At 40.8% G+C, this 60,649-nt stretch overlaps 2 protein-coding genes and 2 long non-coding RNA genes across 4 annotated transcripts in view; 1 reads left to right on the forward strand and 3 right to left on the reverse strand.

The window, feature by feature from the left end:
- The window catches only part of LOC108235045, a 57,257-nt gene extending 48,834 nt beyond the window's left edge, over nucleotides 1-8,423 (reverse strand). Inside the window, exon 1 of the long non-coding RNA XR_001808559.3 lies at nucleotides 8,235-8,423. This is a non-coding gene — a long non-coding RNA (uncharacterized LOC108235045). The remainder of the gene's footprint in view (nucleotides 1-8,234) is intronic.
- A 16,260-nt stretch (nucleotides 8,424-24,683) lies between these two features.
- Nucleotides 24,684-42,866, reverse strand: rassf8b (Ras association domain family member 8b). Its single transcript, XM_017414928.3, has 9 exons — nucleotides 42,741-42,866; nucleotides 33,191-33,362; nucleotides 30,945-31,295; nucleotides 30,638-30,843; nucleotides 30,348-30,551; nucleotides 29,631-29,705; nucleotides 29,216-29,338; nucleotides 28,605-28,734; nucleotides 24,684-27,786 (listed from the first exon to the last, which is right to left on the reverse strand). Exons 2-9 carry the CDS (start codon nucleotides 33,300-33,302, stop codon nucleotides 27,671-27,673), a joined length of 1,317 nt encoding a protein of 438 aa, XP_017270417.1. The 5' UTR covers nucleotides 33,303-33,362; nucleotides 42,741-42,866; the 3' UTR covers nucleotides 24,684-27,670.
- Nucleotides 42,867-42,914: 48 nt separating this feature from the next.
- On the forward strand, nucleotides 42,915-48,496 carry LOC119617935. The gene is made up of 2 exons (XR_005234412.1): nucleotides 42,915-43,045; nucleotides 47,778-48,496. It is a non-coding gene; the product is annotated as an uncharacterized LOC119617935 (long non-coding RNA).
- On the reverse strand, nucleotides 48,066-58,820 carry pkp2 (plakophilin 2). The gene is made up of 13 exons (XM_017414754.3): nucleotides 58,509-58,820; nucleotides 57,402-57,469; nucleotides 56,002-56,576; nucleotides 55,777-55,915; nucleotides 55,002-55,209; nucleotides 53,982-54,159; nucleotides 52,192-52,309; nucleotides 51,841-52,002; nucleotides 50,510-50,686; nucleotides 50,112-50,265; nucleotides 49,824-50,001; nucleotides 49,633-49,708; nucleotides 48,066-48,680 (listed from the first exon to the last, which is right to left on the reverse strand). Exons 1-13 carry the CDS (start codon nucleotides 58,687-58,689, stop codon nucleotides 48,615-48,617), a joined length of 2,280 nt encoding a protein of 759 aa, XP_017270243.1. The 5' UTR covers nucleotides 58,690-58,820; the 3' UTR covers nucleotides 48,066-48,614.
- Nucleotides 58,821-60,649: the final 1,829 nt, after the last annotated feature.

Below are 60,649 nucleotides of genomic sequence, written 5' to 3' on the forward strand. Positions count from 1 at the left end.
AGATAGTTCAGTACCGTTAGTTTTAGTTTTAGCTTAGTTTAGTTCTGTACATTTAGTCATGCTTAGATCTGTTTAGTTTAGCTTAGCTTATTTAGACAATTAGTTATCATTGTATCTTGTACCTGTCTGTAATTTTGTTTCTGTAACTTTGTAATTTTGTTCTGTGTTGTAAAGCACTTTGAGTCGCCTCGTGCTGAAAAGTGCTATATAAATAAATGTACCTACCTACCTACCTATGATAATATACCTATAGTACTAATATAATAGTAATTCTTTAAGTTTTGGAGCTATTTTACTGGACGTGGGTTGAAGTGAATACTGCAGTAGGGGAAAGCAAACTAGTAGTTTATGCAATTCGATTTTTTCCCCTAATTCTTTTACAGAATTTGGAGAAAAATTTGCTCAAATTGGGTTTTAATTGGGTTGAATATATTCTATTTGCTCACTTTACAGCAAATACAAAGTTTGCGCCAGTGTAATGTGTGCTTTGTTTTGTCTTTATGTGTAATCTTATTGAAGCAGTGAGGCATCATGATATTTCAAACAAGGTGCTCTTGTTCAGACACTCATCTGAATTAGCAATGCAGCAGGGTGACGACGCTCGTATCAGGCGCTTCAGATTCAAGGTCAGCGACTATTAAGTGGTTATAAAATATGTTCCTTATTAATATGATACAGCAGGAACTTGTTTGCCCAGAGGACACGAGGAGGAGATGACGGGGTGGATGAGTTCACGTTGAGCCTATAAAATCGGGTGTTTAAAGAGTGGCGTTTGTGGAGTATTTTTACTTTACAGTTTGGCACAAACGGGATTTTGTTTTTTTTTGTTCTATTTATTTGATTCAGCTGTGTTTATTCCAGTTATAGTCAAACTAAATGCCACATTTGGGCACATTTCAAGAATCAAAGTTCACCAGAAAGCTATTTCCTCAGGAAACTTCTCAGACAGTATCGTTTAATTGACCGTTTCAGGTCTGTTTTATTTCACATTGATCTAAAACCTATTCTACACCGGAGCTATAGCTCCACTTCCATCACTAACAGCAGTGAAATGAGCACAATCGCAACGTCTAATTGATTAGTAGGGCAAGCAACACTAAATAGGCAGCTGTTTCGACGATAGATGGACCATTTCAGTCATTTTTCACGCAATGGTGTCAAACATTTCACATGCTGCTTTTCTTTGTCATATGGTAGTTAATGAAATATGTTTAATGGATTGTCAATCAAATTAGGAAATTTGCTGCCATCTTCTCGGCCCATTAGAAGCATTCATGGTCTTTCCATTGACGAAAATCAGTTTATTTAACGATGAAAGGAATCAGTTTGAATTTGTGAGCATATGAAGAATGAGGCTTCCTCTGCAGAAGGAGCAATAAACAGAGCAAAATTTGCACTCTTTCAGTAAACACTATTTCATAGCTCTCATAAAGGAATCAATATAATACCGAGAGATGGAGCAGAAAAAAACAAAACAAATGGAAGTGTTGCTGAGGCTGGCATCAGAGGGCCCTTTATAGTAAACTTGATTAAAAGAAAATTGCTTTCAAGTGCTCTCAGCGGGCTGGGAGGTTGAGTGGGTGTGCTCTTGTGGGTTTCAGGGTGAGGAAACAAGATGAAGAAATGCTTTGAAACTGCCGGAGGAGGGAAAAATAAAAAATAAAGAAATGGAGGCACTGGTGACACAGTGGCGCAATATCTCCTATCATCAATTTAGGTACATTTTTATACACATTCCACCTCTGTGAGATAAGGTAATTCTATTTAAGAGCCTCTTTATTATTAAAAAAAAGGTTGTTTAGATTGCTTTTTAGAGGGGAATTTTAAACTTTAAAAATGTATTTTGATATTAAATGACAACTTCCTGTTTATATATCACAGCGGTCTTTAGTTAAAATTCGGAAAGGTCTTCCAAAAGAAATTTCTCTACCAAAAGGTCTATTAGATGTATATATAATGTATATATTTAAATTCTCTTTTAGTGACAGCCTTGTTAGTTTTCTTCTCTCACCATTAGGTTTTTATTTCCAGGTCTGTGGGCTGGCAGCTTCTTTCTGCAGAAAACAGCAGACAGATGTGGGAATTACTGTAAATCCTAGAAAAGCTGCGCCACTTAAAACGAATCAATGTAAATTTTTAACAAAAGCTGCGCCACCTTGGTTGAATTACCATAAATGCTAAATAAGCTGTGCTGCATAAAACAAATTAGCACAAAACACAGGAAAACATATGCAATTTAAAAGATGTCTACTAAAATTCAACAACGAATCTGTGTCCAGATAAGACTTCTTTTGGGTTTGTGTCCACATTTGGGGATCCCTTATACAGTATATAAGATAAGAACTTAAAACATATTCTTTTTAAACAGACTGTTGCATCAGGTGTGTCAAAGACGCATGGACGGATCAGAAAATTAAATAATTTATGAGTGGATTTTAGCTTGTTAGGTATTCACCTGACAGAAATGTCAGAGGGATGAGGTCTTTAATTTGGGAACTGTCAAATTTGTATAATTTATACCCTGATAAATTCAAAAAGACATCAGGAGATCAAATGCTGTTGCTGATTTCCATGAAACCTTCAGCTAATTGGTTTTTAAAGAGTAGAATAATTCAATCTGCGGGCTTTAAAGCTGCCTGATTTTTGGTGAGAATAATATTAAGAGTGCATTACTGCAAAAACTTTGTTAAATTTGCTTTTGATTTGATTTAAATGGATTTTTTCATCCCTGTGCTCATTAAAAGACATTGTGATTTTAGTCATGAATAAAATAAAAAAACAGGAGCAACAAAAGGCCCCGGTGATGCACAGCTGTTGCTTGTGTAAAAGTGTAGCAACACCGGAGTAACGGTGCAGTCTAAATATTGCATCACCTACAATCAGGTTGTGAAGATATAAAGAAAAAAAACACCAATTCAGCGCTCCGATGGAGCCGACTAATGACTGAAGATGCTAACAGCTTTGTCATTTAGTGAGGAGAATGTTAGTGAAGGGGTAATAATGTAATCACCTGTGTGTTCATCTGTCACTAAAATATCTCATGAAGCTCTGGACTGACGGGAATGAAACTCTCAGAAAGCAATCATTGGATGTACATCTACAACTGGTTCCCTTTTGGAGACAACATTCAAAATGGCTGCCACAGATAATGTAAGTTAGCCACATTTAGCTGAAACTCTGTGTGGCAGTAACTAAAAGTTTGAAAAGTAACTGATCATGTAAAATCTTGGTTTTAAACTTTGGTAATAACTGGATGAGTACCCTGCATGTGTGTTAGCAAAATATCATGAACCACTGGAAAGGTTTTACAAGACCATCAGAAAGCAGTAACTACTGATTATCATTTGAAGTAGACCCAAATAAAGATGGCCACCACAGCCAATTGACCTAAAAATTGAAACAACTTAGTCTATTTTACATATACTTGGTGAAAAGTTGGTGTGGTAGTAGCTGAGACTTATCCACAACATATAGTCTGAGAGCTAATAGAGTGAGCGAGATCTCAAGCTCTTTCAGCATCATGTGAATTAGCACAAAATGTAACATTCGGGGGAAAAAAATAAAAAGAAATGTGTTCATTTGGAACATCCAAAAGTAGGAAAATAAATAGATTTAATTTTATATTCTTATTCTGCTGGTATTTCTAGCAATTACATTTGCTTTCAAATGTTGTATACAAAACAAAAATGTTTTTGTCATCTTAGTAGTTTTGATCTGGGATGGGAACTTTTATACACAATAAAACAAAATAATGGCACATGACAATAAAGTCTTACACATTTTGTGAAACTGCCACAAAATGTTTACAGGTTTATTGAGAGATAAAATTTGATATCAGGAGGCTTGAGATTGTGTTCGTTTATGGTCACGCAGAAGGCCGTGTCTTTGGTCAAGAAATTAATTTGTCTGAATCTCCAATAATAATAAATTTTGTTGACTTTTTAATAATCAAGTTAAGGCAACATATTCCTAAAAGTCGAGTGTCTCAGAGTCTAGACTTGGCACATTTAGGAAGAAGCTTTTTTCCCCCCTTTTTGGGTGCAGTTTCATATTTTAAATATTTTATTTGCCTGTAAAATGTTACAAGTTTGTGTTCATTTGACACGTTTCTGTGAGACTAGACTGTCTCGGTTTGTGTGGCTATTGAAAGTAACTGAATTACATGCAGTAGTTTCCCCATTTTCTGTTCTCTAAAAAGGTTTGTTTTTCCATCTTTCTACCTGGAAGTTAATCGAAAATGTACTAAATAAAAAGAAATGCGCTGTGTTGTTCGTGTTATGCACATGTTGCTAATTTTTAAAAAAAGGATTTCAAATATGGCAACCGACCAGTGTTTCTTTTTAGCGAGAAAATCCTTTTCTTTTCACGCTAGAGCTCTGTGAGGCACAGCTGACAAAAGCTTGTAGCGACTTGGCATTCTACAGGAAGAGTAGCCCACAGACAGACACAGAGACAAGATGGGACACTTCAGTGACCACGCTCTGATGGGTAAAATCCCCCGGTCCGACAAACTCATCCCACACGATCGATGGCTGCTGTGACAACAGCTCTTCTCGTCACAGGCTGGAGAACAAGCTGTTGTGAAGGTCTGAGAATGGAAGATAGGCCCCGGAGGGGAGGCTTGATTTACAACCCCGAGTCGAGATGGAAGCAGCGTCGCCCACAAGCTTTAGACGGCCCTCCAGCAGAATCAGTCTCCCTCAGCCTATCTGCCTGCCTGCCTCGCTTCTCATCGCCCTTCCAGTGTCTCTTTGCCTGCCTGCAGACAGCAGGAAAGGGCTGAAATGACATACTACCTATAAAAAAAACATATATATTTTTTAACCTTCACTTCAGTGGACGAGATAACCCAAAATGTCACCTTTAGCTTATATTAGTTATTCTTTTTTTTTTTTACAAACTAAGATAGGAGAGGATGCTTGTCCATATTTAGACAGATACTGCAAGAGATGGAGCTAAATTTACCATCTCATGTCACTGCATTTCAGTGAGGGAAACAAAGTGAGGAGACTCAGAGGGTTAACCGCGCTGCTAGACAAAACAACCACCCTACAGGAGGAGATAAGGCAGTGTTTTGTGGGAAACATGTCACCTTAAGGCAATCATACACAACACAACACAGCTGTATGTGTTGCAAGAAAAGATAGGCTGTCGTCTTGTTTCTGCCGGCTGGAAAAAATAAAAAAAATCACAACACCTTGGACACCCACTGTTTTGGTGAGCAGCTTTTTATTGTGAGGCAAAGATAGAAAAAAAAAAAAGATGTTTCAATCTCACATTCTGTTCCTCCCTTCAAACATTTTCTCATGTGGAAAATTACTTATCTTGTTTATCTACAAATCAGTGAAAATTGCTTTTAGTTTCAGACTTGTCAGCTGTAGGAGTTCGGACATGATGCATCATTTTGCCGTAATTTGTATTCAAGTCAAATACATAGTACTGACAGCAGCTATAGAGCCAAACTGACATTTTAAACTCCTTTAACCAGTGTAAATGAGACCTGTCATGAGCCTTTTCAGTTCTTGACCACATATTCTGCCGCTTTTATACCCCAAAGTCCTTCTGACACACAGCGCCCCCTCCTCCCGCTCGTCTTTAATCTGCTGTTGAGCGAGTGAAGACACCCTCTCTCGCCTCCATCTCTCTCCTGAGCCGTATCAATATTCATGGGTCTGCCGGGTGCGTTTGTGCGATGGCTGTCTCATTAGCCTTTGATCCCCTCGCGCGAGGCCTGTCGGAGCGTTGCGGCGCCAACAACAGAGCAGCGTTTGAAGTGCAGAGGGAACATCTGCTTGCATTGATCTCCATATACTTTCTTTGCCATCTATACGCACGTCCACGCTTACACAGATGCAGCCCACAGGCACATGAATACATGCATCTACTGTAGGATTGGCTCGACTCGGCGTGTCACCCTCAAAACCAGTTTATGGCATGCCTCATACAGAGCGCAGGCTGGTAATTGATTAGTTAAGCTACAGAAAATTAATGCACAGTTTTTTTCCATAAGTGATAGACTGGTTATGCTGTAGACAGCTATAAGAGATTAGCACCTTAAAGATTTTTTTTTTTTTCCTTTCCTTACAATTAGACCATCAAATTAAATGGACAGTCCAGATCTCTTGAGGTGGGGTTCTTTGGAAAGGTGGCGAATAATAAATATCTTACCTGATGTAGCTAGTGTTTTGAACAACCTCAGTTTGGAGAAATCAAGTTAAATTCTGAGCAGATTAATAAAATAACAGCTAATCTGAGCAAGGCCAAGACCAAAATGGATTGCTGCCATCTTAAAACAACCGTCAATTTCACATTGCACAATTATTCCAGCATTTTTAATATGATATTCTGAGAAGAGCCCCCAACTGAAGACAAATAGCTACAGATAATTGCTTCTAGAGAAAGTACGGTATTAAAGTATTATATTGGTCACTTGTAAAATAATTGGCCACGCCTGTTCATACCCAATTACCAAGTAGGAAAATAAAGATGCAGCAGCAGCTCCTACAAGCATATTACTGTAGCCCACAATTTAGGCTTTCAAATTAAAATGCTTTTTATTATGCTTAAGTATACAGGTCTTCTAAATGCTGTTAAAATATGTTTATTTAATTTAAGCAATTCATGTTAAATTCTGGTAAATAATACGCCAAAGTTAAAAAGAACTGGTGTTGTATGTTGGCTATCGGCTGCCCTTATTTTTAAAAATTGGCATCAGTTGCAGAAAAACTGATATTTGTCAACTTTTTAATGCTTCTGCTGCCATTTGCATTCACAAATAACAGAGTCTATGAAATGAGAAATTGACAAGTTTATAAAAAAAAATAAAATGTTCACATGAACCACAATGAAGTGTTTTAAGATGTCCGAAATCCTTTTAATTCTGACCTAAAAGTTTATGGCTAAAAACAGTAAAACTATTAATCCAAGCTGAAGCTGTTCGAAGAGCTAATCAACAACAGGTAAGATATTTACTGTTTGTTAGCTCTTCACCGAGCCCCACTTCTAAAGAGCCGAAGTATTGCTTCAAGTAGAACTAAAACAGTGGTGGTCGGGGGTCACACAGAGAAAATTATTACTTAAATTTGAGGCATTTGCTTTTGTGAGCCTGAAATAATCCTGATAATTTACAAGTTGTTGTTTTTTTTCTGAAACAATTATCCTCCACCCGACTGTGAAATCTGCTTTAAAAATGTCAAAGCAGCAGACGTTAAATGACATCATTCTAGAAGCGAGAGCTCTGGCAGAACTCCTTCGACATCACGGTGTCAAAGGCTCGTGCTTGTATCACACTCCGGCCGCTCCACGGGCTTTTTAAGAGAAGCCAGGAGTGGCACTGAATTTCCCCTTCTAGCATCACTCTGTCATTATTGAACTCTTTGTCTCTACAGTGTTAAACTGTTTCTGCAGTGCAGCCAGAGTTTGCATGATATCATGACGTGTGCACAAAGACAGCCCCTGCTCCGGGATTTTCAATGAGTCTCCTCTCCTCTGAAATAAGATCTGCTGAACATAATGCAGACTTTAAAATAAAACAGGCTTGTCTGGGGTATTTGCCCCTTGGGAATGGTGTAGCTGATCAATAGAGCCAGTGTGTGTGATAACATTAAACCGCCCTTAATGGCACTAATGAAGAGAGCAGCTGACAGATACTCAGGGAAACCTGTGTCAAAGAAGCAGTCTGTTAGTGACAAAGAGAGTTCATTAGATAAAATGTGCTTTTGAAATGTTGCCACCTTGTAATACAGCAGTTTAACTTTGCGGTAAAGTAAGAAATCTGACTTCTAAAACCCAATAATGTCTTGCAATAAAAAATAGGGATTAATCAAAAGTAAGTGCAAGTAAAAAAATGAATTATTGGAGCTCAGTTTTTGAAGTTTTTGGTCATTTTTTTTGTCAGCAGGAGGATAAAACACAACCTCAGTGTCAAGTTTGTGAACAAACCAACTCTTGTCATCGTTCTTTGTAACATTAGGTCACTTTGTGCTGAGAAGGACTCTGATTGTAGGGAACGTTATCAGTCTTCAAATGTCAAAGGAACAGTGTCTCAACAGAATTGCCACTGACATTTTGATAAATCAGACCCCATTTTGCTCCATCTAGTCTCTCACATACACACTCACACACAGTTAGAGTAACCTGCTCCTAAAAAAGAACTTGTACTTTGCAGGATCTTTGCATTTAACACATTAGTGCCTGACAAGAGGAGATACAAGAGGCTTTGAAAGATAACATACCTCATCTTGGATGGTTTTAACTTCAGGACCGGTGAGGTTGGACCGTCTCTCTGTCTTCTGTCTTCTCCGGGATGAAGACTCAGGAGGAGAGCTGCTCCTCTGCTGCCTCCTCTCAGCCTCTGGCTCGTTCTGGCTATACAGTCTCAGCTCCTCTCACTATCATACCTCCCCTCCCTCCCCCCTTTTTTGCCCTCCTCTTCTACTCCTCCCCTTTTCTAACCTGCTCCCTCCTGTCTTCCCTCTCTCCTGCACCACTCAAACCCTCAAACTTCAAGAAGAATCAGGGATTTTTCCAGCTCTTTTTACAAAATACGTGGGATTGTCTGCTAAGATCAATGCCAAAAGTCATTTATTAAGTTTTTTGGGGGGTTGTTTTACTCCAATGTACTCTGGTAGATATCATGCTATAAAAGGGAAATCTCCACATGCTTTATCTTTCACTATCTGATTATGTTTCAGTCTAAATAAAATGCAAATATTGTTGCTTAGATGTTTCCCCTATCAAGCCTAAGGTGGTCAACTATTGTGTGAATCCAATTTCAAACCAAAAGCTGAAGACGTTTAAAAAAAGAAAGAAAGAAACATGTTTGAGAAGCAGCAGCATCTGGAAATGTTGGAAGTTGACTCTTCGTCTTTCTTTCAGTTTCGGTGTCTAAAAAGGGTGAAGTTAGACTGCATATTATCTTACTTAAAAATGCGCCAAGGAGAAATGGGATATAAATGGGGAGGGGTAGCCTATTGGGCATGATAAAGGATTTTTATGGCCTTTAAAAATTCAGAACACAGCGTGCACATGTGGAGAAAATTAAGTAACTGCTGGAGAGGGTGGACTGATACGTACTGAAACAAAGAAGCCACTTATAGCCCAGTGAGGTGCTTCAGATAAGAATAAAGCACCCAGTGGAGTATTTGCAGTCTCCACTTATTGGTGAAAAGATTTTTTTTAACCCCACCTGCCTTTAATACAAATTCCAAATAAGATCAGTATGAGATGACCAGGCGTGGATTCCTCAGCACTGTCCACCTCTCAGCCCTTCCCTCTCTTCGTCTCTTCTCCCTCCCCCCCCCTCGCTTTCGCAGACATCCCTCCGCTGCTTCTGCCCCTGTTTCCATAGTGACACTTTCCCCGACTCCGGCTCCACATAATCAAGTGAACGGGATGGGGGTGGGGGCTGAGGGTGAGCGAGAAAGAGAGAAAAATTGCGAGTGAGATGGGGGCTGAAGGAATAGCCAAGTTGAGAAAGAATACAAAAAAAAAAGATAAATGAGCAAATAACACAAAGAATGTCAATAAAGATGGTTTATCAGCAGCAAACAGTGACTTTGGTTGAAGTCCATCACTGACTGGTGCCGGGCTCTGATCAGGTGCTGTTCAAACCCTTGGCATATGGCTAAAATAATTATCATGCTCATCAAACTGCTAGATGGCCACTTTTGCTTTGCGACAATGCTCCCACCAGAGCAGAGATGAATTATTAGAGAGAGTTGATCAATCTGAATTTTAATGTGAGCGCTGCTCAGCATGGGTTTGCCGCATGATGCCAGGGGAGACGGTGCAAGCCTCCTCAAATGCTGGAACAGCATTATGCACAACAATTTAAGGGACATTACGGACCGTTCTGTTTTAATATTTTAACCATCCTATCAGCATGGGTCGGCTGTGGCGATCTGTTCATCGGTAAACTCATCAGTCTTTTTGATGGATTTTTTTTTTTTTCATTATAAATCTTTTCCAAATTTATGTCCCACTGATCATTAATCAACTTTGGTGATCCACCAACTTTTCCAATGTTTTTAGTTTTCAGTACAAAAAAATTTTTTTTAAATGTTGCTGAATGATGGACGGTTGTTGGAAAAAAACAAATATCTGGATTAAAAAATATATTTCCTCCCCGTATCCAAAAAGTGACATTTTTGAAAAGTGGAAATGCGGAGCGTCACAAGGATATAGTTATGTTTAGGTCGTTTATAAAAACAAGAGCCCTGGATCTGTAGTGAGAATAGGGAGCAAGTGGAAGACAGTCTGGAGAGGTGGAGGATGATGTTAGGAATAATGTGGGATGGAGGCAGATGTTGCTCTATGGTGACCCCTAAAGGGAGCAGGAAGAAGAAGACGACGACTCAGTCAGGGGGTTCAAAAGTAGCTGGCAGCCAGCGAAAATCAACATATAAAACCACATTCAGCCACATTTTCACTGTCTACATTTTGTTACAAAACATTTTATAAACGTTTGCAGAGAATAAAGTTCTCTGTGATCAACATGGATTTCCATCATTGTGGCCAGGACAGATTTTAGTCATGTGTAAAAATAATTTTGTTGTGGTCTCGTTAAAGCCATCCAATCTAATTATGATACAGGGATTAAACTGATGTTGCCTTCAACAAATAAAGTGACCCAGAGTCAAGGTTTTATCTAATCAGAGCAGGTGGACCTGGGTGCAAGCAGCGTTGATAACTTAGATACTCTGTCTCCATATTTAGTGAGTTTTCAGACCCATCTAAAGACTATTTTTTTAAAAAGCGACTAGCTCATAATTTCTGCAGACAGACACAAATGTTCATAAATAATTTTGCTTGATTTGGTTGAGTTATTTATTGGATGCTTCACTAAAAAACACTATACTGAGTACTTTGACTGAGGGGATGTGCACAGTACACTCCTCTTTACATGAAAACCTTCGACTGCCCTGGGTGATGGTTCCTTGTCTTGGCTAAAAAAATTCTCCATCTGATTTTCTGAAAACTCTGTCATTCCAAATTGCCAAAAATCCTCACAAATTGTCCTGAAAAACTGTTGATTTTGGACTCTTCAAACACCTCCAAGCCTTGTTCCAACTACCAGGAAAATGCATTTCTGAAGTTCTAAATTTCAAATTTAGACCCCCCCTTGGTCGAACACCTCGTGGCTTCAGCACTCGGCTTCAACCCAGATCTTTCTTGCTCCTCCAACTCAAAGTTTGACTGTTTTCTCTCAACTCAAACAAATTAAAAAGAGGTTTAAACCTTATTTTCCTTAACTGCAAAGTCAACAAATCTGCATGTGAACTCAGCATTACGTCTGTTCTGTTTTGAATAAATGTGCCAGTGAGACTCTTCCTCTAAAGGCTCCAGCATACTCCATAAGAAGTCACAGTCTGTTCGCTGTCACGTGGTTGCGAGACATTCGTTTTTGGACACACCTTTAATCATCCGTAAGACACTGGGAGCAGAACTCCCAGGAAGCTCCTCCCTCGTCCTACTGCGTTTAAACGGGTTTCTTCCCGCCAGCTTCTCGACTCTCCTGTCCTCGTACAGATCTTTGCTTCCTTTACCTCGATCAGGCATGTTTATTAAACTGACTAAGACTGTACACTCCGTTTGGCATTTGCAAATTTGACAGTGCAGAATAATGAGCGAACAAAGGGAATGTGTCCCTACGCTGCCTGGCCAAGGCACACTTCCTCCCGGCCACCACAGCGACAAGGCCTGTGCCTCCGTGGACTCCTCTGTGCTCATTAACTGTGATACCTCCTTCCACAAGTTCTTCATCAACTTTCTATTTTAAAGTTCATAGGTTTATACGTTTTGCTGGAATAGTTGTAAAGATGGCTGTACTTTCTCAGAGTCTCGGCCAACTGCTTCTCGGCAAAGCAGAAGCAAAATGATTCCATTAAAGCTTTTCCACAAACACGCCCACAACAGCTACTGACCAATAACAATACTTGGTGCAAAGCCCCGTGAGTCTTGTTTCATGAAGCGGCAGACGAAGCTGCTACAAGAACAAAATGACGCAATTTTCATCACGCAACCACGTGAATAAGAGCCGATTTTGTGACTTCTTATGGAGGATGACTCCCACTTAGGCATGTAGCTGCAGAAGAGGAGATGTGATCACGCCGGTCATAGTGCCTGCCATGTTAACTACTGTCGCACAAACAATTTAAAGTGGTGGGGACATCTTCAGCAACAATTGAACCAAAGTCTCATGAGGTTTTAGTCTCACAAGATCTCGTTACACACCCCTACCCATTAGACAAATCAACTCAACATGATGTGAAATGACTGACACTGAAGAAGTAGAGATGTTACACAATAAATTACCTGGGTGGTTATATTCTGGTATTACTTTTAAACGCTGTCTTTATATTCAGATTAGGAAAGTCACCTTTCATAGACCTTGGATTGCAGCTTCAAATGTTATCAGTCCAATAAATGCTCCCATCAGATGGTATCTCAAAAAAAAAAAGTAATGAACGCCCTTCACCTCCTCTGAGTCTCAGTGTTATCACTTATTAGTCCAACCAAACAGTTCACATCTTCAGTCAGGAGTTAATTAGGGGATTTTCACTCAGGAGTTTAGGGTTTGCACCTATTTAGGGCCTTTGGTTTTTAGACAATTTACTTTAAGACACTGTGTTTAGGTTCAAGCAATAAAAGTATTCTCTTTTAAAAAAGAAAAAAAACCTGACAATTTCTCTTTAAACTGAGGTGAGTTTTGCCATACAACTTCAGCAGTAGTTTAGTACTGCAAGTATTTATTTTTTGTGCCAATAAAACTTTAAAGTGACCTAAACCGCTGTGTGCAAGCTGTTGATATGGATAGAGCCAATGGTACTGTTAAAATAAAGGTTCATACGTTCATTTTCATTATTTTGTTGGCGTCTAACATCCCCCTGGTGTTCGCTTTTGTTCAGGACATAAATACACCACGGAGCCTCTGTGTGTAGATGCAATTGTTTTATGTAGAAGAAGCCGTGAACGTCCCTGAGAGGAATGAGAGGAACTGGGTTGCTGTAGATCATCATTTTGCTGCATTAATCACCATCGAATGGGATTACCGCCAGCTGCTGTCCTTCCTGTGTGATCAACGGGCTGCAGCGATATGACTTGTGAATCATCTAATTCTCCATTGATTCCCCCCCACACCCGCACCGCCCCGAGCTGCTGTGTTACAGACTGCCTCCCCCAGCAGGAAGGTCAGGAGGCAGGGTCAGCCGCTCGTGGACCTGGAGCAGATTTAGAGTCGTGATTAAAAATGAAACTTCTGCAGGGAGGACGCCGAGGGTTAGAGGGATCCAGTGGGAGCTTTTATGGCTTACAGGGTACCTTTAGTTGCCTCAAGGCTCTTCTGGTGGTGCTGCCCTCGAGGAAAACTCACTTTTAAACACCTACAGGAAAGTCAATTTCCTTTTTTTTGCATCTTATGTGTCAAGTAGCTTTAACACAGAGTCATGTTTATATTTGTTTGTGAATCAGTGCTTTTATTTGCACCATCTTGGTTTTCTTAGTCACTTTCTTATATTGAACAAGAAAATTCTGCATCCTTTTCTGGTGTGAAAGACAAATTAGATGTTGGGTTTTCCCCTAACTACCATGTCGGCAGCATCCCTGTCATCCAATTTGGTAATCTCCCTTCCTCTAAGAGTGCTTCCTTGTCAAGCTACAGACTTGTCGGGAAGATTTATGTCTCACTAACTTTAAATTCCAATCTCAGCCTGTTCGTTATCCACCGGCTTTAGTTTTGTTGGCAGAATGACTGACAGCTGGCTGATTGGGGAGCTGTGGATTTCTGTGCCCTCGAGTCAGATTCTGTTGGGATTCGACCAATTACCGCTCAAGGGCATCAAGACAAGGTGCAGGGAGGGATGGCACTACTACAGGTTGGATCTAACCCCCCCAGGAGATGTTTGTGCAAGTCAGAGGGTACAACAGGAAAATGTGAGATGTGGCAGGTTATGTTTCTTGTAATTTGACAGGAAAAGAAAGTGCCTCAAAAATCACGATCAGGTTGCAGGAACTCAAGAAAGTGCAACATGAATCTATTCATATTTGTAATCCTTCACAAGTCCAATAATTCCTAATTTCCTTTGAAGATCCTTGAAAAGACTTGAAAGATATTGGTGTGTTCTTAGACTCATTTAAATGCAAATAAACAAGTATTTATGAGCCCAGAGATTCATTTTTGTGCTAAGCGGGGTGCATATCTCTGAAACTTCTTAGTCGAGCACAATTTTTCCCTTTCTCTTAGAATCTTGGTGTACAGTGAAGAAAGGGCTGCCACACTCATGGAGCCAACAGACAAACTGGGCTTTCTTTCTAAAACGACAAGAATTGCATTTTCTGCATTTTATAACAACAATAATGGTAAGTGAGCAGTTTTTCTGAATGATACCTTTTATTTGAAAATAACAGAGTTGTTTTCTTTGAAATAAGAATAATTTGGATTGTTATGACTGTTATTATTCAGGATTGATTTCAGCAGACAGCAGTTTTTGCCTTCAGTTCTCGACCAAATTATGAATCTTTTAGAAATCCTTTTTCTTCTAAGGAATTTTTGATGTAAATGTTACTGTGTGCATTGAATTGACTTTTATTCTGTCTCATTAATTTTATTCCAAAACATTTGGAGGACAATTCTATACTGGAAAAAAATGTCCAAATATACCTCTACTGGGGGCTCTGAAGTTAATTTATACGATTTATAAACACTGGAGTCTTAAAAAAAAAACACCACAGGACACAAAACAGAGGATGTTTCTCATCAGTGATGACAGCCTAAAGCTGCCAAAGACGTGGTAATTAATCTGAAATCCACATGAAAATGGTAATGGGATACATTTTATTGCACCATTTTATTCTCCAATTACTGACCAGAACAAAGACGTAAAAAAATATGAAAGTTATGATTTTAAAATATCTGCAACATCATCTTTGAAACCATCAAATCTAAGAACCCATTAAACATTAACTTTTTATTTTTGGGGGTGTCAAATAATAATTTAATTGAATGTAATTTTTGAGAAGCATTCCTTCAAGCATGTTAAGCACCAACAGTATTTTTTAACTTGAAGTGGACAACACTGCATGCAGTTTTAAAGAAATAATCCATCAAAATACAACAAAACTCAATTTTTTTTTTTTCAAAATCTTGTGCTTATACCACCCTTTCAATCATTATTTTGCTTTGGGATTTAGGATGTTTAAAGAAGAACATCTCAAACTTTAGGCTCATTGAGTTTAGCGGAGCAACAGTAGGTTTTATTTTAAGCATTACCTCCTAAAAATACCTAAAATAGACTTTAAACAGACTCTAAAATCAGCCGAGTTCACCTTCAAAGAGAGACCAGACCTGGTTTGAGCTGGTTTAGAAACTACCTGTCCTTACCTGTTAAAAATAACACTGCACTTTCATTAAAAACTCTCATCCAGTCAGTATTAATCCTCCAAAGAAAACAAAAATAAACAATATATATAGAACCATATGACATTTAGTGTCACATTTTCTTACCAATAGAAATGGTAAAGGTTTACTTTATTTTTAGTATTTTAGATTATAAAGGCCAACCCTGGTGAGGTAGAAAGTAAAATGTCATCTCTAAACTAACCTGGGAGTTTGTCGTCAGATTCATCAGAGGGATACGAATGTAGAAACTCTCAGCTGCTGAGCGCCCGTGCTGTTCTGCTATTAAACGGTGCCACATGTTACATTTGCACTACATTATGATCTATACGTTTAGCTTGATCCATGCGCAGTTTGTGGAAAATACAAGAGTCAGGGTGAATTTAACATGCAGTGGAATAAAACTACATTTTAACTGGCAACGTTTTGACGTGTTAGAGATACAGTGGTCTGTTGTTGCATGTGCTTTTATTGTGTGTGTGTGTGTGTGTGTGTGTGAGTGTGTGTGTGGAGATGGCGCACAGAGGGAGAGCAGACACCAACTTGTAAATGATGTCTTTCATCTCTCGACTTCAGATGTGGCTGTCATCCACTTCCATTATAAAGTGGGATGAAGAGGGACACACAAGACAGACTGTAAGAGATGCGAGCAAGAACAAAGGAGGCCGTGAGACACACACACACACACACACACACACACACACACACACACACACAGAGGCCTTCCTGGTCGGGTTGGACGTGTCATAATTACAGAAATGATAAGGAATTACTTTTTTTTTGCTTGAACTTTTCTTGGTAAGATTGCAGGACAGATAATCCTGGAGGTGTCTGAGTGTGGAAAACGGATGAGCTGCACTCTCAGCTCCCTTAACAAACAACACTGGGGTGCCCTCGAGGAAGCCACTTAAACCCCAAATCGCTCCAGTGGAGCTGCTCAGTGGCCAACACCAGCAGACTGTGGCTGCGCCGACTACATGTCTGCAAGAATTTAAAGCAGGACGCTGGAAAAGCGGCAGCAAAAGAAGGAAAAAAAAAAAACACCCATTCTAGGAGAGTTTAGAAGAAATCTCGACGCGAGCACAGCCCAGAGGAAAGGCAATTCACTCAGAGATGACAAATCAAAGCCCCTTAGGGAAATTCAATTTTGATAAAACAGGACATTCCCGTATCACAGTTAAACAGACAGCCGTGTTTACGTTGGAAATCTCAGATCTCTGTGTGATACCTGTCACTTTGTGCTGCCAGAACCAGCTCTTAGATTTTCTATTAGCAGTCAGCAGGAAAACACTGAAAACTGAAGCTGATTTTTCTTCACACTCACTAAACAACAAATTTATTTTTACCTAAAGTTTGTTTGGTAAAGAGAAAGAAAAAAAATATGGTGCTTTAGGCATTTTTTGTTTCATTAAGTAACAAAAATATCTAAATTATAATTCTGTTATTTAAATAATATCGTCTCTAATGATAGCAATACTCTTAATGCTTAGTGTTTTTTGTCAAAATTTGTTTTTTTATTTGATGTTTGACCTCAGACAAGATCTTTTCCAAAAAAAAAAAAAAGGAAAATCAAAAGGAGAATTTAAGTTGAAATGAATACTTCATGTGTTTGTCTTTAAAAAAAATAATAATGTCGAGTAAAGAACAAGAAAATTTAAAGATTTTTAATTTAAAGATTCATTATTGCCTTCATGAAGAAGAAAGCACAAACTCAAATACATGAAGGAGCCTCAGTTCTGGGAAAACTTGGTGCCTTAAAATGTTTGATCTAATTTTTTTTTAAAGAAGAAATTGACTTATAGGTGTGCAGATGTGTTTGCTGTAGAGATAGAGCAATTATTCGGCTGATACTGGCCACTTAAAAACAGAAAAATTGACACTCAGCCCTGCCGGAGCATACCTAATCAATTACCAAATAGGAAAATGAAGGTGCAGCAGCTACAACCAGCTCACTGGAGACACCATTTAGTTTTAAAGCAAGAATGACCTCTTAAATATTTAAGTGTAAAAGCTCAGTCTGGGTAATCCTAAATGTATGTTTAAGATAAGCAGTTGTTATATTCTGTTAATACAAAATACATATTGATCAAAAATTAAAATCTGTTGCATACCTGCCCTTGTGTATGGGTGTTCATTTGTCTGGAATGTTAGCAAAATATCCCATGAAACTCACAGAAAGTAGTCAATGAAGGAACATCAACAGCTGAATAACTTTTGGAGCTAATTTCATTCAAGATGGTCACCAAGCAAAAGTAGAAAACACAAAAATGACTCCAACTCAGCCAACGTTACAGTAACTGAGCTAAAATTTGGTGTGATAGTAGCTGAGAGTCAACCCCAATACATACCTGGAGCACCAATTTATCGCGCAAGATCTGTTTTAACTACTGTTAGCAAAATATCTTATGAACCACTGAATGGATTTTATTGAAACTTTCAGAAGGTAATCACAGGAAGGTATATTTACAACTCAACTTTTTAGAAGTTTGTCACAGTTCATCAGCCTTAACAAACACAAAAAAAGACTGACAAACCCAGTCAATTTAACAGATATTAAACTAAAACTTGCCGCGGAAGTAGCTGGCAGTCATTCACAAGACATACTTCAAGTGCCAACAGATGATGTGAGATGCTAAATATCATGAGATCACTCATGAAGCAGCTATAACTCTGTCCCCGCTCATTATAAGATGATCTCATTTTAAAACTCTGGCACAAATGGCGGTGGGTGATACGCATCCCTTCAAGGAAAGCTAACCTTTTAATTTTACTTTGTGGTTAAAAATCAAAGAGCCCAGGTGAGGGGAGTCGAGCTGTCTGCAAACAAAGTTAGGTAAAGCTGTTGGCTATTCTCACAGCCGCAGGGTAAGAGTGTTAAATAAGTTTAACGGACAAACGCTTGAGGACAGACAGAGATGAAGGAGAGGTGGAGTGTTCCTCAGCAAAACTGATCTTAATGAGAGCTGCATGCAGAAGAGGATAAGCAGCACTCTTCACCTTACATACCGAGACCTTGGTTGCAGAGACAGCTTCATTAAGCCCACCAGACTATGGACTGTCACTCCTGAAAACGGGCCAGGCGGCCAAAGGAATGGGAAACAACAACACAGTAATAACATTGACATTTACAATAGGCGTCGGGTTTCATATCCAATTTCTCCCCTGCACACTCTTAATTCCTTTTTAATTGCTTTTCTGTGTTGGTTCCGGGATAAGGCCGTCTCTCTTCATTTGTGAAAATGGAGAGATGGATAATAGTGCAAGTGTGTGTGGACAGCTGACGGTGTGTGTGTGTGTGTGTGTGTGTGTGTGTGTATCAGATGCTAAAGCTGGGAGTGTTGCAGGGAAGGCCGAGATAACTTAGCAGTTTCAAACAAATCAAATACTTTTTAAAAGAGCTTTGATTAAAACTACAAATCTGACTTCATTTGATGAAATACCCAAAGAATTAGATGATTAGAATATACACTGCATGATTAATTATCTGACAGCTTGCTACCAAATGAATATGAATTACCGTACCCATCCTTAGAGGGTGAATCACGGTGCTAAAAAAGTCAAGACACCAAATTCTTCTTGTAATATATTTTCAGAACTGTGCCAAGGAGACTGTTAATAATATATTTTAATCCATGCACATAATTATAATATGCATACATCAACATATTGGAGCCAGTCAGAATCCACCACTTCATTTAAAGGGTCTAAAAGTTTCCTATGTGCTTTAAATGTTAATTTTATTTTACCGTTTCCAGCATAACCACGATAACGTGTTTCAATGAAGGTTATAGTAGATTTACTGAATATCAGAAAGGCTTTTAAGAATACAAAAATGTAAAATATGCTGTATATTTTGAACAATGTTAATCTAGAAGAATCATGAATAATTACTGCACAAAATACTGAAAAAACAGACAACAAGAATAACGGTTTGCAAGAATGCCAGATTTACACAACTCTTTAGAACATTAGCATAATGATGCATCATAATTTGTCCATTTTGGACTTAGAGAGAAGTGTTGTCCACTAGGGGGTGCTGCAGCACAATCGGCGTCCTTAATTCTCACAGCTTTGCGAAGAGTTAGCGGTCAGATTATAAATATATCAGCATAAATCACTGGGAACGGAGAGAAACAGCCATGATTGCATTTCCACAAATAAACAACGGAGTTAAAAGGCTGGTATCGGGGGCTTTTCCTTCACCTAACAGAGTAGTTTTGGTGCAGAAACCTAACAAAGTTTAGCTGATTGCTTAAAACTTAAAATGACGTCAAATTACTTGGGCAAAAGCCAGGAATGATGGGGTCACCGCTCATTTCAATGGCTGAATGTAGACCTTGGTTGCATCTTCAGGATGACACAGAAGTGTTGTTTTTGTCCGGTGTCACATCTGGACTTTCTCTGTCTTACTGAACCCCACATACAAATAAACAGGTTTCCATTGCAGAGCCAGTCTCTATAAGCTCTAAAGCATGTGTCAAACCCAAGGCCTGCAGGCCAGATCCAGCCCTTAGCAACATTTTATCTGGCCCCCAAGATAACGTTTAAATTTTATTAGATCTGACCCTCCGGTTTGGAACAGATCAAGTCTCTATCGTGTCTCATTTTGCTTTAAAAAAAAAAAAACATAGCCCATTTAGTGAGGTCTTTTCGTGACAGTTACTTTGAAGACAAGAAAATTGTTTTAATTTCTCAGTAATGTTTGATTTTGGTGTGGAAAAGGCAACAGAGGGCATCAAATGGGACCGCTGAAACCTGTTGACAAACTTGCAACCAAGGAATGTTAACAGTGAGCCTACTTTAATGCACATCATCATTTTGTTGTACTTTCCTCGTGTTTAGTAGTTGTATGAATGGATTTCTGTTGATAGCTGTTTTAATGGATTATGATCAGATGTTTTACTGAGAAAAAAAATCATTTAAAAGCTGATGATAGAGAGTAAGGTCCAAGAAATGCATGCTAATGATGCTTCTTTTCAACTTCAACCTGTTTTTTGTTGTTCATTAAAGTATGTTTGGTCTAAATTTTGTATAATATGTAACAGTGAAAAGGTATTTGATATTCCTATATGAATGATTGGACATGTTACAACTAAAATCAGGGTTAATGTCTGTAGTTTTTCAACAAATATTGATCGAGATTGGTCCTTGGGTAGGACCGAGTTCTTAATTTTGGCCCCTTTGTGTGACCGAGTTTGACACCCCTCCTCTAAAGCAACACTGACCAATGCATACGTGGTAAACTGACAGCTCAACACCGATATACCTGCTAAGGTATCACACTTTTATCCCTAAACAGAGCAAAGCAGCCCAAGTCAAATTGCAACATGCACAACAAACTGGACACAGTCCACCATGAAACGAAGTGTGTGTCTACAGGAACAAAGTGGTAACAAACCGGTTCAATGAGATAGGTTTCATCATTAGTGTAAACTAAAGGGCTCTAGGTCATTTGGTCCCTTACTGCCAAGGCCTGAACAAGAGAGGTGGACAACAGGTGGACCGGAAGCGGAACCTGAAGTAAAAACCACTGCAGCAAAACATGCCAAAAATAAACTGTCCAACTCACCAATTATGTCCGTTTGAAAACCATTTCCCTCTGTCCTTTTGGATGAATGTTTCAAAAAAAAATTATCCTTGTTTCTCCAAACGTTTTCGTGGCGGTCGCCATGTCTGATGGCCTCTGGCGTTTTAGTGGTTTTGTTCCGCAGCTAACATTAGCCTAGGCTCTCTCGCTCCTAGCTGCTAGCTAAACAGCTAACAGCTCAAAGGGATAAAACAATAAAGCTCCAAATGTTGGAGTCTTAAGCTGACTTTTGAAATAAAATAAAAACTAAAAAATATATATTTAATGGTTTTAATGAGCAGTCGCAAAATAAAAAAATCCACCAAGGTAATCACATCTACCTGCATCCATTTTGAAGGAGTCGAACTTTAGCTCCGCCTCTTATTTAAATTAACCAGGCCTGGCAGTCCCAAAGGAACCGCCCACAGACCACAAAGCCTAAGTCTGATTGGATAATAAAACTGTCAATCGGGATTAATTAAACTAACTGATTTTTAATTGGACTCTAAATGAAGTATACCCGGACTCCAGACGACTGAAATTAAATGGACTCAAACTTTAACGGGACTCCAACTGCACTTGAACTGAGCTCATCAAAATTAAAAGTCTGTTTGGAAATAAATAATTATATTTTGATGTTCATCCATGATAAACAATGCTGGATTAGGTCATATGAGTTGCTGTGGTAATGCTTTTAGCAATAGCTAATTGGATACTAAGTAGCAACTGCCAAAATTTTGATTTATTTGAATATATATTTCATGCCACATGTTGGCATGGAAAATACAACACTGATGTTACAATATACCACACTACGGCTTTATTGTAATAAATTAGCCATTAATTTAAAAAGCTATTTTTACCAGTGTAGTGTGCTAAAATAATCTGCACAATCAATATCAGGTTAGCTTAGCATGCTAACCAGACAAAAACAGCTTCTTATAGCTTTTTATTGTTTTCAAGTTCCAAAAGGTTAATCTAACCACCCCTGAAACTTTATATTACTAATGCAGAGGTAGATTAAATCAGTTTTTATCTAACTTGTTTCAAATATATATAATTCAGTCCATCTTCCAGCTAAAAGAGTGTTCAAATAAAACCTATCAGTGGCTTTTCCTCAAACCAAATAGGAAAAACGAAGTGGTAAATGCTGCAGCTTTGTAATATGTGTTTTAAAAGCGAACGGCAAACATCAATGGAGCATCAGGTCCATCACGCCGGTGACTGACTGATGGCACAGCCCTCTGCACCACATAACTTGGCAACCCCCCCAAGTTACTTTTATCCAGCAGAGTGTGTGGTGGTTAATCAAAGCCCATGATTTCCATAATTCATGGATGCCCATCTGTTTGCCACCTACTCCCAGGCCCAGTGCAGAATAAACAAATTCAGGAGAGGGGCCAAGGGGCTATTTAATGTCAGCATCAGCCAGGGCTTACACACGCCGCACAAGACACACACACACACAGACACACACACACATCTCAGTCTAATAAATCTTCTGGGGTGAACCATAATTCATTTTAAACGCAATTGTTTAATCCGTCTATGATGCAATATGTGCTCTATAATTTACACGCAGAGGTAAACCAGTTAGGTTCTGTTAGAGTTTATTGTGCCTTCAGAAGACTCACATTAAATCTCCAAACTTCATCCCGACGGTTCCTCACAAAGGCCCCCGTCACGCCGCCGTCGTGCAGATTTCCCAACAAATCAGAGGAACGTCTCTGAATTAGGAGCCGAAGCTGCTGTGAGCGAACACCGTCAATGTGGAGGAGCCGTTAAAGCAAAAATAAACACGGTGTCGTTTAATTTTAGGATCAATCCCATCGTTTCAATTTGTCTTTCGCAGGTTTGTGTGATTTATTGTCACCAATTACAACTGTTTAATGTGATCGCAGGACTTGAAGGACGTGAACCTGGAGCAAAGTAAGACAAGAGGAGTCAACGTTCAGCACTTCAAATCTTTAAGTATGATGTGATGTTCCAGGGTCACAGATGTAATCAGAGCCCCTCTGACCCAACTGTTGAGCTCCATTTAGAGTATTAAAGCTGGAATACACCGGGGACACCGAGGGACAAATGACTTTTTGTTTCCAGCTCAAAAACACCTGGCCTGATAGCCAAAGTTCTCAAACTCTGAAAAGTATTAAAAGTGCGCCTCGAAAACCTGATAAATTTCTGAAATTGGGTCTTTTCTGAGAAACCTTTGTCGCCGTTATCCCGCACATTTCTCTGTCTGCCTTCGGCGAAATGAAATAAAATAAAATAAAGCTGTCTGCGTGGCCAGAGAGTAGGAAAGGGATTCTGACAGCTGCTTGAGGTTTGAAGTGCGGCTAAAGAGGCTCCTGCTTCCTGCACTCGAGAAAAATATAAAGAATTAAGTTGTTTTCATCCGTTTGCAGATTCGGAGAGGGTCATTTGTGCCTCGGTGCGATCTTGTTTACTGCAGAAAAGTCATGCAGGCACCTCTTCACGAGGCAAATCTTACGCTTCCCTCAGAATTACGTGTTATAATTTGAATTTGGGGGCTACTTCCGGGTGAAAATCCACACAGATCGTGGGTCTGCCTTCCTTTTCTCCAGCGCCTCCATTGTTACTCAGGGATTGTGGCCAACAGCCCGAGGGCCCCCACTCTGGTGGGGGGCCGTAAGCCCCTGGTTGACTATCAGCTGGGTTTTGTTGACTGACCGTTAGTGAAACCCTCTGATATGAGTGGCAAACATCCAAACATGTTTAGGTCGTGTGAACTGCTTCACGCAGAAAGAAGTTTATCATTTCTTCGGTTTTTCAAGTCTGTCTGAAGCTTTGATTACGAGTTAACTTCTTCTGACTTTTCAGCCCGTCTCATAAAATAACAGCGGGATAACTGGTAGTTAAACTGAGGTTGTTTAAATCTACATGTAACCTTTCCACTAAAAGATCGGAGCTATCCCTTCAAACATGCCTAAGATCCAACAAAACAACAGAGTAAAGCCAGATAAACAGCAGCCAACATCCAACTATTTATCCGTTTACAGCTTCTGATCTTATCTTTTTTGAAAACCCGCCACTTTTTTAAATTTGATTTTCCCCTCTCGGCGTCCGATGACCTCCCAGCCGGGCCTCGACCCCGACCCGTGGAGAGCCGCTGCGGTACAAGTCGTAAACGCCGGCCTGGCTCGAGCGGCAGACGGAGAACAAGTGGGGGCTCGTTGTAAGCTCATTTCCACACCGCTGATGAAATCTGCCGGCAACAGTTGTCATCTCAGTCAGAACCAGTGGCAGGTGACGAGACGGGAAAGACCTTTAAGATGAAAAAGGAACAGAGCGGGTTGGTTTGGAGAGGCACAGGCGTCATTTCTGTTTTATCCGAGGGAAAATATGTTTCTGTCTAATTATTGTCATCCAATTATCCTGATTCTGACTTGGATTGCGGTTCATTTCAAGGAACAACTTTCACAAAATTGATTTTCATTCAGTAGTTATTATTTATTAACCAGTAATTTTGGCATGATTTTCTTTTGGTTCTACCTCTCGTTTCATTGGGTTTAGGAACCATAACCACTTAGTTACATTTAGGATTTCAAACTAAACCACTTAATTAGACAAATACATCAAAACTGACATCATGACATGAATGAAACTGTCCAACAATGTCAACCACAGGAAGCTTTCTTCTGGTTTTTCCAAAAAGATAAAACAATACCATTATTTTGTAGGAATCAGAAGATTAACACTCAGTTCAGTACCGAGAAGCAGTTTATTGACATTTATCATGTTGATTTTTTAATCATTTCTTCATACATTTACATTTTTCATGAATTTGATAAGCAACTCGAACCCAAAGAGGAAGGTTGGATAAATTCTGACAGGTTAAAAAAATACATTGGGTGGCTTTATAGGCAGACGATAGAAAATATATTAGAATAATACGGATTTTAATGCCGATTTTCAGACATTAAAGCACAGTAGATCTGATTAGGATGTTTACAGAGGCGTGTTGATGTAAACACTTTGAATAGAACAACTTCTGAAACACATCCCTTCTTTTTTTGATTGTTATGTATTTACATATCCCCCAGTGACTCCCCTTGCTCCAGTGCGACGGTGCATCAGGGTATAAGGTCCTCCATGAGAGCAAACATTTGATTTAACTTGTCAAATGGTTCGAGACATTGCGAAAGAGCGTTTATCCATAATTACTTCCTGTCCATTCTTGTCTGGGTAATTCCGCGTCTTGAAATGTCCCTGAGCCACAGCGTTCCTCAAATAGCTTTTTAAAACCTCTTGATGGCTGTTTTCATAATGGCTCCATCATCTCATTTGTGTACGCACTTCTGCTGAAAAGCGCCACTGATGGCTCGACAGACGCCAATTATTGGCGACGTCTTACGGCGTGAATCAGAGGGGGGAATAACAAAAATAAAAATAAAAGATACAACCAAGCACAACGTTGTTGTTGTCCAATGCAACAGGGTTCTGCTTTACATTCAGAAGTGTTCTTATTGTCAAATTTTTAAAAAAGGCATGGAAATAATGAGGAGGTTTTTGCTGTTTTTATTTCTGCTAAACCCACTCATCATTAAGCCAACAGGGCAAAACAGGATGAAATATTCTTGGTTGCCATTAATTGGGAGCTCAAACAAACCAAGCCAAAATTAGCATGCACGTACACGCTCTGCATATATCAGACTTCAGTCTACTGTAAAAAACTCTCCTTACATTGACGTGATATGTAGACGTTTGTTTTTCTTCTCAGTAAGGCATGCTATTATCGAAGACTTTCCATTAGTGAGGGCTCAGAATGTTTCCATGACAATAAAAAGGCAATTTTCTGCCACTGAACAGCCACAGAGAGGACTTAGGAGAGATGTGATGTGAAATTCTCCGACTACCTTTGCGCCCCAAAGAGGGGCGGAGTTCACTTTGTTGTTCCATGTCCGCGGCACAAACGGCTTCACGTGGGGCTCAAATGAGATTCTCAAGCTTGTCAGATGAAGTAATTGCAGAAAAGCCAGCGGCTGTTTATCACACCCGAAGAGAAACTGCGGGGAATTTTCGAGCCCGAAGATTTATGGGCGTGCAAATTAAAACTGCTCGGAAACAAACGAGCGGCCTCGTGTGAATACTGATCCACAGCCGAAACGCACCGGAGGTACGGCTTTAAAGCTCCCCGAGAACGAGCAGGATGATATCTGCTTACCTGCGAGTTTTCTTGTAACGTTAGTCGCTCAAGCCTAAAAACACCCAGCCGACAATTTCACATCATCTCTGCTGACACGAAATGTCTCAGGAAGTGTTTCACCGAATGCTAGATTTGTTCAAGTTCAGTTTAAGTCATCAGAATGTTATTTAAAACTCTTTTTTCCTTCTTTAGGCCAAATACTGGATTATAAATGACTTAATGTTCATTAGAGCCACTTAAATATCAACTCTGATGTCATGGGGGTTTTAAAGGGATCATTCAAATCTTCTGAAGTGGGGTTCTGTGAAGCAAGGTTATGAAAAATTAACATCTTACCTGCTGTAGATATCTTTTTTAATGGCCTCTGATAACACCCCCTATCCTCATCCAAAATGAAACACAGAAACACATTTACAGTTTGAAGATAGAGCACATAAATGTATATATATATATATATATATATATATATATATATTTAAAAAAATACATTCATCTAACTATTGTCTTATTTTCTTACACTAGCTTTGGTTCATATGAGACATCTTTAGTTTGTTAAAACGTTAAAAATTAAATGAAAAAGTGGCACTTTTATAAATAAAGTGCTGAGGCTTCGTTACAGATTAATACCAACATTCATACATGGCCAGTGTATGACGCCTGAATAACATGTGTTCTGTCGCCACCTGGTGGTCGCTTGTTAACACTGCATTTAGACACAGAGTTTATACTATTAAACATTTCAGCTACTCTACAGGCTTTTTAAATCTCTTTTTTCCTCTTCCTTGACTCACAGCAGATAGGGGATTTCATTCACAAAAGAAATACATGAAAAATTAGGTTATTTTCCTCCCATTTGAATCCACACATATCTAAACTCGTATAAATCAAAAAGAAACCCCTGACCCCGTTGTAAGCTACACTGACATCAGTTATCATGACCAGTTTCCTGAATTGCTGTGAAGCATTTTATCAAATTTATATGGCGCATAGTGTTCTCAGCTACCTTGAGATTTATGTGAACTTCTCCTTTTATTGGTGTCTGGTGCTAAAACACCAGAGTAAGGCAATCAGATATGGCTATGGTTATAACACAAGTGAGGTCTGTGCATGCTCATGCAGCTAGTATTTTTGTACATTAATCGAAACTCCTGAAATTCTCTTACGATTTACAGAAACATAAATACAATCTGTTGCCTCAAGCGTCCATATGCTCAAAGAACAGATCTGCTGGTTTGTTTTTCTTGCTCATTATGCAGCTGCTCCACTTTATAAGTGATTCTGGAGGAGCTGTCAGAGTTCAAACAGAGTTAAAATGTTAAATATGCAAATTGGTATTGACATCAGTTTCCAGCGAGATGGAGAACAAAATGCAAAACAGATGGAGGGTTTCCAGTCAAGCCTCATTTTGCAAAACTGGAGGTCCGACGCCAACCGTTTCAACAGGTTCTGGAGACGTTTGTTTGGGGGTAGGGGGGTTTAGGTTTAAAACGATCCGGTGTGTCGTCAGGTCACTCAGCCGTGCGACTCTTTGGGCTCCACAGAGTTAGACGTAGATGCCTTCTGGGTTCAGGCTGGACGAGGCGCGGCTCTGTAGGGCGCGGAGGTCGCTGGGTAAAAGTCGGGAGGAGCCCAGTCGTTTCAGAGAGCCACACTCCACATCTGCAGTTAAAAAAAAGTTTTAATATCGTCAACTTTTTGTGAATAAATTAGATCCATATCAAGAAAATAAAACTACTTGAAATTACAAAAAAAAAAACGACTTTCAAGAACAGATTACTTTAGGAATTTTATCCCAGACTGTATTTAATGTTTGTAGCTGAGCCTGACCCCAACATATATTCTAAACATGAACAGGTTGACTCAAATCTGTGTTTAAAATGTTGCTATTAACTATTTGAAGTCAACTATGTCTGCCTGACTGTTAGCAAAATATCTTATAAACCACTGGACGAGTTTAATCAACCTTTCAGGAAATCATCTACAACTGATTAACTTTTCAAGCCAACTCAATTCAAGATGGCCGTCACAACCAACACACAACTGGCTGTCAGTCAGTTTTACAGATATTGAGCTAAATTTTGATGTGGTAGTAGCTGAGAGTCATTCAGACTGTGACATCTTGTGGTATCAGATGAGACTGCACCAAACGCTATCATGAAGGTTTGACTAAAACTTCTACATTATTCACCAAAAATTCAGCTTTAAATGCAGTGTGCGACTCCTTCAAGGAGTGCCAAGCCTTTCATTTTTGAGGCCTAATGAGCTCACAGACAGTTTTGTTTCACCACTTCTGCTTGACGGATCATTCTGAGGATGACCACAAGGTGGCACTGTGTCCACACAGATGTAACAACGCAGCCCAGGCAATAAAATCAGCCAAAAACAGGTCATCAGTTTTAAAAAATGGCTCTTCTTTTGTAAATCTGACGTTAGGTTAGAGATATTCGGGGGGACTTTCAGCCTGGTTCTGTAGCTACCGTTGGTGGTGTTGTCCCCCGCGGGCTGAGCAGGCAGCACAGTCACTTTGGTACCAGTTTGCTGAATGAACTGCTGCAGGTTGACCTGTCGGAGCTCTTTTGTCAGCCGCTCCAGCTCCTGCTCTTTCTCCTGCGGTGGAAAATACAGCATGACAAGACAATGAGGCCCATGCCTCGGACGATATAAGGAGCCTGACTCACGGCCAGAGCAGTAACTTCGACTCAAAGGTGCTGCTTGAACACAAACTTAACCTGTTTGCCTTCGATCCCTTAAGTCACAAACCATAGTTAGCATATTCATTAAGCTTCTTTTTAATCAGGCAAAGAATGCTGTTAATACCTTCCCTTCTTACTACCTCATATCACAGCAGACAGAGTTTCATTTTACACCAGAAAGCATGATTCACTGCACATTTCTGTAAGCCGGGTTTATGTTTCTGTGGTTCTACCTGTGGGGAAAAACTAAACACTGCAGCACTAAGTCATCCAGCCTTTAGTAGAAACTTTTAGCAGCTTTCTTATTAAACCTACTTCCATCATCACTTTCAAAGCTAAATGCAAAAGAGAATACTTTAAATTCTTGGCATTTTCGAAGCCGAAATGGGTCCGACCTGAAGTCTCTTGCCCGACTGGCAAAGTGAACGCTCCATCGCCTTGCAGCTGCTTTCCAGCCGAGTTGTTTGTTGGCTCTGAACCTCCAGCTCTGTTTTCACTTTCTGCAGCTGGGACTGCACCTGAAATCCAAATCGGAGGGAAAAACACTCGTATAAACTTTGAAGGAAAGCAGGAAAAGGAGATTAATCTTCCTAACATGGGAGAAGGGTTTTAAAGTGCAAAACAACAGAATTCATGTTTTAAATATGTGATGCTACTAAGTGAAGTGGTTACTGTGTTGTGTTGTAAAAGTGTTTATTAGATGCAGGACCTTGAGATAAACATCTGAGAAGTGAAAAGATTAACAGGAAACATCCCGTTCTGTTTGCAGGCCTGTATGAGTTTATAAAACCAAGATAAAGTGATTTGTACCTCCTCCTCCTTCGCCTTCAGGGTGAGCTCAGCCTCCTGCTGCAGTCGCTCCCGCTCCAGGCCCGTCTCCATGCTCTAAACAAAGCAGCAACAAATCACCTTAAAGCTAAAACAACATTATAATAAAGAGCTTTACAACTCCAAGCCCCAAAAAACAGTTGGGACATTGTGTGACTCATAGAACCCAATGATTTGCAAATCTCATAAACCCATATTTTATTCACATTGGAACATGGTAAACATTTTAGAAGTTTAAATGGAGAAATTTTACCAGTTTTGAGAAGAAAAAAAAAGGTAATTTTGAATTTTAAGGCAGCAACACATGTCAAAAAAGTTGCGACAGGAGAAACAAAAGGTTGTAAAAGTAAGTTATTTGAATAAGAAACAGCCCTCAGTATAAGAAGCATTTAGAGAGGCTGGATCTGTCAGGAGTAAAGATGGGCAGAGGTTCACCAGTCTGAGAGAAACTTCATGTAAAAAGTAGCAGAACTATTTCAAAATACTGTTCCACTGTGGAAAAGTGGGAAGGCTTTAAACATCCCATCATCTACAGTTTGTAATATTATCTAAAGATTTCAGTAATCTGGAGAAATATCTGAGCTCAAAGGACAAAAGGCTGATCCTGGGGCCCTCAGGGGCCGCTGCAAAGTAATGATTATGTGGTTGTCAGACCAACTAAAACAGTTTAATTATGCAGCTTTTCTGTGTTTAGCTCACCTGAACACGAGCCAAGTACTCTGAAAGTCTGGCTTCGCAGTCATGCACACGGCCCTGCAGCTCTGCTAGCTGCTGCCGCAGCTGCCGCTCGCTCTCCTGCTCGATCTGCAGCTCATTCTGCCAGAACTCCTCCTCCTCCATCTCAGCATCGTTCCTCCTCACCTGCTGCTCTAAAAGCAGCATCTCGTCTTCCAGGTTCCCTTCCTGAGAAGCAAATAAAACACCATAATTGACGTTCTAAAGATGACACGGAGCTGTTCTGATGGGGGGGGCTGAGTAAGGGGACTCACGTCGCTGCTTTGGCCGGTGACCTCCTCCCAGTCCTGCAGCTCCGCCTCACAGCCCAGCAGACGGCTCTCCAGCGCCTGGAGTTTGTCTCTCTGCAGCTGCACCAGTCGGTTCAGCTCCCTGGCTGGACTCCCAGGCAGGGATGCAGTTCCACCACCTCCGAATCTGCTCAGGTTCAGGTTCACGCCACGCTGCTGCGTCTGTTTGGCTGAGAGTAGAAGGGTAGAAAAAACAATGGACATCCAATTGTTTTAATTGGAGAAAGAATCAACATCCTTCACAAGAAAAGCCTAAAATTACACTTCATACCTTCAGCATCTCTGCTTTTTCCAAATAGTTCTCGCAGACCCCTGGCACCCCCGGTGAAGGTCAGAGACTTGCGTTTGGGCTCCCTGCGTTTGAACGAGCGGTCCGTCCCCGATGGACGGAGTTTGGCCAGTGGTGGCAAACTCTGGCGGTAGAGTCCTCGCTCTGGAACGCGAGCCAGCCCCTCGGAGGTCGGCCGCTCGCTGATGGACGGGCCGTTTCTTTGGAGGATGAGCTGCACGTCGCTGGCATACTGACCCCACTTGTTGAGGGACACCACAGGGTTTTCGTGAGGAGCCAGGAGGCGCTCCGTGTCCCGCCATTTCTCAATCAAAGTGTACCGGCCAGTGCGTCCTAGGACAAGGAAAAAGAGAACTTTAGACTTCTGTTTAAAAGAAGGTCAGATTTTCCTGACTCATGCAAACCTACAGTCCTTTTTCTAATATCTGCATGTAGCCTCTTGGATTTTCCTACAGTACAAGGAAACCAGCAGCTGCAGTAGATCATGATCACTAACAGGTTGTAAAAAAAACAAGCTGGGACACCAAAATAATAGTTTTACATTGGTGTATGGATATCTTTGGAAATGCATATGACCCACAGCGGGGCGGCTGTGGATCAGTGGTTGAAGCAGTCACCTTCCAATGAGAGAGTCAAAGGTTCGATTCCTGGCAGGAGTTATATGTCAAAGTGTCCCTGGGTAAGACACTGAACCCCTCATTGTCTCTGATGTGTAGTAGAAGCTGTATGGATGTGTGTGTGGATGAGTCAGTGAGGCCACAGATTGTGTTGTAAAACGCTTTTAAGAGCCTGGCTGGCTAGAAAGGTGCTTTACAAGTACAGTCCATTTACCATTTATCACTATCACCAAAAAAACCCCAGAGTAAAGCAGAGAAAGTATGAATGCTGAATGCCTTTTGCAGGAGAAGCTGAAAGTGAGTTGTCAAAGTTTAAACATTAATAAAGAGCAGCAGAACACAAACTAAAACATAAAACCAGCAGCAAAAAAAAGCAAACTTACTAAAAAGTAAAAGAAGCAGAATGGTAGCTAAAAGTTAAAAGCAACATAAGAAGACAAAAACAGAGCAAGTGTGCTGGAGCGGATTTCAAAGAGAGCTATGTTTTTGAGTAAAATGATGAGATTTCTGTGTATTTCCATGAGGAATTTTATTCTAAATAAAGTATAAAAGTTAAAAAAAACAAAAACTTATAGCTCACTATTCTAGACTGAGCTGAACATTTTGATACAAGAATGCTGAAAGTAGAACAAGATTTGCGTAAGTTGATTGCAAATACCATGGAAGAAACTATAAACAGGAAAACATCAGCATTTATACAGCTAAGACCTTTCCGCTGAGATTCTGTGTATTGATGTAATATGAAGTAACTGTACCCGAGGGAAATGTGAGTCAAAGTAATCAGCATTTATATCAATAATAATAATAATGAGTGTTTGTACTTGTGTAGCACTGATTCAAAGAACTTCACCAGCGTGTTGGGTTAAAACAGGTTTTACGGTGGGAAAATTCAGCTCAACAAGCAGCGATTGTGTTGGCCAAAGGTTCAATGGTTCACAGCTTTTTGTGTGTGTGTACTCCTGCATTCCCGTCTGTATACATACAGATAAGAGCAGAACTGTTCCCCCTCCTGCACAGTAAGGGTCCTTGTAAAAAGAGGCGCATTCATCACGACAGCCATTTGCATCAAAGCACCCTGGCCTGGACAAAACAGGCACAGCGGACACAAAGGACTGCGAATGCCACACTTCTTGCGACGCCGTCGCCGTGACAGATGGGTTTCAACTCCGATGAATCTCCAGGTTGGTGTAACTCTGTCCTTACCAAAGGAAAACCGTGTGTAATTAACAAAGGCAAAGAAGGAGGAACAGATGCAGCGTGTGAACCTATTTTCACCGCAACTGCACAGCACTTGTCAATAAACCAAAAGACTGCAGTATGACTCATCTCATTCTGTAAGGGGCTATTTATGGTGAAAATCTTTGTGCCCTCCTGTCACTTGTTATTTTTTACGCAATTTATCACCTCGAATCAGTTTGACATCATGCCCACATAGTAATGGACATGACTCGCATCGTAAGATGTCCATGAAGGGATTTCATCCAGACAAAGTATCATCTCCACTACTTGGACTATGATTTGTGTTGTGGTTTCACCATCAAATTAACATTTGAAACTTGTCACAATCAGCAAAATACTTCCTATTAGTTTATGAAGTGGTTTTGAACTTACCGATGGCTTGTGCCAAAGCAATGACCACTTCCTGACAAGTGGTGAACTCTGTGACACCGCACACAATGCGCTGCACTCCGTCCACCCACACCTTCAGCTCCATGGCCTTCATCCACAGGCCCTCATTCCTCCACACCACCAGGGGGAGCGACTGGTTTGGTTTTTTTTCATCCTGAAATTTAAAAAAAGATGATGTTCAGTCTAGGTACGTACATATCTCAATGTTCATCGAGACGTTAGAACTGGAAACAAGAGCAGAAGCCAGAAGTTGGAGCCACAAGGATGGATTTTTTTAAGCAGCTAAACAGGCAATATTGAAAAGTGGTTTATGAGGCTCTTTCACAAGACTGCTTACAAGACTTACACACCTTCTGGCCACCTTGATGTGATTTCTAAACAGGCCGAGGCGGCGAGGGGTCGAAGCCAACCCACCACTGCTGCTGCTTTGGGCCGCGAATCGAGGTAGAAAAAGAGCCGAAACGGTTGATGTGTGAAAAGGCAAGCTGGCTTTGCGGTTAAAAGTGACAAAGTGATGACGTATGCTTTCCAGCTGCAGGATTTAAATGCCAAAACATCCACTTTGGAGGAGAACTCGAGTGTTTTTCTAAAAAATGACAAACTGGGGTGACAGCACCTTTCTTCATCAAAATACAGTGACTTTCAGCTGCGTTCTGCTAGATTTATATTTGACGTGTTGAACATTGAGCGAGGGTGCGCGTGCCAACAGTGACGCAGTCGTGCCGTCCCCGCCCCTGCGTGAAGGGCCCACGCGGTGTCAGGCGCCTGGTCGTGCACCTTACAGGTTTTGGAACATGGCACGGACCGCACACACCACATAATCAAATAACTCAAAACTCATGGAGGGAGACTGCTGCTGCCATCAACAAGTTATTTTTGTGTGTTAATGAGAAAAAGTTTAAGTTAACGTTAGCGTCTAATGTGCTCGTCTATAAAAAAAAACAAGTCGCTCACTCTTTAAGAGTAATGCCACAATTTCGATAGTGTTTCTCTATCTTTACACATTTTGATGTTAAATCTGAACTTCACAGAGAACTGTAAAACGATTCCACCCTGCCTTATCTCCTTTCAGCGGTTTCCTAAACGACTTCACAGCCACTGGAGTTAACGCTTCACTTCAGCAGGGATGCAAACGGCCAGAACTTGACATCAACGCTTGTTCTCTCTGAGCGGTTTCGTTTTAATGCCGCTGATAAACTGCTGCGAGAGCAACAACCCCTGCGGTTCAGCAATTGTGGCCGTGTAATAGAACCTTTCCAATATATTTTTCATTTGCTGGCGTTCGGTACGTGGATGCAGAATGAGAGCCATTTTCAAACTGCTGACACAAGCACCAGCAGTGGGGCAGTCATTATGGAGCTGGCATCGCCTCAGCAGCCGTCGGAGCAACAGAGCGGTGAAGGAATGGGGTCCCTGATGCTCCGGTCTGATCTGCAGAGACTTCCTTTCTCTCTGGTCCTTCATATATAAAATTAAGGCACCTTTCATCTTCATCACAGCTGGAATGACACTTGTTACGGTCCAATAAATAATTCTGTTCGCATGAAAGCAGCTTTTTGGGATCTGAAATAGAAAGAAAAAAAACCCGAGCAATAACAAAACACTTCACCGAGCTGTTGCAGGCTTTGACTTTGAGAGCAAGTTTGGGTTCAGTGGTTTTTCCAAGGACACTTCAGCATATGGAGGAGCGGAGAGAAACCCTCAATTAAGAGCCCAACCTGCTCCACCATCTGAGCCTCAGCTGTTTAGGGTCAAAGGTTAAAGGAACAGGGATAAACAAACCACAGCAGGTGGTCGGTGGGTAAAAATCACGCCAGGAAACAAGTTGTGATTGCTCAAGTATTTTCCCCTCAATCAGTCAGGCAGCAACTGTCAGGAGCCAAAGAGGGGAAACGGTTCACAAATCTGAAACATGGCTTTATGACAGCGTCCTGAAACACATGCAGGGCATTTTTAAACTTCCACAGAGTTAATCTGATCACATGTCCAAACCACACTATGTGGGATCTCCACAGAGCTCTGTCCCTCTTTCTCACACATTTATGAAACTATATTTGGGTGCACAAACAACCTTCAAAAGCATCAATCTCAGAACTCAAACTGAAGTCATTCACTCCTCTGTGCTACAATCAATTATGAAAACAGAGCGAAACAACCAACAGATAATTTACATCCTAATCACTGCCGTGTTATCAGTGACACAGTTCACTTTCTACTGAGACTTTAATAAGCAAACCCTCATAAATTTAGTTTAAGGTGGGGACATGAAGCTGAACAAACCTGTGTTTTGGTGAATTTTAGACAGAAGTAGCAACAAAAACCGTATAGTTCTTGTACTCACTACTGACTGGAGCACATTTCCAGTACTACAAGTTTATACATTACCTACAATTAAACGCAAGTTTGAAGATTATGTCTAGTGTCCAAAACAAGAAAACAGAGTCAAATTCACTACGATGGGACCTCTACTGCTTTGTGTTCGTGTTTGGAGCATACGAGCAATAAAGCAGTAAATATTTGTGCAGTGGTGTTAAAAACAGTGACAAATCAACTGAGAAGTCTGGAAATTTGAACTAATGTCACAAATAACCCCCCCTGGATAAAAAAGGGAGTAAGACCTGCAAAATAAGCATTTCTTATATAACAGTTTCTTCATGCATGTTTGTATTTTTACTTGAGTAAGAGACTTGAATGCTTCCCTCATTTCACAGTCTGACGTATGCAAATGGCTGTTTGCTTTCATCAGAGGAGAGGGCAGCTGTGCAGCAGCAGATGTTCAGACGTTTGATGGTGTAAATGAGCGGGACCGTAAACTCCACAGCTTTGTTTCTGAAGGAGAGAACTGAACAACTGCTCTCAGTGGGCGCCTCTGAAGGGAATCGGGCACGTCACTTTCAGACAGACGGGAGCCGTCGCGTTTACCGCAGAAATACAGCGAAAACCCTGAGCGATAAATGACTGCTGAAGAAGCTGAAACTCAGCTGGTAAAGCTAAAGGAAGCAGAAAAAAACTAGCGAAGTGTAAAATGTAGCAAATCTCTACCTCAAAACAAAAAAACCCCAAAAGGCCAGCTAAAGGCTATATGTTACAAAAGGCTGGGCAAAAGCAGCAAAATGTTAGCCATAAGCTAAAAGTTGCAAAACGCTATCAAAAAGCTAGAAGTATTAAAAGGCTAGCCAGAAGCTAAGAGCACCAAAGGCTAGCTAAAAGTAGCAAAAAAATAGTTAAAAGATAAAAATGGCAAAGGGCTAGCTAAACATGACAAAAGACTAGCTAAAAGCTAACAGTAGCAAAATGTGAGGCGTATCAAAAAGCTAGCCAGAAGCTAAGAGCACCAAAGGCTAGTTAAAAGTAGTAAACAAATAGTTAAAAGATAAAAGTGGTAAAAAGCTGTCTATAGGTAGCAAAAGGTTAGCTAAAACTAAAATCAGAACAGTAGCTAAAAGTAGTATGAGACAAAAACACAGTTATGCTGAAGTAGATTACAAAGAATGAAGGAACGGAAGATCTCCAGTCATTTCTATGAGGAAAATATCTGTTAATAAAGTTTAAAACTTTAAAAAGTATAAAAGTTAGATAAACCAGAAGCCATAGCATTCGTCTCCAGAATAACGCTGAACATTTAGATAAACAAACGGCTAAAATAGCACAAAGTACGGAGAAGTGGTTAGATTGCAAAAAAAAACAAAAAAAAAACTATGAAATGATTTGTGAACGCTGACTCGGCTTTTACACATCAGGTACCAGACGCTCTGACCTGGAAACCTGTCGGTTAGCGTGTAAAGCCACTGACTGAACTCTTTACTACAACTACTCCAACATCACGGCTGAGGTCTGTTTCCTTGTGGAAATGAGCTTCGATTTTCTTTAGCCCGCTGGTGAGTCGCAGCGCTGCCATCACTATGGAGACTACAGATGTGCCTCGCTCTCTGCAGCTTCCTCTGCTCCAAGGTTTCATCAGGCCATGTCCATTTTCCTCCGAACTAAGTCTCAGTAACGGCCACTCGGATGCTCCCGCTGCCGGGGAATAAATAAATCATCCAGGGGAGTGTGCATTAATTAGCGTGCTGCGACACAGGCTGCTATTTTTGGGGGGGCTGCTTCATTGTAAATGCATGCTTTCATATTTAGACCAGTTCAGTGAGTCGCGTCCACGCTGTCAGAAGCTGCGGAGAAAACACCAGACTCAGCGGCCCTCATTCCAAACGCCACTTGGCAATTCATTAACATCCACCCCTGTTGTTTACACACACACACACACACATATAAAAACAAAACCCTGTCCATATAAAAGTTAGGAAGTTGTAACACTGCTGTCACTTCATGTAGTGTAGATTCAGGTTGAATTAACTTTACTTTGGTTTTTAGCTGAAAACTGTAATTAAAACTAGCATTCACTGAAAACATACTGCATGCAGCCAACTACATTAATAATTATTGACGTTATTAGAAACTTTATACAAATCACAGCCAGCCTGATGTTATTAGAGGGAGTTCTTAAGGAGACAGGAACAAAAACAGGACATTTCAGACAAACGCGACCTACAAAAGTGTACAATTCAATAAAAATTACCTAAAAGTATTCTTTCTTCACAAATTCAATAAGGAAACTATGAATGAGCATAATGAGCACTTTAGGTCTTGTTTAAAGAACATAAACACCAGAAAATTACTGCAAAGCTACATGCAAAACATCATTTTTTTACAAAATATCAATAAAGCTCCTATATTCACAGTAACAAAGCTAAAAACGTTAGTGTTGCTTCGTACATTCATGAACGGAGCAATCAACAACATAAAAATAAAAGAGACATAATGATATATTTTAGTGCTGTGGAGAGGAAAGTTTGCCACTAATAGAGCAAATTCCTGCTGTCAGACAGTTTTTGCCGCAGCCGTTTGCTTTCAGACATGAGGAATATTGAGCCGTCTGGGCCGTAAACCACTGGGCTAATCTTAGTTGTGACTCCAGTCCGCCTCCCCTGAAGTTTCATTCTCGGGATGCCAGAGGAGGGCAGAGTGACGAGTCAGGCTTTCCTATTAGACTTCCCTCAGACAAAGCTGCAACTCGTGAGATGGAGCGGGAAGAAGACGCCACTCGAAGCACTTTTGATCTCACAGAAGGGAGAGAATCCTAAAGATGCAAAAGGAAATGGTTCAACTGAACAGCTCATTTCACGCCATGTTCAGTCTTCTGTTTAATTAAAGTTTAACAAGCTCATTGATTGGTTTTGAACTCCTGACCTTTGTTTTTTTTTACTTGCCAACTGCCCCGAACTACCAGGAATAGACCTAAAACAACATTTATCACTTCTAGGCTGGACAGTTCTAATTCTTCTTCTCTTTATTATCTGTTTATCCCAAAAATGTTTTAAAAAAAAGTCCTCAGTTGAACCAAAATGCTGCCGCCAGAGTTCTAGGAGAGATCACATTTCTCCAGTTTTAGCTTCTAAACTTCAGAGCAGAATTTAAAATCTTTCTTTAACATACAAAGCTCTCACCATATATTAAAGATCTCATTGTTCCGCATTTTCCTTACAGAGCAGTTTGTTCTCAGCCTGCAGGTTTACGTGTGGTTCCTAGAGTTTCTGAAAGTAGAACAGGAGGCAGAGCCTTTTCTCTTGTGGAATCAAACTTCCAGTTTCTGATAAATTGGATTTGATGCTTTCTAAATAAACTGAACTGAAACAAAATCTACAACATTGCATATGTCAGTGCAGTAAACACAACTACTTTGTAGAGACAAGTTGATAAGTGGTCGGAGTAGTGAGCATTTCAACACAATGATCCAGTCAGATGCCAGTTTTTAAAAGGAGGTTCTGGAAGCAAGAAAAGGGTCCGCTCGAACAAAAGAGCGCTCTGTAGTGTGTGTGTGTGTGTGTGTGAGTGTGTGAGGGCACATGGATGGTGGCATGACTGGATGCAAACAATCCCTCACCATAGCAACCCAGCTCTGGCTTTGTCCGAGCTTTATACACAGCCGACCGGACTGATTACAGGGCCAGGTCTGGGAAGGAAGACCTAACAGCTCGAAAACAAATAAGCAGAAAACCGTGCTTTCCTGTTACTTCCTCTTTGTCTCCTTTGAGCGCAAGCTAGGAGAAAACAGAGGTGCGTTCTGCAGCAGGGTTTCTTAAAGGCCTCAGATTTGGTCTTTGACGGGACAGTCAGCTGGAGCTGCTGTATACGAGCTACCTAAAGACGATATCAATCACTGAGCATAAATATATCTCTTCTACTCATGTTTGTTGACAGAACAAAACCTTCTGACACTAAATTAAGCAAATATTTCTCATTTGAAAGTTAAAGTACCCCTAAACCCCATGTGTGTGTATTCTCAGAATCTGAGTTTCCACTTCACACTTGCATAAAACGCCAACTAGTGCAGGACGTGGTGCCAACAAGCTGTGAAATTACTAATCCTGCTCAGTGTATTTCTACGGCTAGTTTTATTTTAAATAAAAGGTACATGGTTTTGAAAAGCATAAAAGTGACAAAAATAAAAAAAGTCACAGCTGATCATTTTTAATTTATGAAGGGTTTAAAAAAGAACAAAGTATGCAGAAGTGGTTTGAGTACAAAAATGTATGGAAGAAAAGAAAAACAGGTAATTAATAGTGCAAATGCTGACTCAGGGTAAACATTATTCCTGCAGATATCACTAAGTTTTGTGTGCCAGGCAGCCATGTTGGATTCTGAGGTCGAGGCTGGTGGGAAACCTCCAACGGGGTCGTTCAAGTTGATATTTCTGGGTCGGAAGTTGAAAATTCTGACTTCTGAGCCCAATCTTAATGCAACATTATTTACATTTTGCCTAGCGTATTAACAATTCCTGGAAAACAAACATGCAGAACTGGTGCTGAGCCGAAACCATGTAGTGATCTTTGGAGATGTCAGAGAAAAAAAAAAGTCATGTCACTATCGTGTGGCTAAAATAGCAACAAGGAATGTTGATGTCAGCAGGCGTTTCAAATACGAGCGAATGAAATTAGATTTCGTCCCTTGTCCTGAGACGTCACTGTCCTTAATGGAGTCCTGCAGACTCAGTGGCCCTCACCTTTACAGTAATACACTCCTGACTTTGTGCCTTTGGAGTTGGCCCGCTGCCTTCTTTTACAGTAATAAACCACTCGCCTCCCCCCTCCGACCCCTTCAATCGTGTCTACTGCAATCTTTAAATTGCCTCTTTCAGCGTGTGCTTTTTTTTTTTTTTCCTCCTTCTGGCTCAGATTTTGGTAAACACTGTCATCAGCTGAAGACAATGACGTGGCTGCAGGTTTAGAGACGGCTGAGCGAAGAGCTTCAGGAAGCAATCAGATGGGAAAACACTGAATTCAGATATACTGTCACTCATCTATTCTGGGAGACACGACGCACGTTTTCACCCCGCACCAGCAAGCAGCGCTTTTATTTTGAGTTCATAAAAACACGTCAGCGGCGAGTAATCACTGCGTCAAAGTGATAAAAGCAGAATCTTTAAAAGTTCAAACTAATCAGCTTGGTGAGGACAATAAGCCTGCAAGTCCAATGGCTTAGCTGACCATGTGGTGGAGGTGGGGGGGTGGGGGAGTCTGCAGAAAGATAAAAACTGGACTAGATTTACTCGGTTAAGTCTGTTAGGAGTTTTCCATTACAGCAGCACAAGCCTGATCTTAGAGGCAAATGTAGATCAATGAAGTTTGGAAAAATATAAATTTAAAAAATCCAAATTTGCATGAATAATCTGCCGTTCAGGAACATCCAGACAGTAAACGTTTGGTTCAAGAAACATAGATCTGTGTTTATCACTGCAAAATAATTTATATGGGATTTTAAATTATGCCTGGGCATTTTATTGTATTACTGGAATCATGTATGGTAGGTTCTGAAAGCCATCGTGTTGAATAAATAAAAACTATGAACTATAGGATGAATTTTAATTACACTTGCAGAAAGTAACAAACAGTTGGATTCGACCTGATTCAAGATGGCTGCCACAGCCAACTGATCTTAAAACCACAAAAACGGCTCTAAGTTATTAAATTTTACAGATACTGAGCTACAGTTTGGTGTGGTAGTAGCTGAGACTGATTCCCAATACATGAATTGAGAGCTAACAGATTCCATCAGAGCTCTGTTTACAATTTTACCTTTAACCTGAAGTTACCTGTCTGTCTTTCAGCAAAATATCTCATGAACAACTAGATAGATCTAATAAAACTTCCCGAAAGTAATCATTAGATGTGCCTCTACAACTTACAGTCCAATTCAAGATGGATGCCACAGCTAATCAATGTCAGCCAACACAAAAATGGCAGAGCTTAAACTTGACATGGTAGTAGCTGAGGTTCGTTCATAAAACACTTCAAGCCGGGACTCAATAATGTGATGAAGTGATTATATGGTGGTCCCTGCGACCACAGGATTAAACAACAACAAGCAGATTTATTACCAAGGGAAGATAGACGTTTTTTTTTTAAAAAAAAAAACATAGTTAACCACAAAGAGAATCACTAAACTGACTTAATTCACAATGTTTTGAAGACGGTACACATTTAATTGCGTTGTGCTCCATGTTCTGCTACACGCCTCTCCTGGTTCTGCGATTTCCTCTTCATTTCGGAAAGCTCACGTCTGTGCGGGACACGACCGCCTCCGCCTGTTATTTCTGACCAATCTGAGGCGGCGCAAGGACAGACTGGTCTGCGCGGCCATTTGGCAGAACTGTTTCGTGAAAGCGCCTATGCTCGTCTCGCAGTTTCTGAAGAGATTGTTAATAACAAGTTTGGACCAAAATGCTGACATTTTTGTCATTTCTCATGATAAGATGATCTCAGTCTTAAACTCCAGCATGAAAGGCGGAAGGTGATATATATTCTTTCAAGGAATACTAAGCCTTTAAAGATTTAAAGACAAAATAAAAACATAGTAAATCCGTGTGAGCACAAATGGTCATGTAACAGCAGCTCGTTAACAGTGGACAAAGACAAATATAGAAACGTACTCCCTCTGTTGTGTTTTCGCTCATTTTCTCCCACAAATCCCTGCTGCAAAGCAACAATAGCTGAGACTAAGTTGCCCTTGCTTTCATCAGACGTGTGCTTCGGGGACTTTTTCCCCTCTCCGCTGTAACCCTGTGACTCAACTGAAGGAAGTTTTGATTAAAACCACTGCTGGGTGAGTCCTATAAAAGAGATTCATCAGTGCAGAACTCACACACTGACCAACACACACACACTCACACACACATTGAGCACTGTGCACTCACTTCCTGCTGGCTCATTGATCTGGTATGTTCTCCACAACACAAACTGAACCCCCTCCAATGTGACATATTAACTCACAGATTAAGAAATTGGCATGAATTTGGGGCAATGCTGGTTAAAAAATTAAGATGAGGACAACATAAATAAAAAAAAATGTCCAAGTTATGCAACAGCTTATTCATAAAACTATCAGCTCTTTGTTTTACAATTAAATTAGTGATAAAAACCTAAAGTTAAACATCTTTGGACGCATTCACTGCCCTCAGCTGTGTGTGGAAATCACATACCTCTATTTCTTGCTTTATTCCACTGCATCTGTAGCAACTCTCCTGATGTTGTGGAGCCCCTCTCTTGGATAAAACCCCCGGACTCCCCGCGCTGAGAAGCCCGGTGGGGAACGAACGCCCGACCCGAGCCTCGCGGAGTCAGCCGCGTGCCCGCCTCCGTGGAGCGGCGTGGACGTCAGCACGAGTCCGTCCTCTGCTCGGACATCCGGCATCTGCTGCTCTGCCCATCAGCGACGGGAACCCTCACTTGTACATCACATCGGAGCAGAACTGGGACACCGCAAGGCATGATGGACCAGTTAAAGGTGCAATGCACTCACACTGCCTGTGGCACACCGCATGAAAACACAAACATTTTATGTATTTATTTTTATTAAAAGGGAAACATATGGAAACGGAACAATGCCCAGGATTTCCTAAAATGATCATTCATACTAAAAACCGTTTAACCGATAACACTACGGGTAATAAAAAAACACACATTTTTAAATAAACAATATTATTAAGCTCCATAAATCTAATGATAAAGTGAGAAAAAACAAGTTATTCACGTTAATACTGAATAATGACGAACATATGTACTAGTTTCTTGTCAAAAACTTTCCGTGGTAACGCTGAATGGATTGTCCGCTTGTTTTTAAAGTGAGTTTATATCAAATAGTTATTAATAAATGGTACCTGCTCGACAGTGACGTCACTCACGGAGAACGAAGTGTGAAAACAATGGCGGAAAACTTCGTCCAGGCTAGGCTAACGGCTAACCGAACAAGAGCCCCGTTTTTGTTTGTTTGGGATTTCTTGACGATTTTAAGGCTTAAATAACAACTCGTTTCTCAAAAACGACATACAGCCGTGAGTGAACACTAAATTTGCGAATAATAAACATCTGCGTGATGCTCTTTGTTCAATTTGTTGCCGGTTTTTTTTTCAATAAACAACGTCGCTGTTGCCACGCGAACTGCGTAGAGGCTGGGTCAATGGAGCAGGTGTACCTCCATTTTTTAAATGGGGGGGGGGGGATCGAGTTTCAGCTCCCCATTGTAATTTTTTTTTTTTACTTAAAACATGTTATCACCCCACAGCAATAAAACAAAAAGCACGTAGTGTTTATTGATTCTAATCTTACTTTCTTAGTTTAAAAAAAATAATAAAAAATCGCTCCGTTCACACCCTTCCCTCAGCTTTGAGTTGGTTCAGTCCAATTTTAGCTAGCTGTAGATTTGAGATTAAAAAACAAAACAAAATCAGATTTATAAAGCTTTTAAACTGTGCTGCATCTATTCTGGGAGAGAATAGAGTTAGAACAAGATAGCTTCAAGTGGCAATATAAACCACATCTTACTGACATCAACCCTGAACTTCTTTTAGAATATTTTTGATTGGGCTATGACCTCAAAGTAAAAGTTATGTAAATGTTTATATCATATGCAAGCAAACTGTAATATCTATGACACTAATTAGGCATGCACTGTTGTTTGTATTCCTTTATGTAGGAACAATAACATCCCATTTGATCAAATAATCAGCTGCCCAGCATCCCTTTAATAGGTGTGCTTTCCACTGCTAGGCTAAGTATTTTAAACAGCCGTCAATCATCTCCATGTATATATGGGAGGCCTAAACTGGGATCAAGAACAGTATTTTGTTGTGCTGTAAGTTTTAGCCCAAGTCTAAAACTTTAATCTCCCGTTTGAGCAGCTTTACGTTCCATTTTTTAAAATAAATCTATCACTTTCTGCCTGTCAGAGACCCTCAATGTAGGTTTAGCAATTAAGCCTGATTATGTCAGCAGCCAACGCTTTGTTTCGTCCCACTGAGCACGTGTTGTAAATCTAAAACACAGTTCTGGTCTTGGCTGGAGGACGGGAACGATCAGAGCATTTTTGGCTTGAGGAATCTGCATTTCTGCTCACTTAAAATGCCGGTCAGAGCTCGGGTCTTCCATGTCTCAGCGCATTAATCGTGACAGCTGCCTGTTGTGCTGATCAGGCAGAATTGAAGCTGACCTTTCTCAGAGTGTGGTTAATTTCCACTGCTAAATCAGCTGACAGAGAGGTTGTTGTTTTAGCAAATTTCCCCAGTTTACCAAGTCGAAAACTTTGTAACTCACGATGCGTTTGGTTTGCTGAACAGCTCTGATAGCTCGTTTGTTCCTGTGAATAAATTAAATTTTTTTAAACTGTGTAATTGACAAACAGTAAACCATCTTTACTTTGCTTTGTTCCTTATTCCTGCGTTACAGGCCTCACCGAAGCTTTTGAGGAGTCACTGCTGGGATTTTTGAGCAATAAACTAGGCGTTCAGGCTTGAGAACGTTTGACATCAAAAGTGAAACAGAAGAAAGGACCCAAGAAGATTGAGCTGAATTTTATGGTCAGAGACTCAAAGAGTTAAATCCAGAAAGCTTCTTTCAAATCAGCAACAACAGAAATGTGAAATGTTAAAGGTCCAGCTGTGTAGGAGTGAAGTCACTGAAAATATGGAAAGTCCACTCTTTTGCCAGGGTTTGGTTTGTTCCTTTAAAAAAATTATATAAAAAGAGAAAACAATGATTCCCAGAAAATGAGACAGGAGTTGATCTTAAAGAAGGACTACTAGCTGGTCACTAATTTGGATCCTCGCCCCTGATCAGGATTTTATATGATCCAACAGGGTCCAAAGCAGCTTTAGATCTTTTTAATGAACAGTTTCTTATTTTCACACAATTTTACTCTAACAAAACTAACAAAAAGCATGTTTTTTTATCTTCCTGTACTTTGGTCAAAACGTTGCCTTAAAATAGTTAACAAACCTTAAAGCCGTCATATTTCTAGATGTTTAAAAGACTGCGTTTTAGACTTGTCTTTTAATTAAGGGAGAATTAATTTATCATCTCTAATCCTATCAAGTTATTTTGCTTTTTAGGGGCACAAATTCTCAAATATTCATCATTTTATGTCTATCTAAAAATATTTTGTAAATCTGTGTGATAATTTTGCTACTCTTACTTGATACTTGAACATCCATTTTTGTAAATAAAAATTTAGCTTCTTTTCTTCAGATTTTCTTACTTGTAGGCCATCTGGATGGCCTACAAGTTGTTTTGAGTCTCTTGCTGGTCAAGATGTTAGTTCTTTTTTATCATCTTTAAAGGTGATGTTTTCACTCATTTTACTGGAATTTTACACAGTTTAACATTTTATTTCTTCTTATATTGGTCATCTTGTGGTTATTTTGCAATGTCCCTTTTTTGTGAAAATGTTATTTTTACATTTTAGGCATCTTGTGTCTTTTTTCCCTCTTTTTCTCATAAACTGGAATCTTTTTGAAACTCATTTTAATAGTTTTCGCCCCACCTTTACGTCTTTCTTTTAGTTGTTTTTCATCTCCACTTATCTTTTGTTTTATTAGTGTTGCTTGTATTTCCTTATTGTGTTTTAATATCTCATTTGAGACATTTTTACACATGATCAGACAGCTTTGAACCTATTTTTCAAGACATATTTGTGCTTTTTCCCACACATTATTAATGCTTTTCTGCCTTCTTATAGTCCCCTCATTGATATCTTAACAGCATCGTATTTTGGGGATTTTCTGTCAGTTTATAGGACATTTAAACTCCTCAGATCTCTGGACATGCGCCTCAAAGACTCCCTCTGTATTCTGTACATAATCAGTGTCTCAGTTTCGCCGTCCGTCCAACTTTAGGACACTGAAGGGTGGATCTTCATTCCAGACATTCTTATGTGTGAAGACACTTGTACTCCCAGGAAACGACTACATTCTGAGGCTTTTTCTCCTCTCTTTAACAACTACAGTTTAGATTTCACGTCTAACTGAAGGATCGTGTCAGCAGAGAGTAACGTGACCCGAGAGGTGACGTCTCCAACAAAGGCCTCACTGTAAACTAAAAGCCCCCCCTCATCTGCCCGTTTCTTTCTGGTGTCACAAACCCGTTGGGCTGTATTACGTGACAGCTCCGGCACACCTCAAACAAACCCATCCTCATGTTTCTCCACACCTGTTACCGCGGGGCTATTTTGGTGTTTTAGGGATATATCATTTCTGTGGTGGTCCTTGAATCTGATCAGGGCCTCCTCAAGTAAAGGAACTTATCTCCGAATGTTAAACTCGCCTAATCCCCTAATGCGTTTTCCCCTCGCTGTCTGGCATTTGTTACAAAAAATGAAGCTTTTTCTTGTAAAATAAGAAGCCGCGCCGTTTCTCCGAGCGACATAATCTGCAGAGAAACAAGAGAGCTATTGATAGAAGGATTTGGCTCCAGCTTCTCTTCATCAGCCAAAATCATGGCCTTTGTCACCAAAACACTTCATGAAACAGGCGAGTTGGAGCTTATTACAAAGAAGGGGGGGGGGGTGCTGGGATTATAGTTCCTCAAGCAAAAAATGGATTAAAGCTAAAGCATGTTAGAAGATGTGGAATTCAGATTTTGTAACAATGATTGGTGTCCTAAGAGGGAAGGAGCACTTTAATAATCCAAACCTTTATTCTCTTCATGAGCAGCTGCTGAAATTTGATGCAGCAACACTGTCCTCTGCAGGACGAACCAGAGAAAACTTTTATTATTTTTTCCTCCTCAATAACCTAAAAGCAGGTTGAACATCTTTAAAGGATATAGACTTGCATCAGAAATGTAAATTCAGTACATTATTTACAAGCCTAAGCAAATTATGCTCCTTTATATCATGTAAAACATCTCGAATCGTGTAAATATCTCAGCTTTTTAACATGTGCAGTGTTTACTGCACTTTAAAAAAAAACACTTCATCGTTGCACCGCCGCCACTGGTGCAGCGCTGTAATTGCTTTGTGGGCTACTGTTAACCAAACGGAGCAAAGTCTTTGTAGATTTCCCAGCTGAGATCAGCTTCATTAAACGGCGTGGATCTCCGGGGGGGGAACTCAGCTGCTTGAATAAAGACACCGAGCGAGGGCAGAGAGGATGACTCGCTCATATTTTATGTAACGTCCTCCCCCTCTCCTTTTCCAGTCTCTTTCTGCAGTTCTTCTAAAGATAAATTAATCATCTCTGTTGCAGTGAAATGGTACGAGACCGTCTTCTCCTCTGCGCTGACCTTAAACGCCTCGTCCTGGAGGGGTGATGCTGATTGGCACCTCGCCTCCCGACTCTTCCCCCTCCCCCCCAGCTTTACCGCAGTGCAGCTCGCCCTGCCAGGACCCACAAGGGCAACGCCGCTCCGGGGGCTCAACGTCACCTGAAGGCCTGACGAACGAGCAGCGAGGCCAGAAATCTGGGGCTGACTGGAGAGAACGAAACGTTTTAAAGGCGCATGTTATTTAAAACGATTAAAGAGTCACAGAGCAGTTTCGTTCTGAAAACAATACTTGGTTTTAATGTCGCACTTGTAAATACAGCTTACGTCGGTTCACGAGCCACTTCATTTCATCCACTGCAACTTCTTCCTTCTGCATAATGAAATGTTTCGCGCTGCAGTGCTTAAAACATTTTAGCTGCTGAGCTGCCATTTACGAATTAGAATAATAAAAATAAGAAAACTTCACAAACTAGAAATACTTACAAGTTTCATTCACTATCTTTGCTGCGTTTCCTATAATTTCTACATTAATTTGTCTTTTTTTTTCTGACCATAATGCACTGCGGCAGGGAATTTAACGTATTTCCCAAAAACTAAAGTGCTTTGAAAGAACAACTTTGTCATTTTAACAATCAGAACTTCTATTTCTTTAAAAGAAGAGGAAATTCTAACCAGAAACACAACAGCACTAAGTTCTGTGTCCAGTAATTAAAACAAATGTCTCTACAGCAATAAAGATGATTAATAACAGGAAATGGTGCTTGTTTCTTGTTGCAGATAGGGTTATAAAAACGTGGATGTTTGGATGTCCGCTTCAGTTACTTCAGTGAATTTGCACCCCTTGTTGTCTTTGCGTTGATGAAATCGGATTTCTTGAAGCCACACTGTTGAGGAAAAAAAGAAAAGGTGTTGATTATTGTCTTTTTAGCTGAATTCCTGCTTTTAAATTATAATCTAAAATACATCATAAAGTATTTTGATCACCATAAAAGAGCTACGACTGTTTAAATATGATTCACTCAGAAACAAGTCCTGTTCAAAGATGAGTATTTTTAGACCTAAAAATCTAAAGTCTATCAGTAAACATGATACACAGACCAACCATAACATTATGACCACCTGCCTAACATTGAGGGGGTCCTCCTTATCGGCTATGACCAGTCATAGCATCTAAAAAACACCTGAAAGTGACCCCAGGTTTCCTGACTCTTTGAGAAAATGTTGCACTTTAGATAAGCTAGGTGCTAAAAGACAAATCTTTTGGCTGCTCTTTTTACACTCAATCTTGGCACCCAAACCTTTGAAGTTCTACTTGTATAATCTTTAAACTTTATATTCTTTGTACAAGTCATTGGATAAGTTGCTCAGTGAAGACAATGAAAAGTCTACTTTAGATTTTTTTCTTGTTGTTAGAAGAGGGTTAAAAAGACAAATGCAGATATTTGTTGAATTTTAGACATTTACTCTAAGACTCTAAGAGGGTGTAATACATCGGTGTGCACTCCCGGTCCTGGAGGGCCACCATCCTGCATGGTTTAGATGTTTCTCAGCTACTCAGCAGGTCTTCATGTTCTGCAGAAACGTGTTATTCACTCAGTCATTCAAGTCAGGGGAGTCAAAGCAGAGAAACACCTAAAACATGCAGCATCGTGGCCCTCCAGGACCAGGACTGGACGCCACTGATGTAACAGAAAACAAATTGGGTCCGCTTTGATCAAGATCAATCTAATTCTAATGTGACATTTTTCAAACAAGTGCTCATTTGCTAGCTGAAGAAACACAAGGGCGCCATCTTTGAATGTAAGTTCAGGTGCGGTGATACATGGAAGGAGTCACCTTCTTCAGGGCTCCGTGGGTTTCCCCGTAGACCCACATCGTCTGCAGCAGAGCACATGCTGTCTTACTCGCTTGACTGGAGCCACGGGGAAAAGACAGGAAAGGTCAAACTGGGTCAGAAGTGGCACTATCGTCCAGCAGAAAACTTCTAAGCCTTATAGGAGAACAGTTAATTAGCAGAGCCGACCAACCCGTCTTTGTTGCTGATGCTGATGATCTTCGTCAGGGCTCCCTGGTCGATGATGGCCCTGGCGGTCTTTACGTCACTCTGGCTTAGATTATTAAGGATGTGACACAGATTAATCGTCACCTCGTTGGTCAGCTCGGGCCCGATCAACAGGTCCACTATTTCTGGCAACATTTGACTCGCTGCAGGTGAAACAAAACGTTTATTTGGCGCACAGTTTCAGCCGTTCGAGGTAAAAACTCAAAGAAGAAACCGCTTATAAAAAGTGTCTGAAAGTTGAGCGCAACGTTACCGATGACAGGACGCAGCTCGACATGGTGAGAGAGGTTAGCTGTGAGGGAAATGGCCGTTCTCTGTAAGCTGCTGTCTGCCTCTATTAACACCTTCTTAATGTGACTGAGTCCATCCTCCTTCTGAAATAAAGTGACGGCGATGGCTTTGGACACCTGTGAGGGCACAGGAAAACTACCTGAAGATCTGCTCAAACATCGCCTTCGTCAACACGTCTTCGTATTTCACAGAAGTTAAAGCAAACTACAGAGTTAAAAACAAGAACTTTGGAGTTTCCTTAGACGGTTGCCATATTTACATACATAAATCTTACGCAAAATTCCACATTTTGGAACCGAATCTGACCGTTCCATCCCTCCGACTTCTGAACACCCAGAGCTAAACTCGCTCCCTTCTTACCGCTCCGTGTTCAGCTGTGATGTTCTGCAACGCCCCGATGGCGGCTTCCTGCGTGATCCGCCGCGTGCTGCAGGCCACCAGCGACAGGTACATGCGCATGGTGATGAGGCTCCACAGCCACTCCGTGCCGTGCGGGTTGTGGTTCTCCTTCAGCAGGGGGGGCTGCTGCTCCACATCCTGCGAGGGGAAGGATCCAGAGCTGCTAATCTGAGCTACAGACCTCCTGCAAACACATCTGAACAGGGAGGCGATTTCACACGGTTCTGTAGCTGCTTCTAAACAAACCACAACAGTCATCCTTTGGGAAAAATCGGGGTTAATTGGCCCACGGGTTTTACTAAATCATCATCTCAGTTCAGTTTCCCAAAGGAGTGCTGGAGCTGAATATTACCTGAATCATCACTTCTTTATTTTTAATTATTTTGTGTCTACTTTTGTAAAAGCTTGGAGTATTTGTGTCTTGACCCTGTAGATGTTTGCACCTGCAAAATAAAACGTGTATGTGAATAAAATTGTTCATTTTCGTTTTGCTCTTTGTTTGTTTTGCTTCAACATGCAGTCGATGTTTTATACATTCCTTAAAGCTTTGAAAGTTCCTACAATTTCTTAGTTTGAACATTTGATATGTTTACTGTCTTCCACTGTTATTAAAATATGGGTTTATGAGATTCGCAAATCGCTGCATTCTGTTTTTATTTACATTTAACACAACGTTCCAACTTGTTCAAATTTGGGTTTGTAGAGGTTTTATTTATTTTTTCATTTAAATTTAATGTTTTGGTTGATGCCAGAGTCTATATTTCAAATTAAGAGCCATTAGGAAGCAGCTTTAATCAACATAAGAGTGACAATTGTTCTTTTTAGGGGTCCAAGCCAGCATGAAACCCACGTGAAACTGTTCTACTGTACACTGCGCGAACGCTGCAGGACAACATTTATTTTTTTTCCCCTCACAATTCTGTGTCTCCAACAGTCAGAAAGGTCTTTCCATCGTATTCCCTTTCACCATTAAGACTTAAACTGAGTGGAAAACGCAGCTCAGGCAGCCTGACTCGTGCAAAACTTGAAGAACTGTGGCTGATTTAGCAGCACACTAACATAAAGTCTCTGCTGAAGTTCGAGGTGATAACAGTCCAGCGGAAACAGGTGCTTCTCACAAACCAGTAACCTAACAGTTTACTTAGAGATTCCTCAACCACTAATGTCATAAAAGAGGAAGCTCGCCTTCAAAGAAGCTCTTTAAGCATGATTAATGAATACCCTTCGAAAACATGAAATCGCAAGGGGATCTTCGGAGCTATTAAAGGGGGATTATGGTGTGAAGGGATTACCTGTGTGATTTTGGCGCTGCGGTAAGAAAAACAGCCCACGGACGTCTGCTCAGAAGGCAAGTTTTGTTGAGATCCTCTGGGCGGCTGGGCGGGATGCTGCAGAAGCTCCGACTCGATCTGAAAAGTCAGGTTGTGCAGGATGCAGACGCAGTTTTCTGTGGACTTCAAAAAAAAAGAAAGAAAGAAAACAATATGAGTCAATTCTAACCAAAAAAATCACATGGAAACCTTTTTAAAAGTATGCGATTAAAAAAAAGGAACAAGGAAAAGCAGAAATTCTTGTCTCTGAAGCTCAATCAACAGTCATGGAGCACAAACGTCTCGTCTTTGGCTCCTCCCTTTGGTTTTTACCTTGTCATCAGTATTACGGTTGGCTACAGTCCCTCGGATGTAGTAGACGAGCGAGTCGATGAGGTTCTCACACACCCTCAAAGCTTTCCGCACATCTGGGCCAGCAGAGCTCAGATTCCTGCAGAAACACACACACACCAAAAAAAAACATAAGAAATTTGTGTTTTTCCACTAAATAACAACCCATTTCCAACATGGTTGTAACAGGTCCATGTTAATCACTATGAAACATCCTCTCTTCTTTAACAGTCTGTAAAGATCTAGGAGCTGAGGAGAGCAGTGATGGAGGTTTTAGAGCGAATGTTGTCCCATTCCTGTCTGTAGGATTCTAGCTGTTCAACAGGTCTGGGTCTTTGCAGAGAGCTCAGTTCAGCTCCTGGACTCTTCTATGAAGCCATGTTGTTGGAATGGATGCAGAGTGAGGTTTAACATCGTCTTGCTGAAATATGAAAGACCCTCCCTGAAAACAGATGCTTGGATGAGAGCATATGATGTTCTGAAACCTACATTTACTTTTCTGCATTAATGCTGCCTTTCCAGATGTGTAAGCTGCCCAGAGGCACTGATACACCCCCATATCATCAGCGAAGCAGACTTTTGAACTCTGCACTGATAACAGGCTGAATGTTCCCTCTCCTCTTTAGCACGTGGAAGGTGGTGTTCATTGTTTTTGTTTTTTAATAATTAATCTGACCACAGAACAGTTTTCCTCTTTGCCTCAGTTCAATTTAAAATGAGCTTTGGTCCAGAGAAGACAGCACTGTTGGCTTCTTCTTTGCCTGATAGAGCTTTAAGCAGCATGTGTGGATGTCACAGTGAACTGTGTTTACAGACAATGATCTGTGGAAGTGTCCCTGAGTCCATGCAGTGATGTCCAGAACAGAGCCAGACCTGGTTTTAATGCAGCGGACTCTGAGGGACTTTCATCCTCTTGTCCTTTGAGCTCAGAGATTTCTCCAGATTCTTCAGATCTTTTGATGATATAACGAACTGTAGATGATGGGATGTTCAAAGTCTTTCCCAATGTTTCACCTTGGAACATTATCCTTAAAATGTTCTGTTATTTTTGACATTTAGTTTCCCTCAGACCAGTGAACCTCTGCCCATCTTTACTCCTGAGAGATTCAGCCTCTCTAAAATGCTCTTTTTATACTCAGACCTCTTACTGAGGGCCGTTTCTTATTCAAATAACTTACTTTTAAAACCTTTTGTTGCTCCTGTCGCAACTTTGAGATGCGTTGCTGCCACAGGACTACTTCAAATTTTCTTCCGAAAATAAAAACAGAAGCGAGAAATGACTGTTTCCCCATCCAGCGGGAGGTCAAAGGGAACTCGATAACATCGGTGCAATGAGATTTCAGCTCGCTGAGTGGAGAGATGAGAGCTCGCTGAATAATTTAACCTTTCTCTCTCTCTTTTCTACGGGCTGCAGTCAGCAGGGGAGCGCCGCTTCTGCTGCCTCATGCTTTGTAAACACACGTACCGTTAAGTCTAAACAAGTTGAAAGCAAATCCATGATTCATGACGTGAGCTCGTATCGTCTGGAGAAGCTTTACAGGAAGCCTAACACGGCTTTCACAGAACCCTGGTCAGAATTTCCTGCTTCTCCGTTTCTTTTAAAACAGGATTCATAGAAAGGAAGTTAACTTGACTTATTCAGAGCCTCCGTCACTGGATCTAACTCTCTGACTCAAGCCCATCCTGAGTTATGATTTTTAAGAAGGCGAGAGGTAGAACCCTCCCTTTAAAGCAATATATAATTTGCAGGAACACTCAATCAGGATACGTACCGCAGGCAGCCTGTAGCGTTGTAGAACGAGTCAGCGTCAGCGAGAAGCTCGTCTTTTGGGTTCTCGCCTTCAAAAATGCCCGAGCTGGGCACCAGGATTGACTTGGTTAAGATCCGAGCGGTGTTTTGGGGGAAACACTCCTTCAGGATGTCGTGGGAGGACAGGTTCCACATAAGACCTAAGAGAGAAGTCCCCCCAAAAAAAGATTAATTTACATTATGAGCGAAGTTACTCATCTCTGAAGTTTACCTGAGCTGGTTCTGTGTTTTGGCATGTAAAGACACACACTTCTGGTTATATTTGTTCTTACTCTGAAGAGTTTATGGTGTAATGTTGCTTTTGATCCTGGCTGCAACACAAGCCCCCGATCACGATCAATTCCCCCTCTGTTTAGCATCTCCAATGATTAGAGGTTTCTGGCTTATCAAACCACAGAAGCTGCTTCATTGTAAGGTTCTGACACTAAAGCTTATGTATTAACTGACCTTCCTGAGCTTTAGAGGACTCTTTATTACAGATATATTTGTCCAAGGAAGACATCTGGGGCTGCAGACTTCAGCATTTTAGAAGCTATTAAAGTTGTATGTCTTTGTCTTTCCAAATAATTGGAATCAAGCTACAAATTCATAGTTTCTTCCCTTCAGTATTCTTTTAAAACTGAAAAACACAAAAATATATGAAACATTTAATGCGTTTTCTTTAATGTGAAGCTTTTGGAGGTCCAGGCGCAGTGACATCTAGTGGCACAAAATTCAAAGTCCGGACCTCATTTATCCGTTCTAAACATGAAGGGAAAAAAAGCAATTTGTCCCTTTTAGAGTAAAATGTTTGGTATGTTCCTTTAAGGCTGCTGTTGTAATTTGGTTTCAAGCCACGTCATCCTGGGTTTTACTGCTTTCATGTCAACAGATCAAGTTCTGTGGAAAAAGTCTCGAGCCGTCAGTCATTTCAAGTGCAACCTTGAACATCTGAACAAAACAATAAAACAAAAAATATACACATGTATTTATAAACACAGACCAGTGAGCTGGCGTCTGGTCTCCACATCGATGCTGTTTGTCAGAGTATTCAGAATGATGGCCAGCCCGTCCCGGTCCTTCACCTCCATCTTGCTGTCGCTGCTGTTGTAGACGGCGTTCCGCAGGGCCGCGGCGGCGACGCGCTGCAGCTCCTCGCTGTCGTTGTCCAGGAGCCGCAGGAGCTTCTCGATCCCGCGCAGGTTCAGCACCTGGGAGCGCGAGAGGAAGAGTCACCGACGGATTCCCGCGCTCGACCGTGAACACCGAGGGCTGGAATTTACTGAAGAAGCTGAAGCTAAGAGATGCAGAACACGAGCTGCAAGCAGAACAAGGCTAGATAAAAGCTAAAAGCAGCCGAAAAGGCTGACTAAAAGACAAATGGTTGGCTAAAAGCAAGTATCATAAGGCTAGCTGCAGCTAAAACTGACAGAAGCTAAAAGTTAAAAGTATGAAAAGGCTAGCTGAATAAGTAGAAATATAGATTTAGCATGTATGAAGGAGATGTTTTTAAAGGAATTAGAGAGATTTCAGTGTTTTTCTGTAAGAAAACTATTTGTAAATAAAGTTAAATATTTTGAAAAGTATAAAAGTACTCATCTCCTGAACGAGCTGAACGTTTTGACACATGAAGTACATAAAAGTATGCAGGACAAATAAAAAAAGAGGAAAGCTGTAGCGTGGATCCTGACTCGACAGAATTCTCGGGGTTTCAACTAGGATCGGCTGAAACTGAACCAAGACCCGTATCAGCAGGAGTTCTGTTTGTCGGAACGTACCGTCCTTTTCGCTTTGTCTCCCTGCAGACACTGGTTCTGGATCCAGTTGGCTGCGTTCATCAGAGTCTCCTCGTCGGTCCCGGTCAGAAGGTTCACGGCTCTCTCCAGCGTCATCTCTGGAGGTTTGCTCCTCCCCTCCCTGCGTGAGGGACCACAAGCTAAAATCCTGTTTTATGACACGAGTCGACATTTTGAAAACACGTACAGGAAGAAGGCGGGTCTTACTGTGCTGCGGGACTCGGTTTCTGCTGAATGCTGGGTCGTGACGCCACCAGCCTCCCGGCGCTCACCTCCGCTCCGTCACCAGATGGCGGGAAGGATTTCAGCCTCGTGGACCTCTGGCCGTCCATCTTGACCTGAGCCTGCCAGCTCCGGCCACCATCGGTCCGGGTGGACCCAAACACCCGATCCCCGCCGTGCTTTTCCCGCCTCCCGGAGTTCCGCCCATGACTCCTCAGGAAGCCGTTTTTAGCGTGTTGCTGAAACCCCACGGGCTGCGAGAGACACGCCGGCGTGGACGTGAATGTGGAGGCGGACAGGTGTGGCCGCGAGCCACGGGGCGTCTCCGAGAAGGCGTGGCGCCGGAACGAATCCCAGTCGTGCGAGGACTCCATGGGTGTCCCCGCCCCACGAGAGTGAGCCGGTCCTGGGAGCGTGGACATCCCGTTTGAGTAGAAACTACAATTACAGCGACTGCGAGATAAATCTGGGTCGAGTCCTGGAGACATTTCCACCTTCCTGGATGGTCTCTTCATGTGAGTGATGGACAAAGTGCGGCTCATGTAGACGGACCCATTTACCTACGGGGAAATAAATTAAAAAAAATCATATTTATTCAAGTTAACAAGCTCTTTTTAGTCATTTTATTTTACACATGATGTCTCTGTTCCAGTCCTTTCTTGCCTGGATTCACATTTTTCACATCATTTATGACATTAGATTCAAATTTTCGCGAATTATAGCAAAAAAAAAAGTAAAGAAATTTGTGTTTGTTCGATTTTTTCTTTGCTTGTTGTTAATAAATCTTAAACCGTTTGAAAGCTTGTTAATTTCCTCTTCCATGGTGTCTAACTTGACTCGTTTTTTTGGTGTTTGTTGCTCGCCGAAGGCTGAAGACGTATCGACAGTTTATTCATTTAACAAACAAGGGCCCTCAGCAGCATGTGGAAGAACCATACACAGCCACGACAGCCTAGATTTACTGCCGAGAAGCTTTAGTTACAGCAAAGAAACACTTTTTTTTTACTTTTTGCGAAAAAGTTCAGTTTTTGTAAATCAAGTTCAGTTTTCCAAAGAAAAAGAGTTGAAGTCTGACTAAATGTACACAAAATACAACCCAGCGATGAATAACGTTTAAAATAAGCCGCTTTATTTTGACATTAGTGCAAACACAAAGATTTAAGCTCATCGCTTTTAACCTGGGACCCATCAGACCCACTTGGAGGCTGAGAGCGTCGGCACAGCAGCACAACACAACCACATTTGGCTAAATTCAAATTAGGATGCAGAGCATGTGGAGTGGAGTTATTGTTTTTCTAACGAGCCCAGCTGTTACACAGATCATTTCTAGGCATTAAAGAAAAGGTCCAGACATAAACACGAGCCGAGGATGGTTTGAAATTTACCTTCGTGCTGGATGAAAACCCCTGCTCAGCATCAAAACTCCTTCCGTTTTTCTGCAGACCGACGGCACCTGAAAGGAGTCCAGAAGGCTCTTTATTAAAGTTTGAAGCTCCACAAGTCTGAACGCAGGAGAAACGTGGTGAGATAAAAGACAAATTTAATTAAACCTTTGTCTGAACAATACTGAACAATAAAAGACGACAAACACAAGTTCTCTGCAACAGGACCCTTAAAACGAATCGGTGGGAATGCTCGTTTTACCCAATCAATCCTCAAAATGTCTACTTGTTCCATTTTTGTCTTTATGTTCCTTTTAGCTACTGTTTCGCTACATTTAGTTCTTAGCTACTGTTTTGATCATTTTAGCTTTTAGCTACCACTTTGCTACATTTGGTTATTAGCTCTGGTTTTTCTTACTCTAAACTTTTAGCTATTTTTTTGCTACATTTAGCTAATTTTAGCTTTTAGCTATTGTTTTGCTATTTAGTTCTTAGCTATTTTTGTGCCAATTTTAGCTTTAAACTTCTATTTCATTACATTTAGTACTTTGCTACATTTTGCTAGTTTTCGCTTGTAGCTTTTGTTTTGCTACATTTAGTTCTTAGCTACAGTTTTGCTATGTTAGGTTTAGCCTTTAGCCACTGTTCTGCACACTTCAGCTCATTGTTCTGATTTGTCCAATTAAAATCAAGTCTGGTCTGAAGATAAAACTGTTCCTGAACTCAACCTCCTTTAGCTGAGGTAATCCCCCCACCTCACAGGTGTGGCTGTCACCGTGCCGATCAGACAGCGTGGGTACGGATTCAAACCCACAACCTTCCCGGCTGCCGCAGATAAGATCTGCTTCAAACAGGGAGGGACAGCAGCCTTTGGACGGACCGGTGAAACCGAGGAACCTGTTGGACCAGCGGCATTCCATTCACAAAAATCACCAGCATTTAGTCTGAGCCCGACCGTGCGTCTGCAGGGAGCCACGGGAGAGGCGCCAGCTCGGAACCAGCGGCTCGGTTCTGGTTCTGCGGACGAGTTTCCGTAAACACACACCTGAGTTATCGGTGTTCAGTGTGACGCGCTGGAGGGACAGGTAAAAAAAAAAAAAAGAAAGTTACCATTTGAGAGACTCCTCTTTGTCTTCCGCTCCAGAGTGAGCCGAACCTGCCGCTGGACTCGGAGGCTCCGGTCGCCCGACTCGGTTCTGGTGGAGGAGCTCGGAGCGGGCAGAGCCAAACTGGAGTCCATCAGCGCGAAGTCCGGAGCGGCCAGGGCCGACTTCAAGAACCTCTCCCCCATCGTCCGAGGTTCGACGCTCAGGAGCTTTCACGCCTCATTTAGCCCCGATACAAAGCTGCTGCTCCTCCCGAGCTCAGCGGCTGCTCTGTTCGCTTTGTTGTTCCACTCAGGTGGGGCCACCTGCGGCGGCGGGGGCGGGGCTAAAGGAGCACCTGAGGTGTCAGGTTCAGTGCTGCCTTTTTGAACCCGTCTAAACCGCAAGAAATGTTTCAGTGTCTACAAGCAGAGCGCTGAGAGCTAAAAGGAGCAAAAGGCCAGCTGAAAGTAGAAGTAGGTTAGCTTGAAGCTAAAAGTAGGCTAGTTGAAATTACCAAAATGTTAGCTAAAAGCAGCAAAACGGCAAAAGGGTAGCTAGAAGCTAAAAGGAAGTGTTAAAAGTAGCAAAATGCTACTTAAAAACCTAATGTGGCAAACACTTAGCTAAAAGTAGCAAAATAGCTATAAGTAGCAAAAGGCTAACTAAAAGTTAGCTGTATTAAAGGGTAGGCTAAAAGTAGCAAAAAGGCTAAAAATATCAAAAAGCTAGCAACAAGCTTAAAGTAGGATAGCTGAAATTACCAAAATGTTAGCTAAAAGCAGCAAAAGGGTAGATAGAAGCTAAAAGAAAGCTAGGTACAAGTATCAAAAGGCTAGCTAAAAGTTAAAAGTAGCAAAATACTACTTTAAAATCTAAACCTATTTCTGTTGTGTTCTGAAGACAAAATGGTCAAACATATCAAACCCTGGATTATGATGCGCTCTTATTTTGAAGGACACGTGATGAAGGTTGGGAACATCCTTTAGTCATTTACAAAGTCTTAGTAAGTAATAAAAGACCTCCACAATGACAAGCAGTCATTTATTTTGTACTAAAGAGTCAAATTTCAGCTACAAACTGTTGACACATTTTGTCGTATTTGATTTTAGGCTCTTAAACTGTAACCTGCTCCTTCAGGTAATCTTTAATAATATTATTTGTCTTTAAATAAATGAATATTCAACAACCATTACAGTAAGATGTTTCCTTTTTAATTGTCTCCACAGGAACAATCTTTCTGGTTCGCATCACTGCCACACATATTTTTCTTTGCATGAAATCATAATAAACCAAGACATTTTCATTTGCTTTTAATTAAAAAAAAAAAAAGAAAAAAAAGGTTGTTAGATAAATAAGATCAGCTGAAAATCAACACGAACGTCAGATGAGACGAGTGGAGGGAGAGTTATCCAAGCAGACGACAACGAAGAGACGGAAGTTTTAATTTCATTTTGCAGGTTAGCTTACAGGATGGAGACATTTCTTTCACCTTTTAAAAAAAAAAAAAAAAAAAAAAGAAAATCCTCTTTTATTATATTCTGAAGAACTTCAAATTCAGAGAAATTTGAGATTTTCCCACTTGAACCCGAAGCTTGAAATTTGGCACATATTAAAGTTTAATAAACATTTAAACAGACAAGAGGCGAGGCTGGAACTTATGGAGTTTATGGAGAAAAGATGTAACAGCAGTTAAAAAAAAAAGACTAAAATAAAATAAAACTCCCAACTCGTTAGTTATAAAATTAATTAGCATTTTTAAGACAATAAATCAGTTTAAAATCTTGACTAAACTTGTTTTTATCAAAACAAAACCACCTCCTTATTCATTTATGCGGATGGTTTTGCTCAACGTTTCTTTAAAACAAGTCAGTTTTCCATTTTTTTTACCAAGTATTTTAATCAGAGTCCAAATAACAACGTCTTGTTCTCTTATTCTTAATTTGAGACGCTTTTCTTGCACCGAACGTCCCCGTGGCACGCGCTCCCCGCCGTCTGCCTGCCGCTTGTGCATCTTTTAAAAATATAGAAAACGTCCAGAGGAGCTGTACAGGTACGTTCGGGTTAAAAACGCACCGCTTTAACGACGCTGCTCGAAGTTATTTACAAACTGGTCACTGGTTCTCATTCAAGCTGTCAAAGCAAAAAAAAAAAAGGGGGGGGGGG

This window comes from Kryptolebias marmoratus, linkage group LG18 (genome assembly GCF_001649575.2).
Source record: "Kryptolebias marmoratus isolate JLee-2015 linkage group LG18, ASM164957v2, whole genome shotgun sequence".
NCBI classification, from domain to species: domain Eukaryota; kingdom Metazoa; phylum Chordata; class Actinopteri; order Cyprinodontiformes; family Rivulidae; genus Kryptolebias; species Kryptolebias marmoratus.

Coding starts and splice junctions, on each gene's coding strand:
- rassf8b (XM_017414928.3), bottom strand. CDS start 33,302: ATGAAGGCCATGGAGCTGAAGGTGTGGGTGGACGGAGTGCAGCGCATT. Junction 30,552..30,637: donor TCACCGGCCAAAGCAGCGAC/GTGAGTCCCCTT, acceptor TTTGCTTCTCAG/GAAGGGAACCTGGAAGACGA. Junction 29,339..29,630: donor TGAAGGCGAAGGAGGAGGAG/GTACAAATCACT, acceptor TTTGGATTTCAG/GTGCAGTCCCAGCTGCAGAA.
- pkp2 (XM_017414754.3), bottom strand. CDS start 58,689: ATGGGGGAGAGGTTCTTGAAGTCGGCCCTGGCCGCTCCGGACTTCGCG. Junction 52,310..53,981: donor AACGCTACAGGCTGCCTGCG/GTACGTATCCTG, acceptor GTGTTTCTGCAG/GAATCTGAGCTCTGCTGGCC. Junction 50,266..50,509: donor TCACAGCTGAACACGGAGCG/GTAAGAAGGGAG, acceptor GTGCCCTCACAG/GTGTCCAAAGCCATCGCCGT.